General features: G+C 36.5%; 3 protein-coding genes and 1 non-coding gene across 15 annotated transcripts in view; 3 read left to right on the top strand and 1 right to left on the bottom strand.

Annotated features, from left to right (window-relative positions):
- Window positions 1-7798: 7798 nt before the first annotated feature.
- Window positions 7799-39541, top strand: eif4g1a (eukaryotic translation initiation factor 4 gamma, 1a). Of its 8 annotated transcripts, none has more exons than XM_051137939.1 (33): window positions 7799-8258; window positions 12859-12938; window positions 13880-13998; window positions 14087-14170; window positions 14344-14376; window positions 16226-16246; window positions 17044-17220; window positions 17305-17380; window positions 23005-23153; window positions 23228-23320; window positions 23404-23482; window positions 24559-25323; window positions 25406-25494; window positions 25593-25779; window positions 28490-28623; window positions 28718-28834; window positions 28921-29328; window positions 29604-29750; window positions 29847-30083; window positions 30274-30378; window positions 30538-30807; window positions 30928-31036; window positions 33382-33493; window positions 33622-33899; window positions 34008-34132; window positions 34240-34412; window positions 35684-35809; window positions 36519-36600; window positions 36686-36784; window positions 37075-37209; window positions 37340-37421; window positions 37535-37675; window positions 39122-39541. In XM_051137939.1, the coding sequence occupies exons 3-33, from the start codon at window positions 13924-13926 to the stop codon at window positions 39301-39303; spliced, it is 4890 nt and encodes a 1629-aa protein (XP_050993896.1). In that variant the 5' UTR covers window positions 7799-8258; window positions 12859-12938; window positions 13880-13923; the 3' UTR covers window positions 39304-39541. The 8 variants fall into 8 exon arrangements, with proteins under 8 accessions (XP_050993896.1, XP_050993886.1, XP_050993877.1 ...); XM_051137929.1 differs by having other exon boundaries at window positions 23002-23153; XM_051137920.1 differs by having other exon boundaries at window positions 17305-17389.
- LOC127155236 (small nucleolar RNA SNORD66) lies at window positions 29358-29433 on the top strand. Its single transcript, XR_007825556.1, has one exon. It is a non-coding gene; the product is annotated as a small nucleolar RNA SNORD66 (small nucleolar RNA).
- A 5157-nt stretch (window positions 39542-44698) lies between the features above and the next one.
- Window positions 44699-59575, top strand: fam131aa (family with sequence similarity 131 member Aa). The gene is made up of 5 exons (XM_051138048.1): window positions 44699-44939; window positions 49402-49489; window positions 49587-49772; window positions 52355-52489; window positions 55314-59575. Exons 1-5 carry the CDS (start codon window positions 44886-44888, stop codon window positions 55760-55762), a joined length of 912 nt encoding a protein of 303 aa, XP_050994005.1. The 5' UTR covers window positions 44699-44885; the 3' UTR covers window positions 55763-59575.
- Window positions 59576-60051: 476 nt separating this feature from the next.
- The window catches only part of clcn2a (chloride channel, voltage-sensitive 2a), a 78698-nt gene continuing 74694 nt past the window's right edge, over window positions 60052-64055 (bottom strand). For 3 of the 5 annotated variants that reach the window (XM_051138017.1, XM_051138023.1, XM_051138011.1), the window contains one exon: window positions 60053-63982. In XM_051138017.1, the coding sequence (XP_050993974.1) occupies window positions 63527-63982 (456 nt within the window). In that variant the 3' untranslated portion in view covers window positions 60053-63526. Of the gene's footprint in view, window positions 63983-64055 lie in introns of all 5 variants that reach the window. The other 2 variants (XM_051138002.1, XM_051137993.1) reach the window with 1 other exon arrangement.

Raw genomic sequence — 64055 nt, 5'->3', positions numbered from 1 at the left:
GAAGCAGTTTGAATAGGCTGGCTAAAGGGCATGACCTGAGCAGGTGATCTGACCCAGGCACAGGGTATGTTGGAAATTAAGTCCGAATGAACTAATTCTCCGGAGAAGGTGCCCTCTGGTGGTGATCGAAGGGAGCCACAAAGGCCTGATTCGTGACAAGTAATCATAAGGATTTATTTTTTCTGCACTTTGTTATTCTTCTAGTTATTTATCTATAGCAGTTAATGAATCAGAAGACTTGCACATTTATAGTAAAAATAGCTTTGTTCCACATTGAATAATCAGGTGGATGTGGCACTACTTTCAATTTAGGATAAGGATTATTTTTTTAATGAGTCGCTGTGTAATAAACTAGATACAAAAACAGATTGTGCTCTTTTGTGTTCTCCAGCTGTGTCACAGTTCTTTTCAAGCAGCTGCATTCCTGGAATATCCAAATCCGAATACCCAAACCTGTGCCAAGCATGCCAGGGTGACTGCAGCTGCTCACAAAAAGAAAAATACTACGCTGATGAAAGAGCCTTACAGTACGATAAATACAGGAACATGCTCTCCTATTCCATTGTCTTATCTAAATATGAACAACAGTATCTGTTTTCAAACATGTTTCGGTATGCCAATTCAAATTAATGTTGCATTAGTAATTTTTAATTTTACTTGGGGGGCGGTGGTTAATACTGATCTTAACCTAGATATTTAACCATATAACACAATACAATCAGGAGACATTGAAAGCCAGCTGTGAATATTCAATTGTTGTGCTCAACAGAATTCTGAACTTTTCTCTTCTGCTGCTTTTGGGGGTAAAGACGTGATGTTCTTAGACTCTGTATCTAAACTGACGGTGCTCCCTAGGAGCACAGACTCCTTCCTCTACCTGAAAGAAGATTATTATAAGGCCATGCAAGCCCTTGCAGGTGATACACAATTCTGTTAAAAATACATGTGAATCTCTACAGTGTCTGTAAAAAGTATTAGGACAATTAAGCCACAAATAATATATATATATATATATATATATATATATATATATTTCTTAATTAAGCCACAAATAATATATATATATATATTTCTTAGTCTTTTTTAGTGTAAACTTTATGGGACTGACTGCATACATCCTGATAAGTGAGAAATGTAGCATCAGTAGTTTGCAGATGCCACATTTTCAGTGGGAATAAGGTCTGGAAAGACATTGGGGCTTTGAGTATGGATCTTGACATTTACTTAATTGAAAACATGATTGCATATATGTATCATTTTTTGTCAGCGGGGAACACACCAGTACCATCTCAAGACCATAAAATTGAATGGTGTACCGTTAGCAAGGTGGAGGAACAGAAGTGTCAATGTTTATCGTGTAGGATTCCTCGTTTAGAGTGCCATTTGGCATCTTCTGTGGAAGAGTGCATCAAAAAAATCATGGTATTGTTGGGTCACATGGATAAGCTGATGTCAGTCATTTTGATGTGAGCCACCTTTATGTGCTGTCCACCTGTATGTTAATATTCTGTTTGATTTTCACCTTGATTTTAAAAGTGCAGAGAAGCAGATGCCCTTGCAGTTGATAGTTGCCATGTATATATTGCTGGAGAGTGTGGCCTATAGTTCCAGTTATGGCTGAGCAGCATAATCAACGTAAGAATGAACACTCATCTCATCTTTCATAAATCAATTCATAAGCCACTTGTTGATCAGAATTTGCATGTTTGATGAAACCTATAATCTTATTCACTCTTGCCTTGCAGAAAGCTGTGCTGATGGTAGAGGTAAGCATTATGTATTTCTCCTTTTATGAAGCATTGGTCTGTACTGGTGTGGTGAACTAAATTGTTCTGTTGGGATAGTTCATTCAAAAATAAAAATTCTGTCACCATTTACTCACTTTAGACTTTTTTAAACCTGTGTGACACACTGATTTTTTTAAATGCAACCTTGCCAAAGCACCAGCTTATGCTGTGATTACCTGGGAAGATGCATGTGCTGATGTGGTGAACGTCCTGACGCAGGCTCAAGTGAGTTCACTGCAGTTCTGTCTAGATTTTTTGTCTGCAAAGTAATTTGTCTTTGTTTTGAATCCTCTTCTATTTGTTTCAGGCCAGTTCAGATGACATGTTCAAGTCAGAGGATGTAAGAAACCTCCTTTGCCTTCAAAGGACTTCTGAACAGTCTCAAAGCCAGACTGACATAATTAAAAGTATCTATGCAATTGGCCGGGGTCTAACAGGTATACAGTGTCTATGATTTCCTACAATGCCTGGTAAATTCTTGATCAAAACAAATAGATTTGTGAAGTTTTATAGCCATGTTTCGTTGCTTTTGACTTGCAAAATTGCGTCCACTTATAATGTAGTGATTTATTCTAATTTTTCTTCACAGATCTGATGAACGCATGCGCATTGTCATTCTGCACTGAGTTCCTAACAGAAATACACACCAAATTCAGACCGTTTGAGCTTTGTCTGGAACAGTGATGGATGTGATCAGGTTTCTCAAAACTCTTTTTTTCTCAAAACTGTGTCTGTGAGTGTTTCATAATTGTAGTCTGAGTTTTTCCAGGCAACAGTATAACCACTATAGAGATAAAAACTTGAATGTATGTCTGTACCCCCTTATCTGGTGGAGCTGTGCAATTCAATAAAATAATTGAATAAAACTGCATTTCTCTTGCACGCAGACACACACACACACACATTGCACAAAGAAGACTGCATTACATAAGATAGCACATCATAAAAAATAATAATGGCACACACATAACAGTAATGCTGACTATTCATGAATAATTAGAAACTGACAGTATAAAAAGCACATTGTGGAAAATAGTGGCAAACAACACAAAGCATACAAAGCTTGCAAAGTATGCATATGGATCACTGACATGAGAAGATTTCTGATAGATAGATAGATAGATCGATAGACAGATAGATCTTTATATCGATAGATGGGTTTAGGTATCATTCAGGATCATTTTTTTATTGCATGATATATATTTCCACGGGGGGGGTCTGCTCCCCTCTCTCATCCAGTCATTGCTTGGTTTAAAGGGGTCATCGGATGCAAAGTTCACTTTTACATGTTGTTTGAACATTAATGTGTGTTGGCAGTGTATGTACATATCTACCCTATAATGATAAAAATCCATGCAGTGGTTTTTAATTAATCTGTAAAAATAATATTCCCTTTTTCAAATCGAGCCATTCTCAGATGCCTGTCATTGTGGCGTCACACCTACAGAGGCCGCTCCCACAATAGTTGATTAACATGAGCGTTTTACCTCAGATCAGCTGTAACAGTCCGCCCTCTTTGTTTTGATGCTGGAGCAGGGATGTAAGTTAGACAAGAATATCTCAGATTGAGGTGTCGTGTTACTGGATGTAATAATGAACATAGTGGTCATCAGATTACGTTTGTTTGTGAAGGGAATGCGCCTCCCTACATAAATCCGTCTATGTTCGCGCAAATCATTTATGATCCAGCTTCACTTACAGCAGAAGTGAGTATAAGGGTTTTTTTATGAATCTTTGCGATTGCCTTTCCTAATAAAGGGCTAGTTAGCAAGTTTAGCGGCTAAACGTGGCTAAATGCGACTAAAGTAAATAGGCTCGTCTTTCCATAGAGAAGAGAGGGGCGGGGCGAGCAGAGCTCATTAACATTTAAAGCAGCCTCGACCAGAATGAGATGATTTTGCAGAGCTGATTTTGGCAAGGTAAAAAAGGGTGTTGTTTTACACAACTATTGAGAATTTTTAACCAAAGTATATTATAGATTTTTCATTAAGACCCTAAAGAATCATATCAACTTGTGGAAAATGGCCATCCGATGACCCCTTTAAAACTTTTCTTTCCAGACACTTGACTGGACCAACATCTGTGGTTCTTTATGAAAAATCATTGGCTACTCCATACCAGTGAAACTCTGACTAAGCAAAAAGTTTGGCTTGCTGGTTTACATCTGCAAAAACCAAATGCAAGCTCAAAACTGGCTCCCATTACACACTGAATATTGAGAAGTGGCTGATCCAGCTTTGAGACATTATGCTGAAGTTATCCACAGAATGAGTGAATTTAGCACAAACTTGAAAACATGGGCCTGTATTCACAAAACATTTTATCTTACCACTTGGAGTTCTCCTAAACAGTTTTTAGCTAAGAGTTTTCTCTTAAAACCTACACACAAAGCTGCTGAGACAAACGTTTACTAAAGAATAAAGAGAAGTCTTAAGCTAAAGAGTAAGGGCGGTCTTGACCTCATTGCTATGGATGTCAGCATGCTTACTAACTATGCACACAGTGATTGGCTGATAGGGGAGGGGTCTCTGTCAGAGATTTGTTCATAGAAATATTGTAGAGTATAAAAATGTTGCCATATTCTAATAAAGATTTTAAAATGCAGGGTAAGAGTCACTAATTAAACAAGTATATATTGTCATATATAATTGTTAGCCTCTTACATGTGTGCTACTCATAGACAATTAGTGAAAATGCATGTAAACAGCTTTTTAATTAACAGGATAGAATAACCATGGCTGACAGTAGAAATGGAAATGTAAAAGAAAACCAAACTGAACACAAGAACAGCTTCTTGCCCAACTGTTAGCCAAATGAAAACAAAGACATTATCCTCTGAATAACCTCTGAAACCAAAAAAGTTGCATGGAAAAACGTGTGTGCAAATGAATGTGGCGTGTTTCTAAAAAAAGTTTGCGATGCAGATTGCCAGCAACAGCCATTTTAGTCTTGATGAAAAAAAACCCAACAAAAAACATCACAGAATTTTTTGTTTTTTCTGGTTATAATAGGAATTGGTTTTAATGGTAGCTGTAATGGTGCTTGTTGGTCTCTACTATATAATCAAGTGAAAATTGTCCCTGACAAGTTCTACAATAGTCATAGTACCCCCCCCCCCACACCCCAAATTAAGGTGAAAGGCTACCTTTTTAAATGCTCATTATCGTCAAATGTTTCTAAAATGTTTAAGTTCGAAAGCAAATTGCTGGCAACAGCCATTTTAGGATAGTTTGGGATTTGGTCTTAGTGACTTATAAGTTAGAAGTCCTCTTCACTACAATTTCACAGCTTTAGTTAGCACTAAAAAGGAGTTTAGTATACAACTGTTTAGGAGTCCTATACTTAGGACTGACACACCCATTATTTTTAAGATTTTCTCCTAAATCAGCAAGTTATGAGCTACTTTTAGCCTTATGATGTTTTGTAAATACGGGCCCTGGACTATATAAATCAGAAACACAGTTGACTTCCCCCTATATACATATATATATATATATATATATATACTACCAGTCAAAAGATTTATTTATTTTTTCATCTGCTCACCAAGCCTGCATTTATTTGATCCAAAATACAAAAAGTCATACTGTGAAATATTTTTACAATTTAAAATAACTGCGTTCTTGAATATATTTTAAAATGTAATTTATTCCTGTGATAAGGGCTAAATTTTCAGCATTATTACTCCAGTCTTCAGTGTCACATGATCCTTCAGAAATCCTTCTAATATGCTGATTTTCTGTTCAAGAAACATTTATTATTATTATTATCAATATTTAAAACAGTTGAGTACGTTTTTTTTAGGATTCTTTGATGAATAGAAAGATCCAAAAATAAGCATTTATCTAAAATAAAAAGCTTTTGTAACATCATGGGTGTCACTAGGTCATTTTTTATTTTTACTGCAATAAGTTTAGTAAACCACCTATTAGTCAAACATTTTTTATTTTATTTCCATATATATTATTATTATTTATTATTATACCCTCATCTGGGGCTGAGCCCCCTAAAATGAAAATCCTAGAATCGCCCCTGTGTAACATTATACACCATACCAAGCTTGGAGTCATAAATTAATATTTATTTAATTATTTATCAATGATGCTTTAAATTGATCAAAAGTGATGATAAAGACATTTATAATTTTACAAAAGTTGTCAATTTTGACAAAATTTCTATATCAGATAAATGCTGTTCTTCTGAACTTTCCATTCATCAAACAAACCTGAAAAAATTCTACTCAGCTGTTTCAATAATTAATAATAATAATAATTACAATAATACATTTTTGAACAGCAAATCAGCATATTAGAATGATTTCTGAAGGATCATGTGAGTAATGAGTAATGATGCTAAAAATTCAGCAATAATAAAGCAATAAGCCATAAGCAGTGGTTTACAGTGAATTTACAACAGCTAAGGGAAGTTGTTAGGCACGAACACAGCTTAGAACACAGTTCAACCAATCACAATCAAGGACCGGAATTATCTGTTTTATAAATTGCATTTTAAAATATACAGAAAGCCTAGACAGCTGACTTGCAATGATTTCGAAGGCTGTGAAGGCAACTCTGGAAACAGCTTGGACTTCAGATGCAGCGTAACGTGAAGTCGCTGCTAGGTTACCTAATGGTTAAGTTGTACATTTTGTAGATAAACGATCTTAAACAGGTCTAAATGCTTCAATAATACGTAAAGTCCTCAATGTCTTTGTCACTGAAGGTCTGTGCGTCAGAAAAGACGGCTGAGAGTGGAATTTTTGGCTTAAATAAAAAAAGCACTGTTGCAAGTATTACTGCAGAACGTGCCATTGTTATTAATGGCTGTTTTGTTATTATTGACAGTATATTGTAACTATTATTCTTATTTACTACTCATTTGAACCCTTTTAAATTTTTAAAATACTATTATTACAAACAATATTATTTATTATGCTTTTTACACTATTACTATTCATGAAGTTTATCATGGTCAAGATCTCATCAATTATATAAAGTAACAAGTTTAATTTCACCGGAATATCTTTATTTATACAGCCTATATGACACACACGCACAGGATTGTGGGAAATCGAAGGCAGCGAAGGATACATTTATGCTGCCTTCAAAATTCGATCAGAAGAAGGTACCTCCGGAGACAGGAAGTTAAGCAGATTTTGGAAACGGATGTGCCTTGATGCCTTCCTGCCATCCTAGTTTCGGACACAGACACTCAATTATAAAACAGATAGTTCTGGTCCTTGATTCTGATTGGTTGAGCCGCGTTTAAGCTGTTATAAATTACTCTACAAACATACACCTTTGTTTACTTCTGTGTGTTGCTTGGCAACCACTTTGTTGCATCCTTAACAGTTTCTGAGGAACTACATTGTTTGGTGGAAGAATACTGTTTTTATTTATATCATTACACTTTATTTGTTCTGTTTTATTTTGTGAAAACATACTACTTACATGGAATAACCATTTTATAAAAGCCCTATTAAGACGTGGTTTACAGTAAATTCCGTGGCTTTGTGGGGCTTATTGCTTTAATAGAAAATAGTTATTTTAAATTGTACAAATATTTCACACTTTTACTGTTTTTGCTGTACTTTGGATCAAATAAATGCAGGCTTGATGTGCAGAAAAGTCTATAGTCACTAAAAAAAACCAAAAAACATATATATCCTGTACCCCTGTAATAAAAATAATATTTTTTTCGCTTAATAACATTTTATGCTGTATTTCATATTATTTTTATATTTTACTTTAATAATACTTCGTATGTAGTTTTTCCTCAAATAAATAAATAAATAAATAGTGCCGTATTGATTTATGCTCACGGTTCGTTTTATGTTTATTATTTCTTTACAACATTCCGTGATCTTATTTTATAAATACGTGTATATTGATTTTTCTGTATGCGAGTTTATAAATCAACGTTCATAATCTGAAGTCTGTGTAAATGGAGGAGACTTTTATTATTGCTCCTTATTTCTACCCTTGGCAAATGACCCCGCAGCAGCGCGCAGGTTGATTAACCCGGAAGTACCCACGCGACTCACTGAGCACTCCGTCCGGTTCTGCGGGCTCAAGGGGAGAAACGCTGAAGCACCATGGCTCTGTTCTAATCGCGTTTATTAAGAGAAGTGTGATCAACTTACCGGCAATCCGTCACCATCCGCGCCTTAAACATGGACCTCCAGTCAAGAGGCTTGTCCTGGGGGCATCAACTTTGTCAGTAGTAACATCTGAAAACTGTATTTATTATTTTTTTCCCCATACTGTCACTTTTTCTTGCCTTTGCACGCTACATGGGATTTAAACCTAAAGTGTCAGCAGCTAGCCAACAGTTCTCACTTGATTAACACAAATATCCCCGTGGAAACGAAGAACCCCTGTGATAGTAACGAAAAATAAGAAAAAACTAACTTTCAAGAAACACGTTGACGAAGTCTTGCCCTCAAGTTTTCCCATTTGTCTGCGGTGCCGGGTGAGTAATCCTACTGCCTATGCTAACTTCGATAGCCGCGTTTAAACCGATAATCGTAGCGGCCAAGCGGGCCTAGATTGATTCTCACGACGGGTTTAACGTTGATGTGTGCTCACCTAACAAACATTTTCTTCGTGAAACGCTTTTCTATTTACTTGTCACTGATTATATTCCCAATTTCCCTCCCTGATAACCCGGTTATGTGTTTCTAAGGCTTTATTTCCCAGCGCTTAGATTTTTTCAGGTTCACATACTCGTGTTGCTGATATTTTTGGGAGTCAGTCTTCTGAAATTTGGGGAACATACAAACTCGACAGTTTTATCCTGTCCCATTAAGGTTTACATGGCCTATCGACTGTGGATGGCTTGTTCTCTGGTGTTTTAGGAGCATTTGTGACCGTTAAATGTCTCATGTGACGTATAGAAGGAATGTCGGCACGCGGACGCGGTTAGAATAAGTTTGACTGAGTTTTTTCCTCAACAAACTCAACTTTACCGATGTGTTACATATGATACTGTAAACGAACAGGAGCGTCGATCTCGCTGACCGTCGGCTTTCACCATGTCATTGATTTAGAGGGGGGTAGCAAATAAGCTAGTGCGGTTGAAATCGACACTTCCCTTCACATTTACTGAGGGCCCGGCTTGATTTTATAGTTTTCTCAGATGGTTGTCGAGCTGGGATTTTGTCAGATGGCATGTTGAGATCGTTAAATCGTGCTTTGGGAATAAAACCTTGTTGTTATGGTATAGAAAGTAGAGTGGATGAGAACGTGTCAGTGCCATATGGAGGCTAACGCTGTTAGCCACACCGGCAGTGCATCATGGCTGCGGTGTGACACGTCTGTAGGAGCAGCTAGCTGCTTTCCCCACACTTCTGGGAGCCCAGCGTGCAGAAAACTCAACATTTGGAAAATGTTACCCTAGTGGTTTTTCTCTCTTTTTTTTTTTTTTTTTTTTTTTCTTCTTTTCCAGCTCTACCTGTCTGTTCTGCAATGAGTATGTGAACTTATTTTAAAAGAGTTTAATTTTGTTTGGATGTTGGAGTTTCAGTATGTTGAGGATTTCATAATTGAGTCAGCCTGTTTGGTTAATTTATTTCCTCGTGGCTGTGTCATATGAACCACCATAGTGGGTTTAGTTACTTAAAGGTGTAGTTAAACCCCAAAATGAAAATCTTCATTGTGCATTCCCCCACTTCTGCGGAATGTAATGCAAATCGACAGTTTCAGTTACCATTCACTTGTTAAAGTTACTATCCCTAAAAACGTTTTTTTGGTTATGTTTGATGCCTCAACTCCTACTGATTTAAAATCTAACAATCTAATAATTTCTAGATTTATTTTCATAATTTTTACAACTCGCACAGGCACAGGAAGTCACCAGAGCAAGCTTGGAATATGGAAAAGCTTACACTGAGTGTTTAAAAAATATTGCCATTACATTGATTTGTCAGGAGAAAAGAGGATCTGAACACTGACGTGCACTCTGGCAATACATGGCTTGCCCACCTGCATCCGTCTAATCCCTATATAAATTTTATTACTATAATTAATTTTTTTTGGAAAACAAAACATTTCCGTACAAACTTGTATGATTTGTTTTGATAAAATACTTCATGATATATAATCGTATATAGGTAACAGAGGTATAGCTACAATTAGCTTCAAGCTACACATGACATTTAATGAGATTAAAATGACACTTTTACTTAAATCATCAAGTCACCATTTAGTGTTTGTAATAACTTCTGACTGTGATCTAATGTGTATTTTGGTCAAATGATGAGGCAGAAATATATTGTTTGTAACATTTTAGAAGAATTTTATTGGGAAGATACAATTACAACAACTGTGGGGTGTGATGAAAAAGTAATATAACCAAAGCTGCAAAATGATTAGTCGCGATTATTCGTTTTGAAATGCGTGTACCGTGGTGGAAAAAAAAATTATAAATATAAATATTTTACCTATAAATCTAACATTTTCCTTAAGATATATGTGTGTTTGTATAAATATACACTATACCCACATAGTATGTAAACAAACTTATTTTGAATCGATTAATCACAACTAATCGTTTTGCAGCTCTAAATAAACATTTTTATTTTTTTTTTACATTCTTATATCTTATAAATGTAATGCTTTTATTGTAGCGAAAGCTTTCCTCTTAGATGATTAAAGCCCAAGCATACTTTTTTTTTTTTTTTTTTTTTTTTTTTTTTTTTGTACAGTGCGTATGATTTACACTTTATCACCAGCACAAGCAGATTCGTACTTGACACTTTCAGCCCGATTAATATTTATTTATTTTTTGAAACAACGCATACTGTTTGTGCAGTTCACACATGTGCATTAAATTTTATTTTTTTTATTTTTGTGCTAATCAGGTGGCAACTCTTCCCTGGGTCACAGTCAGAAAAAGAAATAGAGGAGGCAGGGCAGTGACAAACTACTGGAAACAACTATAGGCACTCATGTTGATGAACACGTATGTGAGGGGGTGATAGATTCCTGCAAATCTAGTTTAAATGAGTACAAAGTCATTTTTACTGCACATTACTTTTGGAGAGAAATAGTGCAGACACTGGACAAGAATGAAATGTTCATGCATATGTTGAGCACCTGTGTTCGAGCACACCATCAAGTGGAGTGCACTTTGAATGGCTGTACATTCAGCCGTGCATGTACCTGTACAAAAAGTATACTTTGGTGCTAAGTGCCCTCAATGTTAGGGATGGACTTTACAAGCCAGTGACTTGTCAGTTTGTAATGAGTATCTTGCCAGTTCTCCGAAATGCATTGATCATAACTCTACAACTCGAGCCTGGCATTCCCTCCCCCCACCACCCCACAAACACTTCATCTGGATGTCACGGATGGCTGGGCATCGGCTATATTGAACATGTGCGTGGCCTACCCTCCCCCTCGTGCCATAAACATCCCATGTTTAGCTCGTTCATCTCTAGGTTGTCTCCGTCCTACTTTGGTTACGCCCATGACGCCATTGCCTTTCTGACCTGTTGTCCTGCTTTTTTCTTTTTGAGTAAGAAATTCATAAATGCAGTTTTGCTTTGGTGGTCTGTCAGAGGCTCTTGTGTTCCCTCTGAAGGAAGCACATTCCCCACGTGCTTCAGTTTCCCAGCTTCGCTCATCCTCCCCCGTCTGCCCTCTCCCAGAAAGTCAGATCTTTTTGAGAGGGTCTGAGGGTGTTTATTGGTTGCCATCTGTCGGGATCAAAAACACAGAGCTGGATGGTAAGTCCTGCCCTATTGTGTGAGGGTCACGGGGGGCAGACAGACACTCCCAGAATGAAGAGCCTACATCTCTATAACCCCTGGTCTGAGCTCTCCAGCTGCTCTACTGTGGGGTCCCCATCCTTTCTCAGCTGAGCTGAGAGATTGTGTTAAATGCACAGTCTGGCTCTGTGTGTTTGAGATCTTAAGGGTGTGGTCTTATCTCAATTGACACTAGTAGACCCCCACCCGTTCTTTACTTGCCCGCACTGTGTGTTCATTCAGGCCTTTCTAGGATTGTAATCAGGTACACAGTGTACGTTGCTGCAGTGTAATTTGTGCGTCTCGTAGTTCCTGTCTTTGCTGCAGCCATGTTTGAGATTTAGTTGTTTGTCACTGACTGAACTTGGTCCCTTGTTGACGCAGCTGAAACTTTAACTCTTGTTTTTTGAATTGTTTTAAGATGAATAATGCTAGTTGTGGAATGTTTTTTGCGTAGTTGGTAACTGTTACTTCACTGCTGTTTGGGGTTGGATTTGTTTTTGTTTTTTTTTAGGAAGTTAATATTTGCACGGATGCATTAAATATTATGAAAGATCTAAATAAACGCTGTTCTTTAGAATATTTCATCTATGAATGTTGGAAAAAATGTGTCATGTTTTCCACAAAAATATTATGAAACTGTTTTTAGGATTTATAAGAAATGTTTCTTCAGCCAAATCATGTTAGAATGATTTCTGAAGGTTCAAGTGACACTAAAGATTCAGTGATTGAGCTTTGCCGTCACAGATAGATAGATAGATAGATAGATAGATATAGATATAGATATAGATATAGATATAGATATATATATATATATATATATATATATAAAAATCGTACTAACCCTAAACATTTGAATGGTAGTTTATGTGACACAAATATTTGAAGAATTACACATTGTACATCACAATGAGGCCATTTGTAGCTTGACTTTCATTTGAGTCTGTCGAAACTAAACTATGATTACATTGTCTTGGTTTGTTAGTCCCACTTTACGAAAACCAGACCAGTGTAGTTTCATTGTGACTATAGTGTTTGCATGACATTTTAAAAGAATGAGTTATTTTAGTCTGACATCAAGTTTTTGACTTGCGTTTGCATACAATGTACTTATTCACAGGATGGTTCATAGTCCTATTGTAACTACATTACAGCTTGACTTGACTAGGAGATCAGAATTTGGATGTGACGAGAGCATTCCTAACCTGTTGCTTATATATATATATATATATATATATATATATATATATATATATCAAATTTTTTTTTTTTTTTTTTTTTTTTAATAAAATAGCAAACTAATTGCCTCTTATTTCTCTCCAGGTTGAGTTGCTAACACACTACACAAGGACTCTTCCTGAGGGCTTGTTGATACCCCTGAAATTCATAATACTAATTTAGAGGTATGATTTTTCCAAATCATTATTAAAAGTAGGTCTGGGCGATATGGCCAACACAAATTTTCATAGTAATTTCAAATCTTTCTTTCTTTCAAGTTTAAAGGCTGTTTTTTGCTCCAATGTGAAGGTTGTAAAAAACAGATGGTTTTAAACTATTCGGTATGATCAGAACATGACAAATACTTCATGTTTTTTGAATTCTTTACACTTTTCAAGTCATTTTTCCTTAAAATCAACATCTTAATGGAAAAATATAATTTTAGTATCTGCATGTTCTAATGAGAAGTATTGTTTCAAATCAAGCAGCATGTATGTGGTGCCTGATAATATTAATACCAGTAATAATAATAATAATAATAATAATAATAATATAATTTTTTTTTGTCTCTTAGAAATACACCTAAGATAGTAGCTTGAGTCAGGATGCAGATGTCGATTTATGTTCATTATCAGAATCATTTTTTATATTTTTAAATTTAATTATTCTGACTTTTTTTTTTTTTTTTTTTTTTTTTTTTTTTAATTAACCATTGGTCTTCCATAGTAGCATGCATTTAGATCATGATGACCACTGTTAAAACCACAAATATAGCACCCCAATACCATGGTAAAAATGTAATATGGTTTCTAGGTATTTTATTTATGTAATTTTATTTCCTTACTTCTCCAATACATTTAATACATGTCTACATTAATATAATAAAATTCAACATGAATACCCACATTTCTGACACAATACCGAGTGGCGTGCTCTTTCGTTCCACCTTTGCAACATAAACGTTATATCGAACTCTGGTTATCGTTTATCAAGGAAATTTATATTGGGTGATAATTATCTTTATAGATTTATTGCCCAGACTTAATTAAAAATATACATTGTATGTTTCACTTACGTGGCGTAATGACATTAATATTAATAAAATCATGTTTTGCTAATTCACTAGTTTGGTAGGCAAGTGTGAGGCCCCCTCATGCAGAACCACAGGAAATGAATAAACCACCTCAGCCTATAACAGGACCCCCTGCCGTTCCCCACCCCGCCCAATCACCAGGACTGACACAGGTGAAAGCGAAATCTGAGAAGTTTACAGTTGTGGTCAGGATTAAATAAGTCTCCTTTAACATGTTCAGTGTTTCCTCTTGTTCTACAGGCTGCCTATCCCCCAGGTCAGCCTCCCTCAGTTGTGTTTCCAGGGCAAACTCCACAAATGAACACTGCACCCCAACCCAGACAGGTACACCACCTTCAAGCATTGAAATTCTCCACAACTGACACAGCGTTCAGTGTGTATTGTGGCTTAGCTAGTCCTAATTCCTGCTTGTGTTTGAGGAAAAACTGCACGTGTGGCAGAGTCCGCCTCCTTTTTGCATCTCAACTTTGACCTGTTACTCTTTACTTTTCTCCCAGTTTGCGCCAGGCCCTCGTGCTTTACACCAACAGGTACTACCAATTTTCATAAACTGGAGCCTGCTTGATTTCTGAAATCTTTTGTCTGCACCCCCCTCCCCTCACAAAAATAGTCTATAATGAACTGCAGGTTTCTTGCATTTAGGTGCTGCTCTTGCTGGCCTTTCTGTGTATTCATTACCATTGTTAGTGTGGTTGGGAATCCTTATGTTAAACTAATCATTTTACAATTCGATTAATGTTTACATTTTTATTTTATTTTTTTTAAATGTATATTATTTCAACCAGTTAACCAAATAATAACTTAGTAATTGGATTAATGGGTGAATCGGACCGAAAAGCCTTGTTATAAAAAACCTCAAGTTGGAAATTTCGGTTGAATTAAAAACTGTATTGTGACGAAAAATCAGATCAATGTGGAAAAAAAAAAAAAAAAAAAAAAAAAAAAAAAAAAAAAGAATGTATATTTATTTAAGTCTTACAAACTGGTCGGACTTAATAGATGAGACTCAATATTTACTTCTGATATTATGACTCTTCCTAAGCTTTCTTTTTTTAGATGTAATCAAGGCAGAAACAATAACACTTGCTGTAGCTCCGGTGAGGTTATTTTGCGATGCTTTTTAAGTTTACAACTTGGTGACTGGGCAATGCATGTAAACAAATATAAAAGTTGGATTGCTGTGTTTAGGGTTCATAAAAAAAATCTTTTGGAATATAATAAAAAAAATTCTGAGTATAGGGCCATAATATTTCTGCAACGCATAAGGCGCAGATGGAATCACAGAATCCAGTTATAAAAATGGAATGGACTGTATAATGTGGATTGTCAAATGTCACATTTTGGATGAATAAATCAAAAGTAGATCCGTAGACTTAAGTCAAAATGCAATGTGGACTATTGTCTGTGAATATTAAGCTGCAAAAAGTACTATTTAAATATGAATTCAGCATTTTTTTTGTGTATGTTTAAATTAATGGCGTAGATGTGTGTTTTCATTTACCACACAATGAATCGCATGTGACGCTGTTTTCAGCCTCTGCCACCTCAATATATGAATACATGAACACAATCTTTAGAACTGCCCTGAGAGTGACTTGATGAGCATTTTACCATTTCTTTTGCTAAAAAAAACAGTCATGTATGCAAACAGAAACTTAAATGTCTTCACAGCAAGTTTGGTTTAACTTGAAGAAACTGACAGAAAAACATTACTTAATGTAATGATGATGATACTAATAATTAGGTTATTATTAAAACATTGTTTTGAGTATTTACCAGAAGGAAACATTTACCAGAATTTATTTACCAGAAAATGCAAAACGCAGTGTTTCTGAGGGGAAAAATAAAAAAAAATAAATCATTAAAATTACAATAAATTAGTTTTACTTTTATGAAGTCAATAAATTAGACATGCCTTTGATTATTGAAATGTAATGAAATCATTCAAATCTGATTATGTGTGATGTGAATTTTGTGAAAATAAAACTGAATTTGAGAGAGAAATAAACTTATTTCATAAATTACATTTTTTGTTAAACCTGTAATAAAAAATAAACCTGAATCCAGAAAAGTTTTAAACTGGAAATTAAATTTTTTTTTTTTTTTTTTTTTTTTTTGGTTAGTTCCTAACACCCATTGTCAAAGACTGCATGTGTTTTAAAAGAGCCATTTTTGAGTGTCATCCTTTCACCATTACCAACTTGGTCTCTTCGTGCCACTGACCTGTGTTGTACTTGTACTGTATTTCTCAGGCTGTTCTTAACTGTGCATGCTTGCTTTCACTGCTGACGGCTAACGTTTACTGCTGCTTCTTGTTGTCTGTTTCTCTCTCATGCCTTCTCTCCACTCTATTTCTTCTGCTATTTTGTGTGGCTGAAGGGTGGATTCAGGTCACTGCAGGTAACTGGCCCTCTCATCTCCCTCTGTCCACAGCCAATGTAATCAGAAAGTCCAGAGTTCTTGTTATATATGCATGTCAAATGTGTACTTAAACATTTAAAAACTGAAAAGTCTAGAAATGAAGAAAATGGGGTTATTTTTATTTTCCTGTTGAGAAGGATCACAAAGGAAAATTGATAATTCTTGGTGTGAACTGGTAGCATGGTATGAAAAAAGTGTAGTCCCACTAGGCTTTAGGCATTCAAGAATGAATATGGGTAACAGTATATGTCGCAATTCAGCTCTTCTGTTTGTAATTGTAACAGTAAGCATCAATTATGTTGGTGTCAAATATATTGTAAAATAAAGTCTACACTACTTTTCAGAAATCACATGACATTCAGGACTGGAGTAATTCAATTCAATTAAAATTTATTTGTATAGCGCTTTTCATGATACATGTCGTTGCAAAGCAACTTTACACCAAATTAACGTTTTTTACAATATATTTAGTAGTAGCTTACTAGTGGTACTAGTGGCTGTCAAGTTGATGTACCTATGGCAGAGATGTATGGTAAAGATCAATTAATGATGTAATCAAACAGACAACACCATACATTAGTAGCAGAATTCGGTAGTGCTGTATGTTGTTTCAGGGTTGGCATCATCTGAAGTCCTCTGAGGACTTCTGAAAACTGCTGAAAAATAGTTCCTGTGTTTGCATGCATATGAATGAATGTGATGTAGTACAGAAGTAACAGAAAATGTGAAGATTGGTTTTGTGCTTGTTTTCTTAATCTCTCTTATTTTCTCAACAGCCGTACTACGCTAACCGGCCCAACATGCCAAGCGGTGCGCCTCGGGTTGCACCCAACAACACCCCCCGGTCTGTTGCACCCACTCATGTGTACCAACCTACCTCACAGGTTATGATGATTCCCCAGCAACCGTTGCAATTCGCCAACACTCAGGGCCATTTTTTACTACATGGACAGGTAACACATATTGTACTTTTATCAGTTTGTGCACGTTTTGTGAGGCTGTTAATGCATCTAACAACCTTTTGTTTTCTTTTGTAGTACCGCCCCCAGTACATGCCCCCAACGCAGCAGTACCCTGCAGGATTTTACCCTGGAAACAGTCCAGCTGAATACGGTACATATGGTAAGAGGCTCTGCTCTGGGCCTCCCCTGTTTGTTTGAATCACCCAACTCATTTTTCTTTCTTATATATTTTTCTTTTTTCACTCAAGTGGTTTTACACCAGCCTGTGAAACACATTGGGTTTTTGAATGAATCTTCAAACGTGCAGGAAACATTTTTGCAAATCAGGGGCCGGATGCTCGAAACATTCTTAAAAAGTGTTTTCTCAAGTCAGTGTTAATTTAGTTGGTTTTGACTTTTTTTTGGTTTTTTTTTTTTTTTTTTTTTTTTTTTTTTTTTTTTTTTTCCAAAGACGAAAACAAGACGATAATGAAATAAAACTTTTTTTGACTGACAAAAACTTACGAAAATCTGTTGACTTTTTCATCACAGAATTAAAAACGAGGTGAAAATGAAAGGGAGGGACTATTTGGGAACCGATTCATTCAGAACGAATCAGCTGCGTGGTAAAGGAGGTTAGATGCGTATATTTGAACTGTAACGTAGCATATTGATCTATCCGGCGAGACATAGGCTAGCATACATTTGCTGCACATTTCATAAAACGTTCAAAAATGTTAATGTCTGGGAGTAAGAGAAGAGGAGACATGTGCATAAATTTGACATTGCAAAAGAACTTTAATTGGTCTGGTTTTTCTCTCACAGCGTGTGATTACTCCCATGTTGCATGAACAGAAATACACACAAAATGTTGTCTGTTTTGACGAGTATTCATGTAAGCACTCAGTCCTAGGTGAATTTAAACAGTTGGGAGAATATCTGACATGTATACATTGCATCTGTGCATTCGATTTTAAAGGGACAGCAGCCTAATATAGCTGGCCGCTGGGTTCAACAAGCCGTCCTCGCGCAGGGCAAACAATTGAAATGAATGGGCTTCATAGCGCAGCGCTTTCCGCATTTGGTGTGAAAGCCGCTTCGTGCACCATCCTTTATCATTACTCCAACTAATCAGATGGACAGGCAGTCAAGCTGCATCAATCACAAATTTTTAGACTACAGTGGGCCCACAGCTGAACAACAGAACTACAGAAGCTTGAGTTAGCTGGTTAGCAAGACATTTGCAGGGTTGTTACACAACATAACATCAGTGTTGAGGAAAGTTACTTTTAAAAATAATGTATTACAATATTGAGTTACTTCCTAAAAAAGTAACTAATTACATTACTTGGTTACTTTTTTTGAAAAGTAATGCATTACTTTACTTTTGCGTTACTTTTTAAATCTGGGCAGGGCTTGCTTGTTTGTTTTTAATATAAAAAGTTATATTTTTGGCAAGCCTCAGGCTTTGAGAAAAGTAAATTTATGTCTGTACAGTAGACCGCAGTAGAAAAAATATTAACTCTTCAGCAATAAAAAAAAAAAAAAAAAGGAAAACACGTTTATCTTTTTAATTTTTGCTTGCTAGTATGGTTGAATTGGATCATCGCAGGTCGGCAGCCGACATCAGTTAATAAAATGGGATTAAATGCACAAAGGATATTTGTATTATTTAACATTTAATTATTGTAGGTTTCCGTCATATTCTGAGTTGAATTTCACAGTTTTTATTCATTTTGAGGAATACTAAATCTGAGATGAATTAATGCATGTTCACTTTTATTCTAGAACTAACATCTTACTCCAGTTTTCTGTCAATATGGGGACAGGAGAGCTTTTAATCAATAAATGGGGACAAAGTAACTGGCGTTACTTTTTTGAAAAAAGTAACTCAGTTATTTTCTTGTCAATTAAAAAGCGATGCATTACTTTACTAGTTACTTGGAAAAAGTAATAATATTACGTAACTTGCGTTACTTGTAATGCGTTACCCCCAACACTGCATAACATACAACTATGTATTTTAAACAGTCGCTAGAAAATATAGTCTTTGTAGATTCATCTTTTGGAAGTGAGCATAAAACAAATTTACTCTCACAGCATAGGATACAGCATCTTCTCAATATGACGTAAACCATGTGGAAACTTCACTGTGTTTGTGGGCGGGCAAGTTCTTTGCGACATAGAGCGTGGGCTGACATTATGCAAATGTGTTACTTTGTGACCTATAGCTGTAACGGAATAAGAATTGAATTCCCGATGACTTTTTTTTTTTTTTTTTTTTTTTTTTTTTTTTTTTTTGTTTTGTTTTTGTTTTTTTTTTGTTTTTTTGATAGACAATAACTTTGTTTATTGTACACTGCCAGCTTCACAACTTTGCAGTTTGTTCACATACAGCTACATGACACTGCATGAAAGGTCATATTTGAAAAGGCATAATAGGAGCACTTCAATATCAAACTTATGAGTTTGGAAATTTTTGAGAATTGCTTAATAAATGCATTACACTGTAACTAAACCCATTCAGTTGTAGCCAACTAAATCTACTGTATTAACCCCAGGTTTCACAGACAAGGCTTAAGCCTAGTCCAAGACTTAAATGTAAGTGTGAGCTGGTTTAGCTGAAAGAAACCTGCACTGACTAATCTTAAAATTTATCAGTGCCTTGTTGTCTCAAGATGCACACCAGTAATGTTTTTGCCAAACCACATTTATAAAAATTACTTAAATGTCCTAATTGTACTGTGGCCTAGTCTAAGCTTAGTCCTAAGCCCTGTCTGTGAAACCAGGCTTTAGTATACTAAAACTAGACTAAAACTGAAACAATTCAGATGACTAAAATATGGCTAAAACTAAATGGCATTCTAGTCAAAACACTATGACTAAGACTAAATCAAAATTTGCTGTCAAAATTAACACAGTCTCAACTGCAGCTTTTTTCTTTTTTTTTTTTTTTTTTTAACTTAAGAAAAAAGTTATTCTTATCTTTTTTTTTTTAAGATTGTTGTTACTTCATAAGTTAAGAATTAATTTCCTCAAAAGATCCTAAATATAATTGTAAATAACTATTAAAGTCAGGATAACCCCAGAATCGTCTTAAATCTCTAGTATGAATGATTTAACGAATCTATTGCTTTATTTAAAATTTCTGTAATTAAGCATTATAATAACAGTAGCTACATTTAATACATACCAGGACTATTAATAGGGATGTGCACACATTCTTTAAGGTTAAGGTCTTTGCACACAGAGTCAGAAATAAAGTGCACAAATCAATGAAACCAATCACTCCGTCTTGAGACAGGATTTTTAAAAGCGCATTAAAGGAGAACTCCACTTCCAGAACAACAATTTACAAATAATTTACTCACCCCCTTTGTCATCCAAGATGTTCATATCTTTCAGTCTTCAGTCGTAAAAAAAATGTTTGTTTTTTTTAAGGAAAGCATTTCAGTATTTTTCTCTATATAATGGACTTCAATGGAGCCCCCCGTTTTGAACTTCCAAAATGCAGTTTAAATGCAGCTTCAAATGGCTCTAAACGATCCCAGCTGAGGAAGAAGGGTCTTATTTAGCTTTTTACATAGGTCTTATATAAGCACAAAAGCTCATGTAACACTAGCTCTGGGATGCGCATCCATGATGCAATTTTGTTTACAAACAAAAAGGTACAACGATGTCAGACAATTCTGAAGTTGTAGGAGAAAATGAGATGGAGTTTTTCGCCATGCCCTACCTTTTTGAGCTGGAGTACACTGACGATGAACTTGGACAGAGAGGAGACTGCTGTGGCAGAACAAGCTCTCAAGCCTCAGGCAGACCACATTCAAATGAGACTTGGTGGTGCATGTGTGGAAAATACCTACCATTGCCAACAGAGCAGAAGTCTCAATGCTGTCAAGAATGGACCATATCTATTCCACTGTTGGAAAGAATCAGCAAGTGAGGCAGTGAGTCATGCGTGACCTTTCGACGTGATTCTGTAGTACGAAGCATCGTGGATGTGCGTCCCAGAGCTAGTGCTACACGAGCTTTTGTGCTTAAAGTAATCAAATCTAAATTGTTTGAAAAATATGACCGATCATTTCACTAGATAAGACCCTTCTTCCTCAGCTGGGATCGTTTAGAGAACTTTGAAGCTGCACATAAGCTACATTTTGGAAACTGATTTTGAAGTCCTGCACATAAAAGCTAAAAACATTTTGAAGACAGAAAGTTCAGTGGTGACAAGGGAGTAAATTATTTGTAAATTGTTGTTCTGGGAATGGAGTTCTCCTGATTTTGACAAAAAAGTCCATTATATTGAAGGAAGTGCAAAAGAACATCTTTGAGATGCTAAAATGCTTTAATGCTTTCAGTCAGTAATTTTCTTAAAAACCATAATTTCTTTTTACAACTGAAGAGGGCTGTCAAATGAAAGATAGTTTGGTTTGCCTAATAAAACTGTGTAATTGTGTATCTTAAACAGTGTTTTGACAAGGGTTACATAGTAAAATTATTTGTAAATTGTTGTTCTGGGAATGGAGTTCTGGGAAATTGGGGGTAAATGTGATACTACCGAATACGTGTATTCTAGACCAAATGTGAACATGCATTAATTCATCTCACTTACGAAAAACAGATTCAGTGTTCCTCAGAATGAATATATGTGTATATATATGTAAACATTATATAAAATCATAATAAGTGCATATATTTGTAAACATTTCTTAGTGGTAGCAAAATTACACTTGATACAGATTACATGAATCAGTCTCTTAAGTGCATTTCTCAATGTGTTTTAATTTTTTTTTTTTTTTTTTTTTTTTTTTTTTTTTGTTACATTAGCAAAAATTTAGTTTTTTGACTTCTGTGTAATGAGTCACACTATTGACACTTTCAAACCAAGCAGCTTTCTGTTTGAACTTGAACCTATTGTGAAATCTATTGCCCTCAAATTCCAGATCACATTAATTAATACTGAATTGACTGGATTACACCCACAAGAATTTGCTGAATAACAGTAACTTGTGTGACTGCACTTCTTTAACAATAGGGAGAAAGCCTTAATGGCTGTAGAGTTTTATCCCATTCTTTTTTTCCCTTTTTTGGAATGTAAAATTGACCAGTGTATGTTTTGGAGTGATTTTGTAACTTCACCCTTGATGACAGTTAGATCAGTCATATCCAAAGATAATATCCCTGTCATAACTAACCACTAATTGCCTAGTTCTGCCCTTTATGTCTGCTCGGATTATTGGCTCACTAACGGTGTTCAGCACTTATATCTGCTGCTTGTTGTTTCCTCTTACTCACTCTCAACCTTTGTCTCCTTCTCTCGGTCTCTTCTTGCTTTCCTCTCTTCCCTTCTCCTTTGGCTGAGTTCAGATCCCTCTCTGGCAGGGAGGGACAGGCAGGGGGGTTGGGGGAGAGGTGTCGGTAGAGAGAACGGACGTCTCTCGCTGCACGGAGCTCCTCTCACCTCCCAGCGCTATCCTGGTGAGTCTGAAGCGCAGGGCTGTTTCTGTTACACTTCTTGTCTGTGTCTTAGCCTGGCTGGTTGTGCTTTAACATGGCAGGTAGCATGTAATCCTGTGATGTAATGCTACTTCAACCTTTGGCTCCATGTCCTAGTCATAAAAAACAGTTCTGGGATGTTAAAAGAAGAGTTATTAATGTGTGATTATCATTAAGAGATTTATGAGAAGAATGGTATGAAGTATTTTGAAGTACTTTGCATGTGTGTCCCCCTTCCACTGCAGTGAACTGTCTCTTATTTTGAAGTCTAATCTTGTCTCTTTTCTTGTTGTCTAGCAGCTGCCTATTATCCTGCTGCACAGCAGTACCAACCATCAGTGTCTACCACCACTGTCATGATGAACCCCCCTCAGCAGCAACCAGCTCCACCTCCACAGCAAGCTCCGCCTCAGCAGTCAGGACCAGTCAAACCCAGAGAGCGCAAACAGGTGGGTGGGAACAACATTTGGTGTCTTTTCATTTTGAACAATTTCTCTGTCACTTACCAGTTGTTTCCTTACAGATCAGAATACGTGACCCCAACCAGGGTGGACGTGACATCACAGAAGAGATCATGTCTGGTGGGAGAACAACCTCCACACCCACTCCTCCACAGGTTTGTTTATAGCCGCATGTGCTTATGACATGTGCATGGCAAAAAGGACGTGCTGCTTTTAACGGATTGTTGTTTGGTCTCAGACTGCTGGTCCAGAGGTGGGAGGTTCTGTCCAGACCAACGGTGAAAGTGGTCCGCCTGTTACTGCCGTGATTAGAGCTGGTGAGTGGGCTTTCTTGAAAATACAGGTTTTTGACAAAGTCTGGGTTCCCACCATCCTGGAAAATGTGGAAATAATGAGGGGGTTTCAAAAGTGATTTGGATGGCTCAAACCGTCAATAATGCGCATAAAGGTCAAAAATTTTCTTGGCATCAAAAGGTTTTAAAAAAAAAAAAATCTAATTACAAAAAATGTAAACCAATGTTAGCAAAAAATACTTTTTAGTTGGAGCAGTATTTGATTTTTTTTTTTTTTTTTTTTTTTTTTTAAATTTTTATTATTTTTATATACACAGGGAGTTTTTTTTAATTATGAAAAGTGAAAACTTGCATAAACAGTAAGACCAAGAGCTGGATTCACGAAAATCTTTCTGGAAAATTCCTTTTTTTTTTTTTTTTTTAATTTTTATTATTTTTATATACACAGGGAGTTTTTTTTTAATTATGAAAAGTGAAAACTTGCATAAACAGTAAGACCAAGAGCTGGATTCACGAAAATCTTTCTGGAAAATTCCTTTTTTTTTTTTTTTTTTTTTTTTTTTTTTTTCTCTTTTTTTTTTTTTTTTTTAATAAACTTTTGCTGTAAACATACTGCACTCAGTACCTTCATTTTTAATATTATTTTTAAAGCACATGTCTCAAGATGGAGCATTCTGTTGAATTAATTTGCCCCCTATCCTGCAAATTCAGAGAAAAGTCACGTCATGCATAACAAATTAAGTTTAAGCAACTTCATTGTGCTCATTCACATTCCTGTAAGTAATATTAGGGCCCCATGAATTCTTTTTTTTTTTTTTTTTTTTTTTTTTTCCCGCTTATTCTTTTAATTTTTTTTTTTTTTTTTTTTTTTTTTTTTTAATTTTCCAGACTGTTTTGATGGTCAAATTAAAATATTAATAAAAAAGGATGTCTAAATACTTAAAAACATGAAACTTCCATAATTTAACAGCAGTTTGTTTAAAGTTTAACAAAAATTATGCATTTTTATAGCCCTATGAAATACATTTTATTCTTTTACCCTTTTTTTTTCTTTCTGCTTGCACTAATTGTTTGTGCTGTTTCCTGTCCTTGATCCTCAGATGATCAAGTGAAGTCCATGGCTCCTCCTGCGGCTGTGTCCACCCCTCCTCCATCAGAAACGCCAGAGCAAGCCCCTGTTGCACCTTTAGCCACTGACTCTAAACCAGTGTCAGAGGTCAGGCCTGCTTCACCTGTAAGCAAGATTTCCGTTCCTCTAGAAGAGGAGCCTGCGATATCCCCTGCACTCCCACCTTCTCCTCCTCCCACAAGCAATACCCAACTTTCAGAGCCTCAAACTGGCGACAGTGTGGATGCTCCAGTACTCCCTGATGCCCCAGTTCAAAAGAAGGAGCCTGAGGACGCCCCTCCAGTGGAGCCGACTTCTACTGGGATTGTGAAAGAGGAGCCAGAGGTAGCCAAAGAGAAAGAACCTGAACCTGTGGCTGAAACAGAGGCCACATCTGACACATCTAGCCCAGCTGCTGTCATCTCCACCCCTGTGGAGCCTCCTCCTGCTGTAGCTAATGATGGAGACATTGCTTTTAAGGACGCTGCCCCTGTAACTACAGTGACACCAGTTCCAGAACCAGTCGTTGATGAGCCAAAGGAACAGCCTTTGCTTAACGGTTTGCCCGAGGACTCTGCAGAGGCTCCAGTAGTGCAGCCAGAGAGCTCCACTAGTCCAGTTGCTGAACAAGCAGTTCCTCAGGTCCAACAGAGCTGCCTTACAGCTGTGAAAGCACCTGTAGAGGAAGCGGAGAAGAAGGCAGAGGAGACGCCTGCCCCTGTAGCAGTCTGCCCTGTTGAGGAAACGACTATGCAAGGTGGGGAAATAAGTTCTTGAGGAAAAACTTGTTGGTTTCTCTCCTTCGAGATGAAGTTTGACTTTTGTTTTTCTTTTCTTAGCTGCCGTGACAGCAGTGCCAAAGAAGAAGAAAAAGATCAAGGATCTGAATAAGAAAGATGTCGGAGATGTCCTAGATGCCTTCAAAGAGGTTTGTAGTAAAATGACACATTTTGGCTTTCTTACAGTAATACTTCTGTGACTGTTATGAAGAGTACAGTTGTGCACTTATAAATCTATCTGTTTCAGCCTGAGGAGGAAAAGCCTGCTCCTGAGCCAGAGGTTGCTCAGAAAGAGCCCTCCCCTGCTCCAACCCCTGCTCCACCAGCTGAAGAGTCAGACGAAACATGGGAGGAGAAAGAGGACAAGCTTGACACAGAAAATATTGAACCTGAGGCGTCTAAACCTGTGGAACAGAAGTATCAATACAAGGAAGGTTAGAAGTCAGATTATTGGCTCTCATTTAGGAAAGTTCACCCTGTTGTATAGATTATAACAATATATGAGAGTCTTTTTATTTGGAGGGCAATTTATTGAAAGTACACTACAGTTCAGTTGACCATATCAGATTTTTTTGGCCCACCTGTTTACATTCACTTTAGACATTATTGGTATCAGATATCTGTGTTTACAATATTTCCCACCTAAAATGGTTGTCAGTGATTGCTTTACTATGCACATGGTAGACCCTGGGGTTTTGACTGGCCATTCTATTAAAGTTATTTATATAATTCACGTCAAGTAGCTGTTAGGCTGTTATTTCCCAGCATGGACAATAGCTGTCATGGATGTTTTACAGCACAAAATCTGAATTAATGCATAAAGACTGGAAAATAACGGTAATTTTCATGTTATTTTATATACAGCTTGTGAAGCTTGTTGGTTTAATTACAAAAACTGCTAAGTTATCACCTAATTTCTGAGAAATATAATGTAGATTTTAGTAGTGAAGCTGATGCATTTACGAAATTCATGGGGCTGGGGTTGAAAACCAACTACTGAATGTGCAGTTTCTTACCAGTTTTTATTTTTTATTTATTTTTTTTTTGTGCCCGTGTAAATGCAGCCTTATTCTCACCAAGGCTGCACTTATATTTGATTAAAAAAAAAAAAAAAAAATCCCTTAATGTGAAATATTACCATTTTAAAAACTTTTATTTTTAAACACTTGTATAAAAATAGAATTAGAAGAATTATAAATGTAAGTTGCTTTTGACAGCAAAGTAGAATTTTTCAACCGACATTACGTTTTCTTCAGTGTCACATGAGCTTTTAAAACTTAAATAAAATAAAAATTTCCTGATGATTTACTCACCCCATATCATCCAAAATGTTCTTGTCTTCAGTCGCAAAAAAATTAAGTTTGAGGAAAACATTCCAGGATTTTTCTCCATGGTGTGCTTCAGTGGTGCTCAACAGATTGAAGGTTTAAAGTGCAGCTTCAAAGGGCTCTAAACAATCCCAGCCAAGGGATAAGGGTCTTATCTAGTGAAACGATCTGTTATTTTCTAGAACAAATTACAATTTATATACTTTTTAAGCTCAAATGCTCGTCTTGTTTAGCTCTGCAACGCGTGTGTACTCTGTGCACTCCGGTTCAAGACAGTTAGGGTATGTCGAAAAACGGCCAGCTCATTTTCTCCTCCAACTTCAAAATCACCCTAAATAGCTGCAGAAGTACCGAACCAGTGTTTACAAAGTGAACATACAAGGAAGGTAAAATGAACTTTACAAAGAAGGTAAAACAGTGACGTGTATATATAAGACGTATATATAATATATATAATATTATTAATATTCAATCAATTGTTTTTTTTTTTGTTTTTTTTTAAGAAAAGGAGCGATTGTTTTGCTACTAGATAACACCCTTATTCCTCAGCTGGGCTGAGAGTCCATTAAAACGGCATTTTTAACCTTTAATCTGTTGAGGACAAGTCCACTTGAAGTCCACTGCACGGAGAAAAATCCTAGAATGTTATCCTCAATCTCAATTTCTTTGCGACTGAAGACAGACATTAATGTTTTGGGGGTTAGTATATTGCCTGTATTGGTATATACAGGGTTTTTTTTTTTTTTTTTTTTTTTTTCCCCCCTGGAAGTGGAGTAATCTAATCTAATATGATGGTTTGATGCTCCAGAAACATGTTCAGATTTTTCAGTGTTGAATACTGTTAATGTCTTACTGAGCCCAGACTTTCAAATATACACACAAACTCTTTGTTTAAATTAATGCATTTGATATATTTTAAGTTATGTGCATTATTTTAAATTTAGTCTATGGTGCGGAATGCCACGGATTCACTTCATGTGAATTTTACCATTTCTTTTGAGAAAAAAACGGTTTAACATGTAACAGAAATATTAGTCTTGCATTACTTTTGTACAGTATAATGTAGGTGTTTATATATTCCTGTTTCTGCCAAATTTAAATAAAATGTAAAATGTTAAAAATATTACAAGATTAACCACTTAACTGTAGAAGAAACTACTAGAATTAACTTTTTTAACTGAATATTCACACAATTTTTCTTCCGTATATTAAATTTAACAGTTAACCTCTGTCTGTATGCCAAAAAATGAAAGGGTTTAATTTGATTAAACATAAATGTTTAATGCTTTCATTTGATTATCAGAAAAAGAAAACACAATTTCTGAAATTAAAAAAAAAAAGATTGTAGGGCCCTATTGTTCAAAATGTTAAAACTGAGAATTTGTGTTATTTTACTTTCGCTTAATGTTTTCATTATTACCGAATACTGAGTAAAAGTACCGTTGCGTACCGGTAACCATCAAAGAAACCCCCCCGAGAATCCAAACCTAGGGGAAACACTGAATTAACACTGATGTTTCGTGTTGTTTGATGGGAATACACAACACATTAACAATGGAAATATACATTAACCTATTTAAATGCAAAAACGGAAAGAACTTGCGCACATCTGAAGCATGAGCACAGAAAACCATGGTCCACAGAAAAAAAAGACTTCCTTCGAACCATAGCCAACCCTAGTAATCCATAACTTGGGAAGTGAGTACTTGTATCAAGGCTTTCTTCATTTTTAGTTTTCGTGCAGGGCAAATTCATCATGTCTTATTCCAAAATTTTTATTTATTTATTTTTTTTCTATTTGTGCTCCCCCTTGCAGAGCAATGGAAGCCTATCAACCCAGAGGAGAAGAAACGATATGATCGAGAATTCCTGCTTGGTTTCCAGTTCATTGGTGCAAGCATGCACAAGCCAGAGGGTTTGCCGCACATCAGTGATGTTGTCTTGGATAAGGTAAGACTTCAATCTGGACCCAGCAGCTTTAACCTGTACTGTGTCTTGCTAGAAATTATAATCACCCTTTTGGTCTTTGCTGTTTGGACAACAGGCGAATAAAACCCCTTTGCGGCCCTTGGATCCCAGGAGTCTGATGAACTGTGGGCCTGATTTCACACCTTCATATGCTAACTTGGGTAGACAGTCATCTGGAGGAGGGCGAGGACCGGTAAGCTGTCCCTTTTTTTTACGATTCAGAAATTCAGTTAAAAGTAGTGTGGCTGTATGTTGAGATCGATCATTTATTTTTAAAAGTTGCACTCCTCTCAGTCTGCACGGCGCCCTCAGCCAGGTCGAGGCAAAGACCAAATGAATCGCAACCCCAAGATCATCACCAGCTTGTCTCTTAAAGACAACGTGGAACTCAACCAGGCTGAGAATGCTTGGACGCCTTCAGTGAAGAAGCAAACACGAAACCGTGGAGGAGAGGAGGATGAGGACGACACAGAAGCTGTAAAAACGCAGGAGCTGTTCCGCCGCGTACGCAGTGTCCTTAACAAGCTGACGCCACAGATGTTCCAGCAGCTGATGAAGCAGGTGACGGAGCTCACCATAGACACAGAAGAGAGGCTCAAGGGTGTCATCGACCTTATCTTCGAGAAGGCCATCTCCGAACCCAACTTCTCTGTAGCTTATGCCAACATGTGCCGCTGCCTTATGGGGGTGAGTAACGTTCGTTTTGTATGTGTGGGCTCTAATGATAACCCCTATTTTGTGCCACGTGTCTGGGCCACTGATGTACTATGATGTGATTGACTAACTGAGAAGCTTTAATAGCGTTTGTCAATTTTTTTTTTTTTTTTTTTTTTTTTTTCAGCTTTTGTTTACCACATTTGAGTAATTGATGACAGCAATTTAGGCAAACAGCGAAGTAATTCTATTTTTTTTAAGAAATGTGCATTGGAAATAATTGAAATGTTACTGATTTCCTTTCCCAGCTTAAAGTCCCCACTTCAGACAAACCGGGAGTCACTGTGAATTTCCGTAAACTACTGCTCAATCGTTGTCAAAAGGAATTTGAAAAGGACAAGGATGATGACGAGATCTTTGAGCAGAAACAGAAAGAGCTGGATGCTGCCTCTGAGGTGACGTCTTGCCACATTTGTAAACTTGACTCCGTACAAGGTGTTTAAAATGGTTCTATTAAAACTAAAAACTACAATGTTTTATTTTTACTTCAGGAAGAGGAGCGTAATCGCCTGAAGGAGGAACTGGAGGACGCCAAGGACAAGGCACGTAGACGGTCACTTGGAAACATCAAGTTCATCGGAGAGCTGTTCAAGCTGAAAATGTTGACAGAACCCATCATGCATGACTGCATTGTTAAGCTCTTGAAGAACCATGATGAGGAGAGCTTAGAGTGCCTCTGCCGGCTGTTGTCCACCATTGGAAAAGATCTAGACTTTGAAAAGGCCAAGGTACAGCACCAGTCAGAATCAAATACCCATCAGAACTTTCATGCCTTGTGGGTTTATAATGGTTTATGAGCTTTATGATTACTTTAGATCTACACTCGTTTTGTGTGAAGTATATTTTTCTATTGTTTAGCATGTTTGACAGTTGTTTTCTTTGTTAGAGTCAGATTTAATGTTGGTCTATTGTATACAGCCTCGTATGGATCAGTACTTCCACCAGATGGAGAAGATCATTAAAGAGAGGAAGACATCTTCTAGGATCCGCTTCATGCTTCAGGATGTTTTAGACCTCCGAAAGGTAAGCATGTGCTTGGCTTGGCAAATTTTCTTAGTACAAGTATTTGGCAGGAACCTCATTTACATTTCTTAAAATTTAGAAACATGTGGTATGTTTTCAGTTCTTTTCACTATTTATATCTTCATTCTTTTAACTGTGTATGTGATCTCTGTCACACAGAACAACTGGGTGCCCAGAAGAGGAGATCAGGGTCCCAAAACCATTGATCAGATCCATAAAGAGGCAGAGCTGGAAGAACACAGAGAGCAAATCAAAGTACAGCAGCAACTGCTGTCTAAGAAAGACTCCACTCAGGGTCGAGGGGGCCGTGGGGGGCCGCACTCCTCTGGGGGCCGTGGTAGCCAGACCCAAGATGAGGGCTGGAACATAGTGCCTATTACCACAAAGAATAGACCGATTGACACCAGCCGCCTCAGTAAAATTACTAAGGTAAAGCTTTGTGACTTTTCTGTTTTAGAATAACTTTTATAGTTACTTTTTTTCAATCAAATAATGATTTAAGTTGCTTAATGTGCTTAGCCATATTTTTCCTGTCGTTTTTCTCTTTAGCCTGGTGATTTCAACAACCAGCTGCTGGCCCCGGGAGGAAAGGGCTCATGGGGTAGCTGGGGCAAAGGGAGCAGTGGAGGCACAGGAGCCAAGTCCACTGGAGATCAAGGTGAGCAATCGCCCAGTCTTATTTACCTTGGGCCTCACACAACATAGAAAACCCAGCTCTTTATTAGTGTCATAGGTTGTTAGTTTTAATTGGTGCTTTTTACCGAAGCAGTGGACATGAGTGATGCCTCAAATCATGGGACTTTAGGAAAGGTCGTATTACTTTTCAGTGAAAGCAGGCTTATGATTTTGTGTGGTAGATGATAAAACAGGAAAAAAATATAGAACAGTTATTGCGTGTTTTTTTTATTTTTATTTATTTATTTTTTTTAATGAATTGACAAGACACAAGACCAGGGCCCTGGTTGAGAAGCCCTGTTATACGTTAGCTGGGATCCATCCAAAGATGTGAATTTAAATTGTGTGCAAAATTGAAATATTGCATAAAATATTTAATAAGCACAGTTTCAATCTGACAAGTTAAACAGAACAAAACCCACTAAGTATCTAGGGCCCTATGATTATGCATATTTTGGATGGATGCATCCATTCATTCTGTGTGAATGAATGGCGCAGACGTGCAGTTTCGTTTACTGCACACATACTGAAGCGCGCATGCCGTTAGCAGTGTTTTCAGTGACAGTACATGAACATCTCTAAAAATCTGAGTCACATCATTAGCATTTAACAGTTTCTTTTGTGTAAAACTATCATTATATCATATATACATACAGAAACCTAGGTCTTCATGGCAACCTGTCAAAAAAGTTTAGTTTAACTTGAAGAAACAGTGACAGAAATATTACTTACAGGAACACTCCACTTTTTCTGAAAATAGGGTAATTTTCCAACTCCCCTAGAGTTAAACAGTTGAATTTTACCGTTTTCTAATCCATTCAGCCGATCGCCGGGTCTGACGGTAGCACTTTTAACAGCTTAGCATGGATCATTGAATCTGATTAGACCGTTAGCATCTTGCTCAAAAATGACCAAAGAGTTTTGAGACTTTTCCTATTTAAAACTTGACTCGTGTACAAAGATGGACGAAAAATGAAAAGTAGCGATTTTCTAGGTTGACTATGGCTAGGAACTATACTCTCATTTCAGCGTAATAATCAAGGAACTTTGTTGCCGTACCATGGGTGCAGCAGACGCAACTCTGCATCTACACAAACTTAGTGCTGGTCACTTTCAGGCGCTGCGTAATATCATTGCACCTGCTGCACCCATGGTACGGCAGCGGAGTTCTTTGATTATTACGCCGGAATGAGAGTATAGTTCCCAGCCATATCAGCCTAGAAAATCGCAACTTTTCATTTTTCCGTCATGCTTTTTGATTTAATAAAATTTTTGATTTAATAAAAGTGGAATTTGAAAAAAATTTGAGCCTATTTTCAAAAAAAAAAATATAACAGAATTTATTTATCATAAAAATGTAAATACTAAAAAATTTGAATAAATGTCTGAAAATTGATTAGAGATGCTTTTGATTATTAATATTTCTTGAATCCATTTAATGTAGTCCAGATAAATTAATAGAAAACAGAGTTTAGTAAAAACAAAACTGAATTTGATTAAATTGCAGTTTAATATTGTCATGATTTCAATTAATGCTTTTTGATTTAATAAAATTTTTGATTTAATAAAAGTGGAATTTGAAAAAAAAATAAAACTACATTTTTGGAGGAAAAAAGGGCCCTGAATATAACAGTTTTCATATATTATGAATTACTTGAGCTTTAGAGTGAGCAGACAAAATACAATAAATGTGGCCTTTGCTTTCGGAGGTGAATGCCTGCTGTTTGGGAATACAGTCTCGGAAGACCGTTTTAGGATGCAGTTATACAGAAATACTTTGACAACAGACATTGCTCAGGCATTTAAGAACAACAACATTTGGGATGCTGTGCAACAAGAACAGTCTGCTGGTTAGTCAGGTTATGCCATCCCATAGCACAGTCACATGACTTTTTTTGATGTGCATGGAGGAATTTATTCAGCAATGTGTTTCCATCTCCCATTATTCACATTTAACCTTTTTGCGCATGTCAAAAACCAAAGGGATGGTAAAAACGTCTTTGCAAATTAAGGTTTTTTTTTTTTTTTTCCCTCTAAATTTGGTGTTCCCATTACTTTCTAATGCAGTACTTCAAAATGTTTAAAAACAGGGTGATGGAGACATGACAGTGACAGAGGTACAGGAGTCTTATCTAGGAACCTGAATGCTTTAGAGTCTTGGTGGTCTTGGTTGTTAAAACATTGTAGCAACAACAGTCTAGAAACCACCCTCAACATTGTAGCACATGTTTTGCCAGGGTCACACTTTTTTTAGTAAATGTAAAGATCTGGTTGTCAGTGTTTTTAATAGTAAATGCATGTCTAATGCTGTTCTTTTATCTGATGCAGACCAAGGGAGACCTGCCACTAGCACACTCAACCGCTTCTCTGCATTGCAGCAGTCTGGACCCCCTTCATCATCATCTTCCTCACTTGACTCTGATCGTAGAGTGCCTCAAAGGTAATTTTGTAGTGCTGCTTTTTTTTGTAGGTCAGATGAGTACTAACACCAATGCTGCATGGTAGTAATTCAAATGTAATCTAAGTACAAGTTACTGACTTGCTATTTAACACCCATCTGCTGTGCAGGAACAGCTCCAGTAGGGACCGTAGCGATAGAGATCGCGGTGACAGAGACCGCGGTGACCGAGACAGGGATCGCTTTGACCGATTCGATAGGCGGGAAGACCGGGACCGAGGCCTAGACAGACCCCGTCAGGCCATCACCAAACGCAGCTTCAGCCGTGAAAATGAAGAACGCAGAGGCGGCGATAGCCGTGGACCACCGGATTCCGTACGCCGCGTGTCCAGCATGACAGAGAACCGTGATAGAGGCAGTCGTGAGCGTGATAGAAGCAAGGAGACAGGTAAGAGTCGACAGACTTAAAGAACTGTCTTGAGCTGCTCCAGCAGTACAGATCTTTGAGTTGATGATTTATATATTGATTGACTCTTTATCTGCTTGTGTTTCTCAGTGAAGCCTATGTCGGCTCCTGCTCCACCACCACCTGTTCAAGCCAAACCCGCCCTGAGCGAGGAAGAGCTGGACAAGAAATCCAAATCCATTATTGAAGAGTATCTCCACATCAATGACATGAAGGTATGGACATCCATATACATGATATTGACCCAGAAAACATTTTGAAAATAACGTGTAAATTCATCCTGATATTTTCCACCTACATTGTTCTTGTTACTCTTTTGTAGGAGGCAGTGCAGTGTGTGCAGGAGCTGAACAGCGCCTCTCTGCTCTTCGTGTTTGTACGGAACGGTGTAGAGTCCACACTGGAGCGCAGCACCATCGCTAGAGAGCATGTGGGCCTGCTGTTTCAGAAGCTTGTTAGTGGTAGAATATTACCTCCTGAGCAGTACTACAAGGGGTAAGTTCATAGACCACTGCAGTTTATTATTCTGAACAATAATATGGCAGTGATGCACATTTTAAATCTAAATCATCCTTTATGCTTTAATGATTAGTTCAGTCGAAAAGAAATTGTTTTTGATAGAAAACATTCCAGCAATGCACATCTACAACTTCATGCATTACGTAATCACATTGATCGTTGTAGCCACTTTTTCCAGTCGCAACTTCGTTTTGTGCCACTGACATACTGATGGGATTGAGGGACAGCTTTTCATGCTTCATGTGTCATGTTAGGTCTTTGTCAGGAAAGAATGCTCTCAAAAGGCCCATTATTTAGTGTCAACATGATTACGCTTTTGCAAACCTTGGTGTTATTGTGATTTTATTTGTGATATAGAAGTTTAGGTCTGTCTTTAATCAATGTAATGGCTTGCTCTAATGTTCCTGCTATCATTTTATTTTATTTAAATATTAATTAATTAATTAATTTATTTATTTAAATATATAAGTAGCTATATGATATAAAAAGTGATGATTTCAGGGCAATTTTAAATGTACTATTGTTGTAATATTTTGAATTATGCTTTTCAGTTTTAATTTTAATTTAGGTTTTAATAATTTTATGTACTAGTGTCTATTTTAAAGGGGCCATATGTTGCTAAAAAGAACATTATTTTGTGTATTTGGTGTAATGCTATGTGTTTGTGTTTGTGATTCAAAAAACACATTTTCTACATATTCTACATGCATGCCTTTCTGAAATGCATTGATTTGTACAAAGCTCATAGCTCTGATTAGCCACCTGTCCAGTGCATTGTGATTGGCCCTATACTTCAAGCGTATTGCTCAATGTTACGCCCCTTACCATGTTGTGATGACGTGTCCGGCATGACGAGACAAAAACAATAAAACCTATAATAAATGAGGCATTTGATGCATCCAGTGAGGACATAATTACTGATTATAATGACTCATACCGTCTTTTTACGCGTTGCGTTATGCCATGTAAACATAACACCATGTGTACATTGGACTTCACAACTTCAAAACTTCACAGATCTTACATATGCACGAACAGCTTCTAACACTCCAAAGACAAAAAAAAACAAAACATGAAATCACATCATATGACACCTTTTAATATTTAAGTCTTAGTTCAGCTAATTTAACTAATATGTACTTTAAACTTTTATTCCAATTTGCTTAAAGCTTCATGTTTTGTACACAATGTTAATGGTTTCTATGTGGCTGTGCACTTATTTTGTTGTTTGAATTCACCCACTCTAGACTGCAGGAGATTTTGGAGATAGCTGATGACATGGCCATTGACATTCCTCATATTTGGCTCTACTTGGCCGAGATCATCACACCCATGTTACAAGATGGGGGCATTCCCATGGGCCAGCTCTTCAGGTTAGGCATTGAACCTTGGGTTTCAGATACCTGTATGCAAAGATTAGAAACCAGGGATTTTCAAATCTTGCTTTGGAGGGCAGATGGGATGCAGAGTTGGCTCCAACCCTGATCAAACTCTCCTACGTGTGGTTTCCTGAAGACATTGATTAGCATGCTCAGTAGGGTTGGGTAGTGTTCACATTTCAACCGGTGCGGTACCGGTACCTGAAATTCTGTGTTTAATGAAGGCATTAAACATTTATTTTTAATCAAATGAAAATTAAACCCTTTTATTTATTTATTTATTGGGTAAACAAACAGATTTACTGTTAAAATTAATACATGGAAGAAAAATTGCCATTCTGTGCAAAGGAAAATTGTGTTTTTATTAATGTACTTCACAATCTTGTCTGCGTTTTTGGGGAAACCATATGGCTCTAGAAATGTAAGAACACTTCAGAACATTTCGGTTTGCTCTGTGTTGTTTGAACGAGTTACATGGGTGACATCATATCACAGGGTCTCTTTCTTTGTAACGTACATGCTCGGATGCGTTCTCAGGTACTGCAATTTGTTCAGAACCCAACCCTAATGCTCAGGTGTGTTTGATTAGGGTTAGAGCTAAACTCTGCAGGAAAGTGGATCTCTTGGGCCAGATTTGAGGATCCCTGTTATAGACCATCAAATAAAATGTACACACCATCTGACCTTTTTAAATCATCCACAGGGAAGTGTCCAAACCTCTTCTCCCTATGGGCAAAGCAGCAATCTTGCTTGTTGAAATGCTTAACCTTCTTTGCAAAGGACTGGTGAGTATCACGCTGTGGCAAATGCTTATTTGCATACATTGCAGTTTCATAATTTATTAATTTCATTTCTCTATAATGTTTTCAGAGCCACAAAAAAGCTGGAGCAATGTGGTTGGAGGCAGGACTCAGCTGGAAAGACTTTCTGCCTGAAGATGAGGATGTCAATAAGTTTGTTACAGAGCAGGTACTCAAAGCTGTTTTGTACTCCATTAACAGGTCAAGATAAACAGAATAAATAATTTTAAGTTTACTAATCATCATAATTCCCTTTTAATAGATTAATCTTATGGTGGTCCTTAACCTGTAAACATTTGATAAATTTTCATCTTTGATGCCTGTGATGTTCTTAATTTTTCATTAAGTTGTCTTATTTCTTCACACTATTTTTTTGTTTGTATGTGTTACATGCATATATATGCATACTGTGCATATGTCTGTATGAGCTTGAAGGTCATTAAGATGTTATATTTGCAGAAAATGGAGTTCACTTTGGGTGAGGAGTCTGAGAAGCCCAGTAAGAAGGAACTGACTGCTGAGGAGCTGAGTAAACATTTGGACAGGTTGTTACAGGAAAAAGCCAACAACCAGAGGATCTATGACTGGGTAGAGGTAAGCGTGTGTGCATTGGCTGCGGTTCAAGGCTCTTCAATCAAACATTAGGGTATTGGAGCGATCTGCATTATGGGTATAACATTATGCTCATGGGACATGTGCTGACTGGCATTTCTCTCCTTTAAAGGCCAACCTAGATGAGCAGAAGATGAGCTCCAATCAGTTTGTGCGGGCACTGATGACGTCCGTGTGTCAGTCTGCCATTATATGTGAGTGAACTCATTAGATGCAATCTGCTTCCCTCACTTTAGTTTGACTTCAGACCTGAACTTGCACTGACCTGTACTTGATGTTAATTGTGCACATTAATGAACTGGTATAGGTGAGAACCCCTACAAGGTGGATGTGGAGCAGATTACCCAAAGGGCCAAACTGCTGCAGAAGTACCTCTCTGATGAAACGAAGGAGCTGCAGGCACTCTATGCTCTCCAGGCTCTCATGGTGCAGATGGAGCAGCCTGCCAGTGAGTGTTTTTATAAATGCCTCCTCATTTTCACTGTCTCGCATGCATAAATGACATTGTGTTCTTAATGTCTAAAAGGACTAGTGGTGGTGTGTTTTTTTTTTTTTTTTTTTTTTGAGTAATTTCTCAGTGTTTATTTTTGGGGGGGGGTTTATACTGCCCTTCAAAAGTTGCATTTCATTGATCAAGTTCAGTAAAAACAATGATATTAGGGGCTTTCACACCGGAGGGAAATTTTTATGGTGCCTAGAACTTGACGGAAGTTCCTGCTTTTTGGCGTGTTCGCACTGCAGGTAATAGAAACGTATTTTGTTCCAGGAACTCTGTTTGGGAGAACTAAATTAGCCTCTACTTCAGAGTAGGGTCTCAAACAGTTCTATAGGAACTACCAGCGACGTAAGTGTACACTGATTGGTGAAACGCGTACGAAATGCTGCCAAGTCATGTAAAAATAGACTACCAGTCAAAAGTTTTTTTTTTTTTAACAGTATTTTTATTATTATTATTATTATTATTTTATTATTATTATTATTATTTAAACAGTTGAGTACTTCTTTTTTTTTTTTTTTTTTTTTTTTTTTTTCTGGATTCTTTGAATAGAATGATCCGATGATCTACATTTATCTGAAATAAAGTTTTTGCAAAAAATGCTAAAAATTCAGTTTGAAATCACAAGAATAAATTGCATTTTAAAATGTTCAAATCGAAAAGTTATTTTTAAATATTAAAAATGTTTCAATTTTACTTTACTTAAATTAAAAATCTTACTGTTCAAAAACTTTTGACTGGCAGTATATTTACTCCACGAACATGGAAAACTGCAATAATGACGGCATTTACCTGTTATCTGCAGTGTTGTTTTTTTCTTAGCCTCGTGATATGCAACACTGCACTGCGTTTTTAATCTCGTATATTTATGCTTTTTACTTCCATCTGCATCATCACGAAACCCAAGAAACAGCAAAAACTGCTCCAATCACTGGTTGCTGACGTTTGCAAATGCTGTGAATAAAGACGTTGCTGTTGGCTGCTTCAGAGTTCCTTGGCTCTTTAAGTATTGGTTCTCTAGGAACCACCGTGCTGGCTGGTTCATAGACCAAGTTCCTAGGACTATGCAGTGTGAAAGTGCCTACTGTGAAATAATAGAATTTAAAAATAATTTAATTTTTAAATTCTTTTGCCATATCTTAATTTTCAGCAGCCATTACTCCAGTCCTCAGTATTACATGATCCTTCGGAAGTCATTCTAATATGCTAATTTGTTGCTCAAGAGACATTTATCATGAATGTTGAAAATAGTTGTGCTGCCTAATATTTTTAAGATGGTCTTTACTGCCGTCTTTGATCAATTTAATGCTTCATTGCTGAATATAAGTTACTGTTTTTCAACAAAAATACGCTGTTGATCTAAGTGTAGCTAAATGGTGTTGTCTCTGTTTCACCCAGATTTACTGCGCATGTTTTTTGACGCGCTGTACGACGAGGACGTGATCAAAGAGGATGCCTTCTACAAATGGGAGTCCAGCAAAGACCCGGCGGAGCAGCTGGGGAAGGGTGTGGCCCTGAAATCCGTCACTGCCTTCTTCACTTGGTTACGGGAGGCCGAGTCCGAATCAGACAACAGCTAATCCTGAACTTTGCTAGCCCAGGTAGCACCGGAGAGAAAAACAGCTGCCAGGGACTATTAAAAGGAGGATGTCTTACAACCAAGTTGAACTTGATCCTCAAAAAGCCAATCTTATCTGTTCGGGGTGGCTCTTGACAGATACAAACTACAATCATTTCTCAGTCATTTCTTTTGCTCTCTATATCTATTGTGGCTATGTCCACCAAAACAATAAAAAAAAAAAAAAAAAAAAAAAGAAATCTGCAGGACTGCTTAAACGTGTTAACAATTCATCGTCATTTATTTTTAATGAGAAATTCTTGGGGGGAAAAAGTACAAACCAACGCTGCTCTTTCATGTTAATATAGATTTATATGCAACGTGGTATATGACGAATCTGACGCGGCGTCATATATATTGTGTAGAGGGCGTGATGGCGATCATGCCCTTTAGGGTTGTAATGTCTGATCAAAAACAGACGTTTTCTTTCGTGCGTGTGCGAGAGGAGTCATGTTTTTAATTTCACAAGGACTGATACATGAGCGTAGTATTTGATGAATTCTCGAAGTGACGAATGAAATTTGAGTAGCGTTTGTATTTCGCCCTTTTTTGCTTCCTGTATCCTTTAGTAAGAGGTGGACCTGTTGAACTTCAGGATGATGGTCTCGGATGGACTTTTTGACCTTTTTGACCTTAGTGCTGCTGGATGAGGAGGGGGTCCAACATGCTTCCTAAGCCATCCTTGTCCTGCTTCCTGCCCCACACTTTTGCGTCTTACCTCTCTTGAAGAACTGATGGGGGTGTGTTTGTGGAAGCCCCACTTGAGCAAGCCTGCGGTGGAATTTTAAGAGAAATCATTAAAACTTGAAGCATATAGAAAAATCAACTTGATGAAATGACAGTAATGATCCTAAAGCCTTTTCTACTTGTGAAGTGGAAACACATTTCAGGAGCGTTCTGTACATATATATGGAAATGTTTTTTTTTTTTTTTTTTTTTTTTTTTCTTTCTTTCTTTCTTTGGTTTTGTTTTTTTGTTTTATTTTCAGAAATTAAAAGTTTAAAAACCTGATGTAATGCCATTTATTTTTTTCCAACAGAAATGGCAGTTTCCCTGTATTTAAGATTTGTTTTCTTCCAGATGGTAACAGGTGCTTACAGTGATCAGTTGATTAGTTTTATTGAAAAAAATGTGTACATATTTTTTGCTCTCTTTATTATTTAAGGAATTAAATGCTTTCACATCAAACTGGAAAACGATGGAGAGATGAAACATTGCAAATAATAAAAGATTATCAAGTTGCTAAGTAGAGTGTGTTTGAGGGATATGGATTTTTTTTTTTTTTTTTTTTTTTTTTTTTTTCTCCTTTCCTTCTCCACACCCAATAATCATGAAAAAGGTGTAGTGCAGGGCTCACCAGACCCGGTCCTGGAGGGCTGGTGTCCCTGCAGAGTTTAGTTCCAACCCTAATCAAACACACCTGAACCAGCTAATCAAGGTTTTACTAGGTAGACTTGAAACTTTCAGGTAGGTGTGTTGAGGAAAGTTGGAGGTAAACTCTGCAGGACATCAGCCCTCCAAGAATAAGTTTGGTGACCCCTGGTGTAGTGGGGTTTTTTGTTTTTTTTTCTTCTTTTGGCAAAATTCAACTTGGTTGCTTAAAAGCTGTAATGGTTCTGTCTGCCAGGAGAGGGCCTACTAAACGGATTGTTCAAATCAATGTGACTGGGCATTGCTCAAATGCCTAATTTGAGCTTTTTTTTTTTTTTTTTTTAAATCCAACTTCAGAAAAGTTCAGATGGTAGGATATTGCTTCAGTTTTCAAAGTTTTTAGTTTTAGTATAAAATTTAAAGATGAGGGAGTTTGAAATGGACTGGAAAATGGGTAATTTCAGATTAGCATGTGTACAGAAAACCAAAAATGATCTACATGATGTTTGTGCTGACTAGTGTTTTTCTGTACACTAGGCGTATGCTTCTAATATTTATGGGTTCTTTCATGAAATTAGTGCCTTTTAAGGTGCTTGTAGATTAAGAATTTAAGATTTCTGTCAGACAGTGAAAGTGTTAATTGTGTTGGGAACTTGGGACTGAATTTTAATATTTCGAGATGGATATGCTTAAGGCAGGGCTCATGGTTCATTATGAGCCTTTTGCTCAAGGTCATAACTTAAATTAAGAATTTAATTTTGATATTTCAAATGCTCTATAAATATCATGACAGTAAGTTGACTGAATTATCCCCTGCTAACAACTTGTTTATTGCATAAAATGAGCCAAAGTATAAACTCCTGTTATTGCAGGATGTGGAAATTTTCTCCCTTAATGGAGTAAGCTGCAGAAGATGAAAAAAGGTTACTGGGTTTTTGTTAATGTGATGCTAGCTCTTTAAAGTCATTTTTTTGCATAAGAAACTGTATATGAATACATATCTTCCAGCAATATTTCAACCTGTGCTTAAGGACAAATTGTCAGTAGAGACAACCTAGTCGCAGAAGGTAGTCAGAGATCCTCTAACAAGTTATTTTAAACCACAGCCCACCCTTGAGACAGGACTAGCTTATTACACTTTTTCCATCTATCACTTGCACAGCCGCAGTTATGGCTTCTGACTGCTGCTGAATTAAAGATTATTTCTTTTCCTCTGAATGTGCTGGATAAAAGAGCAACAGTGTTGTAGCTTCTCGACCTTGAAATGTTGAGATTATAATGCCTTTATAACACAGGATAAACTGATGTATCATTAGCTGTCAGAGATATCAAAACCTATGGTCCATCCATGCACAATAATAAGCTAACTAAAGGCAACCGTTTATTCGGACGGTTTTTCTAAGCTTACAGGCTTAGGAGACCTTATAAGCTTATTATGAAGCATCTGTGTCCATGGGATGAATGACATGTTTTCCATTATATTATCTCAGGTGCTACTGACTGCATTATAAGCGAGCAGATGACACGTTCTGAACCCAGGGAATGAAAATGTATCGAAACATCAGCACGCTGTAAAGTATGGCAAGCCTGTTAAACATTTATTCTTAAAAAAAAAAAATGTTTATCCGTTGATAGTCTTGTTTTTAACTTGCCAATCTAATAGTGTTTTATTAAGCTTAACTAATAACTATTATGGTGTCTATGAAGTTGCTTATTGTTTACTGCAAGTCTTCCAGTGACTCTATTGCCAGAATATTTTAACCTAAACATCTGTATAATAACCATTATAATTGAGAACTTTTTCAGGTCTTAAAGAGATAGTTCACCCACAAATGAAAATTACTCCATGATTTATTCACCCTCAAGCCATCCTAGGTGTATATCAGAGCATGGGAGTGGAGTGGTAATATTTCCATAAGAGCGCAGAGCGCCTTTCTGAAGATTCTGCTACGTTCGCTCATCCCAGAACGCCCTTTGGTTATTTGCTTGTTTGAGATCGAGAATCTGTGAAATGGGCAGCAATAGTAGAGCAGTTGTGGAGTTCAAATATTGTTTCAATGAAGTCGCAAGCCTTAAGGCCCTTTTAAACGGGACGCGGCAGTCGCGAGTGCCTAGTTCATTTTCAGTGGGAGACATGCGGAAAGCGGCAAACCACGGGCGGTTTCACTGGCGGCGTGGAAGCGGAGCGCAAACGGTGCTCGTGCACCCAAAATCCTTCCACGAGCACGGCGCTTCGTGGCAGGTGCTGCCAAAGATACAAATATTTTATGTTTTTGTGAGCGGCAGTGGTAGATTGGCTTTAACGAATCAGTGAACAGATTTTTAACAACCAATCATAGAACATTTGACTGAACTTATAACAGACAGTTGAGAAGATTGTTTTTTTTTAATGCTCTTAAGGCAATTCTTCAAAAACAACTCAATTTGTGCCAAACGGAAAAAAATGATAATGACACAATAATTAATGACAGGATGACACAAACGCAAATTTCTGTTACCTTTTATTTAGTTTTTAGTAAATACAAGTGTGACCTTGACAATTGTAACTATGGCAACATCTGCCCCGAGACCACATCGCAAATGCCGCGTCAAAGGCACAAAACGCTTCCACTACAAGAGAAAGCGGCAGCCACGCAGCGATTTCACCACTTGCCGCATCCAGTGTGAAAGGGCCTTTATACGTAAATGTGATGCGATCTAGGAAAACCTAATACATGGTGACATTTTACCTTGAACATAACAAAAGTTATGGCTATCTTCATTTGGCTGATAGCTATGGATAGCTATGATTTTCAGGAATAGAATTTTGAGAAAAACAGGTTTAAAGGGAGACTGCTTTCACTTTTCACACAAGTTTTTGAGAGCTGTCTGTCAAGTCAGGATCGCTTTACTGCATCATTACACTAACAGACTAACGTCTGTTTTCCGCTGTTTATCATGGGCATAGTTTCTAAACTTTTCCCACTTACACTGTAAGAAATGACCGTTTTGTACATTAGAGCTGTATATTACATCTGATGTTTTTAAATTAATATCAAATGCATTATTTCAGTTTCATGTTGGTTACCATGATGGTATTTAGTGTTTGTGAAAATGACACTGTACACCTTCTATATATGCGGCCTGCTGTCCCCACAATGTAAAAAAAATATTAAAAATAGTAAATGATATTTATCTGAAAAAGTAACAATGCAAACATGTTTTCTGTAAGGGTTAGGTCTAGGGGTAGGTCTAGGGTTGGGTTAGGGAATAGACAATATCGTTTGGTCAGTATAAAAACTATAGAAGTCCCCACAATTCACAAAAACAAACGTGTGTGTGTGTGTTAGTATTTAAAAGCTGCTTGTGATGGTCTTTAGTTCATCATGTGACTTTCACATCACCACCAGCTTTTGGTGGTTATCAGTGTATTACACAGGTGGCAACCAGTGTAAAAAATACGCCAAATTGGCTTTACGGATCACTCCACTGTGGCAACCCCTGATAAAGGGAGCAAGCTGAAGGAGAGAGAGAGAGAGTGTATTACAAAGGTAGAAAACAGATTTCAGTACTTTAGTATGTTGGTTAACATTACATCAGTTAATGAAATTACAGTATTTAAATGTAAATTTAAGTTAAAACCGTAAAAACCTAAAACGTTATTTACCATATTTTTTACGGTAAAATTCCAACAACCACAGCTGCTGTTATTTTTTTACCACAAATTTTACGGATTTTTTTCTTTACAGTGTAGTTACTCACCACTTATATATCTGTTGTGGTAATTTGCAGGTTGTCTCAAAAAGTTGTTGTTCTAGATAAATAGCTGTATTAAGTACATGATAATTTTCTTACAAATACCATAATTTTTAGCTTCTGGTAGGATACTTGGACATTTCCAATTTGGCAACACTGTTAAGTAAGTTGAAGTAAATGTTAAACCAGCTTGCCATAGCAAGTTGCATTCATCGCTCAGGCTATGTACGTGTGAAAGAGACTCGTGTGTCTTTAAGAGAGCCGCATTACAGGTGGGATGACGCTGTCTGAGAGACTCAGTGTGGTGGGGACGATGCGTTTCGTGGGTTAACAGCACTCATTTCTGCCCCTGTCTCTGATGCTCAAGAAAAGGTGGTGTCTATTATTCACTCACTGCCGAAGACGGCTCCGCGATTCTTCTCTCCAGACCCAACGCTAATGCTGTATCCATGTGCAATGCTTTTGACCGCTTTACCCCAACTAAATCTAAAGGTACGTGTGTGTGTTGAGTGTCTCTGATCGATTTTCGCTTGCACCATCAATGTTTTTGGACTGTAATGCATGTGTTACTGCGCTGGCATTGTTGAGATCGCAATAGGCCGTCACGTACAATGCGTGAATAATATCAGCGCTCGCCTGTTGCCAGGAAACAAACGCGCCGAGTGCTGTTGCTGTTACACTGTTGTTTATGAAAATGATCTGCTCGTCAATCAATCAGTCAGTTTCGGGCAGCAGATGGACTTCTTGTGTCCTGTCGTGTCACCCTCACTTCTGTGATGAGATTCATTTATCAGGGCCTGATCCATCACCTAAAGCTCTCAATTATCAGCAAAATACATCTGTAACTAACCGGTTGTTTGTGGCATTGCTGTCGTACACAAGACGTAGATGCGTAGAGACAGACAGGCAGATCACTGATTGTGTATGGAATGACGCTAGTTATTCAGTTTAGTTGGGAAAAAAGCAGAATGAGGAAAAACAATCTAATCGAAGCTACCAAATCACAATAAACCCCAGCAGCTCTGATACAGCGGTACATTTCACAGAGCTGTGGCTGCGTGTTGTGCATGGTCAATGGGAATTAATGATGCTCAGGGACAGATGGTTCACGGGTTACCTGTTGCTATAACGACCGGCCCTTATATTGCGTTAACTGCATTGTGTTGCTTTCCATGAATTGAGCTCAGGTGGCCTATTTTAGATGCGTTTTCCTTCACTGCAAATACATTTTCTCTCGCAATTTGCTGTAATATATTTGACCTTACACGGCTAATTGTGTTTATGTATTTATTTCACACAGACACGCTGCAGCTCATTTCACTGAGATGAAACAAATCTCAATGCATGACCTCTATCCCTCCGTGACAGTTTCTGTGTATTTAATTTTTCCTGTTTATAGCGAAATCTTTTGTAAGTCCCATAGGCCATGCAGGCTGGTTGTATAATTGTTTTTTTTTTTTTTTTTTTTTGAAACAAGTATCATATACTCTCATGTTATTTTTTAGGACATGTATACAATATACCAAATTACCGTATTTTTTGGACATGTACATGTTTCTAGGCATAGTGCCATGATAATATCATGCATGTTTGTTTGTACTGGACAAAGCATCGTGGTAATACCATGGGGTTTTTTGGGGACATTTTGTTCCTTTTTTGGACGTAGTACCACTACCATGTTATTTTTTTTTAGGACATGTATGCTATTCTACTGCCATGTTTTTGGACATATATCATGGTATGTTGCTTTCTTTTTTTGAAAGTAAAATTATTTGAAATGTTTTTTAATGTACTACCAAGTTAGTTTGTGGAGCATACTGTTGTCTAATACCATGTTTTCTAGGGATAGTGCCATGGTAATACTATATAGTTTTAAAAGTAGTACCGTGTACATTATTTTTTAGGACATACTATGTTTTTGGACATAGTACCGTGGTTATACCATGTTATTTTTTAGGCCATGTACTATTTTAACTCTACGTTTTTGTGTGTGTGTACCATGTGTATGGTATGTTGTTGGCATAGTGCCATGGTAATAACACTTTTTTTTTTTTTTGAGAAAGTACTGTCGTAATGTCATGTTTTTGTTTGTTTGTTTGTTTGTTTTGGACATGTGTCATGGTATTACTGTGTTTGTTTGTTGGTTGGTTTGGACATGTACCTTGGTAATACCACATTTTTGGGGGACATAACATGATAACAACATGTTGTTTTACATAGTACTGTAGTAATATTGTGCTTTTGGGCACATAGCACCATAATAATAACGTTTTATGTTTTAGATATTGAGACCAATGTCTGTGGGAAAAAAAAGCATTCTGCAGGTGTGTCTGGAAATTTTATTTCTAATTGTTCTGCAGCTCTTCTTGGAAAGCATCTGCTGGTGTGATGAGCAGGGTGTGTGTTATTCACTACCATGGTACTGAATCATTACCATATCAAAGTACCTTGGTATTAGCATATAATACTAGGGTAATGAAGTAAATTAAGCCCGAATCTTCTGGTTTAGTCTTAATTGACCTCATTACGATCACCGTGGCCCATGTCTGTCTCTCTCTGCTGTGACGGCTAACCCCAAATCACGCAGAAATATTTGACCCACATACGGCACTGAAACATGGCAGGCAGCTGGTGCTTCTGCATTCTTCTTCAGTAGCAGCTTTTTCTTATGGGCTTTAGAGGGCAATCTGATTTAAGCATATCTACCTGCGTCCTAGACTTTAAAATCAGGCACGTGTATGTCTGAACCACCTGTGTGATTTAGCTCTGGGAGGGTTATAGCTTGAGTGCTGCATGTTATGTATGACACAGTGGCCTAGTTTTGTTTTGGCCATTTACGAATACATCATCTCACCTTATTTTTTGAAAATAGAAACTAGATCTGTGTTTCTGAGAGCTTTGCAGTACCAAGACTACAAATAGTCACGTCGTCACTCATCGGACGTGTCAGTTCTCTTTTTAAACTGATGGATGTCACTTGTCAATTCAGATTTCCGTCATGTAACCCATTAATGTCAAAAGCCAGAGGTCATTAGCCCCCAGCTGTGGCCAGACTTTTTATTATCATCTTGAGGGCTGCAGGCTAATATTATCTGACATGGCAGCGAATGCTGTTTGCAAATTAACAAGCCACAGGAAGAGGCTTGATTGGCCAAATATGTCTGAGCCATAAGCTGCTTTGATTATTAATGCCACAGAGTGGCTGATCTCTCACAGATCCATTTGAGCAGCGTGTGCAACTGACATATGCTTCAACTTGGACGAGTGCAAGTGAATTGTCAAAGGGTTAATTGTGGATTTGGCATCTGTTTCTGAGGTGGAGCTTGAGTCAGCACTGGCTTTAGAGACTTACTTACTTTTATGTGGAGCTCTTGTAGGGTAGTACCTGTGTCTTGACTGGAAAAATCAATGTTTGTGAGGCGTCCGTTCATACAGCGAGAGAAGCATGTCAGGGGGTGTCATAAGGTAAGAAAGCTAATTGGTGATTGGCTGTTAATTCCTTGATGGGTGACTTTGTCATGTTGTCAGTGACTCCCAAGGAGGGGCGCACATACCGCAGTGGGTATTTAAACAAGTGATAGGGGATACTTGGAAAGTAAATGTGTGGATGACATTCATAGAAGGTTTTTGAACAGTAAGTCAAAAGTTTTTGAACAGTAAGATTTGTAATGTTTTTTAAAGAATTCTTTTCTGCTCACCAAGCCTGCATTTATTTGATCCAAAATACAGCAAAAAATTGTAATATTGTGAAATATTTTTAATATTTAAAATAATTGCTTTCTATTTTGTTATATTTTAAAATAAAATGTATTCTTGTGATCAAAGCTACATTTTCAGCATCGTTACTACAGTTTTTAGTGTCACATGGTCCTTCAGAAATCATTCTAATATGCTGATTTGCAGTTTAAGAAACAATTATTATTATTATTATTATTATTATTATCATCATTATTTAAAACAGTTGAGTACATTTTTTTTTCAGGATTCTTTGATGAATGATCTGAAATAATATCTGAAATTAATTAAAATATTTTTTTTGTAAATAAATTATAGAAATAATACTTTTAATTAGCAAGGATGCTTTAAATCGATCAAAAGACTTTCATAATGCTACAAAAGATTTATATTTCAGATAAATGCTGTTTTTCTGAACTTTATTCATCAAAGAAATCTGAAAAAATTCTGCTAATCTGTTTTCAACATAATAAAACAATAATAATAATAATAATAAAAAAAAAATAATAATATTAGAATATTAGAATGATTTCTGAAGGATCATGTGACTGGAGTATTGATGCTAAAAATAAAAAAAATGTAACTTTGAAATCACAGGAATAAATAAATGTATTCAAATAGAAAAACTTTATTTTAAATATTAAAAATATTTCAAATATTACTTATTATTTTTGCTGTACTTTGTATTAAATTAATGCAGGCTTGGTGAGCAGATTGTTTTTTTTTTTTTTTTAAATCTTTCTGTTCGAAAGCTTTTGTCTGGTAGTGTATTAAATGCATTAGTGTATTAAGTGCATAATTACAAATAAATTCACTATATATATATATATATATATGCATTTATTTGTTCAAAAATAATATTTAGAAATATTATTTAAACTTAAACTTTATTATTATTCTATTAAAAAGATATTAAAATATAGTTCATTATTGTAATGTTGAAAACAGTTTTGCTGTTTAATATTTTCATGGAAACCCTGATTTTTTTCAGGATTCTTGGTTGAATATAAAGTTCAAAGGAGCAGCATTTCTTTAAAATACAGTGTTTTTTAAGAATGTAATTGTCTTTACTGTCACTTTTAAATTATTTAATGCATCCACACAGAGTGTCTAATCACATGACTAAATCATTTTTAACTGCTTCTTCTTTTAAAGGTATATTATAATACCTACAACATTGCAAAAGGAGACCATTTTGTCTTTGAACTTGCTTCCTCAGGTTGATGACCCTATTGATATGCTCCCCAAGTCAAGAAAAGCCCTTAGCATCCAGGAAATTGCAGCTCTGGCCAGATCATCATTTAATGGTAAGGATTTAAACACCTGTAGCTTCATCATAGGCATTTATGCATGTTAGCAAGACACCGAGTTGATTAGTCTAACGATCCATGTTTTCCTTACCAGGCATCTCACAGGTGGTGAAGGATCACGTGACCAAACCCACGGCCATGGCTCAGGGTCGGGTGGCTCATCTGATTGAGTGGAAGGGCTGGTCTAAGCCTTTGGACCCTCCATCTGCTACACTGCAGTCCCATTTTAACTCCTACTCCCATCTCAGTGAGGGTGAGCAGGAGGCCCGGTTTGCAGCAGGTTGGTGTCACATTCCACCCTGTTAGTGCCGCTGTAAATCTCTCACTGCTGATGAAGTGTTCAGGAGACAACCGTAGATATTGATCCCTGAGTGTTTATACATGTGCTGTTGTCAAATAATGTGGATGCGAACTTTATTATTGAATATCAAGATTTTTCATTTTGCATGTAATCAGTATATTTTTAGTGCTGCAGCTGGTCTTCAAGTTTTCAGCTAATGTGAGATAAAAAAAAAAAAAAAACTGCATTCATAGTAATGCTAATAATGACAGATGTAATAATATTATACATGCCTTTTATAGTTCTAAGACATTTAGAAAATATTATTATTAGTTTATAAATTATATGAATTATTTTTTAAAAGTTAAAAAATAAAAATAATAATTATATATATGCAGTATTTTTGCATCATTTAGTAATGGAAATATTATTAATCACTGTAATTAATGTAATATCTCTGTTTATCTATCTATTTAATCCATAATATAGTATAATATGAGATCCTGGACCACAAAACCAGTCGTAAGTGGCACAGGTATGTTTGTAGCAATAGCCAACTATACATTGTATGGATGAAAATTATTTTTCTTTTATGCCAAAAATCATTAGGATACTAAGTAAAGATCATGTTCCATGAACATATTATGTAAATTTCCTACTATAAATATATCAAAACATAATTTTTGATTAGTGATATGCATTGCTAAGAACTTCATTTGGACAACTTTACAGGTGATTTTTCTCAACATTTCGATTTTTTTTTTTTTGTTGCACCCTCGGATTCTAGATTTTTTTAAAAGTTGTATCTCAGCCAAATATTATCCTATCCTAATAAACCATACATCAATGGAAAGATTATTTATTCAGGGTTCAGATGATGTATAAATCTCAGTTTCTAAAAACTGACCCTTATAACTGGGTTTGTGGTCCTGGGTGACATATGAAAGTCAAAAATATTTGAACAGTAACATTGTGAAATATTTTGTTAATTTATTAGTATTAAATATATGTATTAGTATTAAAATTACTGTTTTCTATTTGAATATATTTTAAAATGTAAATTATTCCTGTGATTTCCAAGCTAAATTTTTTTAGCATCGTTACTCCAATCACATGATCCTTCAGAAATTACTCTAATATTCTGATTTGCTGCTCAAAAAAATATATATATATAATTATTATTATTATATATAATTATTATTATTATTATTATTGTTGTTGTTATATTGAAAACAGCGGAGTAGTTTTTTCATATTTTTTTGATGAATATAAAGTTCAGAAGAACAGCATTTATCTGAAACAGAAATCAAGTAACAAGTAAACGTAACAAATGTCTTTATCGTCACTTTTGATTAATTTAAAACATTCTTGCTAAATAAAAGTATTAATTTCTATAATTTGAAAAAAAAAAAAAATCAGACCCCAAGCTTTTGAATGGTATAGTGTATAATGTTATAAAAGCTTTTTATTTCAGGTAAATGTTGTTCTCTGGATATTTCTTTTTATCAAAGAATCCTGATAATACTGATAATAAAATACTGATAATAACAATAATAATAATAATAATAATAATAAAAAATGTTTTTTGAACAGCAAAACAGCATATTAGATTGATTTCTGAAGGCTCTTGTGACACTGAAGACTGGAGTAATGATGCAGAATATTTAGCTTTGATCACAGGAATAAATTACATCTTAAAATATATTCAAATAGAAAGCAGTTATTTTTAATTTTAGTTATTTTAGTAAAAATATTTCACAATATTACTGTTTTTTCTGTATTTTGGATCAAATAAATGCAGGTTTGGTGAGCAGAAATGACCTTTTTAAAAAGCATAAAAAAATCTAAAACTTTTGACTGGTAGTGTGTATACATACATGCATATACATACATATATATATATATATATATATATATATATATTTCTTAGTATAAAAAAATGAAAAGAGCTTTTTTATTGTAGCATTTATTATTACTATTATTATATACTATTATTACATTTATTAATACTAATATATATATATATATTTTTTTAAAGTATAAAAAAACTGAAGAGCTTTTTTATTGTAGCATTTATTATCACTATTATTATAACAATGTATTGTAATGAATATAATTAACATTTACATATAATGCAACAGCAAGAAATTTTATCAAGTGTCAGTCATCTTTAGCCCGTCCGTGATCTGCCAGCTGAAGGCTTTTAGACTCAGCAGATGGTGTTAAATTAGATTACACAGTCACACAGCTACACCTGCTGATCCTGCATGTCAGTTTACTTCATTGCTGTCTTCTGGCTCTCCTCCTTTGACTTTACTTTTCCCGGCAGCTTTTATACTCTGCCACATGTTTGGCTGTCATCAGTTTCCTGACTGCAGTAAATGCAGCTGCTGAGTTAGGCTGGCATTTAACAGCAAAACAGAGTCTCTCCGCAGCAGAGCTTGTTCAATCAGAACAAAAGCATCACGAGTAAACTTCTACGTCATCACTGTGTCAAAAGAGATTTTGTTGCACTGCTGTCTGTTTAATTAGCGTCATTGTGTAAAGTCCAGGGTCATTCGATACGATTCTTCTTTTTTTAGGTGTGGCTGAGCAGTTTGCCATTGCAGAGGCGAAGCTCCGTGCCTGGACCTCTGTAGATGAGGAGGAGATGGAAGAAGAGTCTTACGAAGAGGATCCTCCTCTAAATGACGAGCCAATCTCAACTCTGAGCTCAGGTGAGCCTGAGTACGCACACGTCAATATACAGTTGCCCTACAAAGTATTTAGATACTTAAAGGAGTAGCTCACTTCTAGAACAGAAATTTACAGATAATGTACTGACCCTGTAATCATCCAAGATGTTCATGTCTTTCTTTCTTCAGTCATAAAGAAATGTTTTTTTGTGGAAAACATTTCAGGAATTTAATCCATATAGTAGACTTCTATGGCGCCTGCAAGTTTGAGCGCCCAAAATGCAATTTAAATGCAGCTTCAAAGGGCTCTAAATGATCCCAGCTGAGGAATAAGAGTCTTATATAGTGAAGCGATCTGCCATTTTCTAAAAAAAATAAAAAATTATATACTTTTTAACCTCAAATGCTAGTCTCGTCTAGCTCTGCCATATGCATACGTACTCTGTGTAATCCGGGTCAATATAGTTAGGGTATGTCGAAAAACTCCCATCTCATTTTCTCCTCCAACATTAAAATCCTACAATGCTGCAGAAGTAACAACAAAATGAACATGCATAGAAGATCAAATGCCCTTTACAAAAAAAGGTAAAACAACATAATTTCTTTACGACTGAAGAAAGAAAGACATAAACATCTTGGATGACAATGGGGTGAGTACATTATCTGTAAATTTTTGTTCTGGAAGTGAACTTTAAGCCACAAATAAAAATATATGAATGAATTTGAGTGACGAGTAGCACATACATTAATGTTCAAAAAAGAAATTAGTACTTTTATTCAACACGGATGCATTAAATTAGTCAGAAGTGACAGTAAAACATGTATAATGTTACAAAAAAAAAATATTTGAAATTAAATGCTGTTCTTTTGAACTTTCTATTTATAAAATATTTCTAAAAAAAATGTATCACAGTTTATACAAAAATATTAAACAGCACAACATAATAGAAGCATAGTATTACAATAATAAGAAATATTTCTTGAGCACCAAATCAGCATAACAGAAGGATCATGTGACACTGAAGACTGGAGTAATGGCTGCTAAAAAAAAGACCTATTAATACGATTGAGGTCATAAGTTTACATAAACCCTGCAGAATCTGCAAAATGTTAATTATTTTAACAAAATAATAGGGATCATACAAAATACATGTTATTTTATTTAGTACTGACCTGAATAAGATATTTCACATAAAAGATGTTTACATATAGTCCACAAGAGAAAATAATAGTTGAATTTATTAAAATGACCCTGTTACATACACTTGATTGATACTGTGTTTTTACCTGAATGATCCACAGCTGTGTTTTTTTGTTTGTCATAGCTGTTCATGAGTCCCTTGTTCGTCCTGAACAGTTTAACTGCCTGCTAAGTCATGCCTACAATGACTGTATGATTTTGAGATCCATCTTTTCACACTAAGGACAACTGATTCATATGCAACTATTACAGAAGGTTGAAATGCTCACTGATGGGGCAGCCGTGGCCTAATGGTTAGGGAGTCGGGCTTGTAACTGATAGGTTGCGGGTTTGAGTCCCAGGTCCGGCAGGGATTGAAGGTGGGGGGAGTGAATAACCAGCGCTCTCTCCACCCTCAATACCACGACTGAAGTGAGTCCCTTGAGCAAGGCACTGAACCCCCAACTGCTCTCCGGGTGCCACAGTGATAGCAATATGGCTGCCCACTGCTCTGTTTGTGTGTGTGCACTTGGATGGCTTAAATGCAGAGTACAAATTCCAAGTATGGGTCACCATACTTGGCCTCACGTCACGTCCTTTCCTTTCCTGATGCTCCAGAGGTGTAAACTTTTAAACAGAATGAAGATGTGTCTTATTTTGCCTAAATATCATATTTTTTTTCATTTAGTAGGCTACTGTCTTTCAAAAGCTACAGAGGATGCTTACAGTACATGTAAGTCACAATCTTAATGGATTGTGTTTCCTTCTGGAGCATCAGTGAGTGTTTGAACCTTCTGTAATAGTTGCATATGAGTCCCTCAGCAGTCCTCAGTGTGAAAAGATGGACCTCAAAATCATACAATCATTGTTGAAAACAGTTCAAATACACAAAAATGCTGGAAAACCACTGTTTAACTGTTCAGGACAAACAAAGGACTTATGAACAACTATAACTAAACAAGAAAACACAGCTGTGGATCATTCAGGTAAAAACACAGTATTAAGTATCAAGTGTATGTAAACTGCTGAACAGGCACATTTTTATAAATTCAACAATTATTTTCTATTGTGGACTATATGTAAACATCTTTTATGTGAAATATCTTATCCAGGTCAGTACTAAATAAAAACAAAATGCATTTTGTATGATCCCTCTTATTTTGGTAAAATAACATTTTGCAGATTCTGCAAGGTGTATGTAAACTTTTGACCTCAACTGTATATATTGTATATATACTGTATATAAAAAAGGTAATTGCGACTTTTTATCTCGCAATTTTGACTTTTTTTCCTTTAGAATTTGTGCTCAGGGAAGTGAAATAAGTTATGTGAAAACCTCGAGTATAATGTGTTTAAGTGCCACTTGATTTGATATTTTGTATGTAATGCAGTGACATTGAGACATTTTGACTGCACTGTCAAAAAGTGTTCATATACATTTTGTGGACCCTGTGTATTTGCATTGTCCTTGTCACAGTGTATGTCTTTTTGTGGAGCATCAGCAATTTTGTTTTCTCATTCATCCTTTCGGCTCTTTACCATCTGCCTTTTCCGTTGTGTTTTCTGATTATCTTTATTCTTTTTGGTACCATTTGTCCTTCACGCTGTCTTTCTGTCTGTGTCCATCTTCTTTTGCCCTCTCTGACCTATATCCATAGGTATTCTTACGCTTTGCTCCTCCCTCAGACGCTGTATTATCCAATCAGAGCTGCCCAGTGCCAAGTCAGGCTGAGACAGACACAGCTGAAATCCCACGCTCTGACAGCACGCTCAGTCAATCGGACCCCGACGACCTGCTCATCTCAGACGAAGTGCCACCACATGCCCAAGAACTCCAGCTTTCAGAAGGCGAGGGTGACAGGGCCACATGTGCGATTCACAAAGCAGACCGCAGGCCTTTGTGGAGCAAGGGAGACTCCTGCTACTACTCCACCTCCTACTCCGAGTCTGGCCTTTCACCTGAGGACGAAGAGGAGGAGGATGGAAGAGAGGTGGAGGAAGGGGAGGACAACGTCTTTCAGGAAGTCATCCGCTGGTACAGACACTGCCGAAGCATCTCTGATACCTCTGGAGCTGTGTCTTTTGATGAGGAAGAGGAAGAGGAGGAAGAACAGGAAGAAGGTTCCAAGCAGTGACGCTGCGCTCTCACTCGCCCTTTTGTCTCGGTCCCTTTGTAGTAACCCTTCTGTGAAGTGTTTGTCCAGTCTGTTAAGCATTCAGAGACAATGACTTGTTTTTCTTTCTATACTTTTAAAGAGATAGTTCATCTAGAAATGAAAATTCTGTCTTCGTTTTCGCTCTCTCGTCTATCAAAATCTGTTTGATGTTCTTTTTTTATCTGTGGAACACAAATGATGTGAGGCAGAATCAGGATTATTATAGTTAACGGTAACACTTTATTAGTTAACATTAGTTAACTACATTAGTTAACGTGAACTAAGAATGAACAATACATCTACAGCATTTATTAATCTTTGTTTATGTTAATTTCAGCATTTACTAATGCGTTATTAAGATCACAAGTTGTGTTTCTTAACGCATTCTGAACTAACATGAACTTTATTTTTATTAACTAACATTAACAAAGATGAATAAATAGTGTAATAAATGCATGGTACATTGTTTTTTCATTTTAGTTAATACATTATCTAATGTTAACAAATGACACCTTATTGTAAGTGTTACCTAGTAAAGTAAAGCTGGAGCTAAAGTTAAAACTGTTTTTAACTCGAAATAAAATGTAGCTTTAACTGAAACACTAATTTCTCTTTTTTATTTAGTTTACCATAGTAAACTATATATATATATATATAAAATTAAATAAAAAAGAAATAAAAAATATATAGACAATAAAAAATTAAAACCTACTAAAAATGACAAAAATACAACAGAAATATTACACATTTAGCTAAAGTTGATCAATAAAAACAGAAAATATTAAATAAAAACTGGCTAAAAAATTTATCAAAACTACAGTATAATAGTATCTCTTTGATAATAGACTGTGCAACCCAGTGTTATTTTAGTATCACTGATATACTATTATAAATTTGTTGATATTTTAGATTTTTAAAAAATATTTTTTCAGATTTTTAAGTTTCACTAAGTTTGTTGTCTGTCATTTTTGCAAGTGTTTTTATTTGTACATATGTTAATTTTTATTTTATTTTAGTTAAATTAATTTAAATTAAATTAACTAACTAGCTAATTAATTAATTAATTAGTTTTGACCAAGTTTTGACTAAACTTAATGAAAATGAGATTTCTTGCCTTGGCAATTAGAAATAAAATAAGAATTTTTATAGACTTTTATTATTTTTATTTATTTTTTTTTATTTTTTTTCAATAATGATTTTTCAAGTAATCATTTTTTTTTTTTTTTATTATTATATGGTTTTAGTTTTAGTTAACAATAATAACACTGATGCAAGCTGCTCTTTTCCTAACTGTGAAAGTGAATGGCTATCAAGCCAGAAATTCTAGCCACGCAAACTGATATTATGGCTTCAGAAGTCATGTGGACCACTTATGATACTTTAATGGTGCTTATTTAAAGTTTCACTTTCATTCATTCACTTTCATTTCACGTGTAAACTTTCACTGTATAGAAAAGAGCAGCATGAACATTCATCAAAAAGATGGAGTAACTGAAGACAGGATTTCCATTTCTGAGAGAACTACTCCTCTAATCTCTTCCTCTCTATCCCTGCTTCCTCTTGATCTACATGTTCTTCATTTGAAATGAGCGTTCAAGAAACCACAGTACTGTTTCTTCATCCAAGCGGCGAGTAGGATGATAGTGACATTATGACAGCAGTTTCCAGTGAAACGCGATGTTCATTACCTGCGCTCTCGGTGTATTCAGCAGCCTCACCGTTTGTGGCGTATCTGTGACGACACATCAAGAGACTGGAATATCTCTGTGAGGAACATGGTTTCAAATGTTTTCCTTTTGTGACTGTTCAAAAGTGACGTAATGCTCATAGTAAAATGTTGTTAATACTTCAGGATTGTGGGTTTGCTGAGGGACAGAAAAACCCTGTTGTTCATTTTGTTTGGGTTTAGATGTCACGCTGCAAGTGCTTGTGTGTCTCGGCTTGCTCCAGAAGGGTTGAGGTGCAGGAGGTTTCCGCTTTGATGGAGCGTTGTAACTATGAATAGAATGTGCCTGTTATTATGATCACTGTGTGATGTATACTACCAAACTATGGAAGCCCATTTTTGACGCTTAAGATGATCATGCTTCGGTAAGTCTTCATGACATAATATCTTGTAATCATGAGTTATATTTATGAAACGTCTAAATTATGACAGTCATACCTATGAAATAAACTATGACAAAAAGTTGAGACGAAGTCAGAATTGTGAGATGAAGTCATTATTATGACATTTAAGTTGAAATTATGACATGCAAAGTTGTGTATATAAGATGAAAAGTCATACCAAGTCAAGATATGAGTCATACCTATGACATAAAAGTCGTATTTATGAGACAAAAAGTCAAAATTATGACAGAAACTTGAAATTATGAGTTGCTAAATTGAAATGGAAAAAACTTTAAATTAAAGCCATAATCCCCAAGAAGCCGTGGTTTACAGTGAATTTATAACAGCTAAGGGGCGCTGTTAGGCACGATGTGTAAACCACGGCTTCACGGGGCTTAATACTTTTATAAAACGGTTATTCCATATATGTTGTAAAATGTCACAAATTAACAGCAAATAAAGTGTAATGATATTAATAAAAAACACTATTCTTCCGCCAAACAATGTAGTTCCTCAGAAACGGTTGTGGTTGCAACAAAGTGGTTGCCGAGCAACACACAAACATAAACAAATGTGTATGTTTGTAGAGTAATTTACAACAGTTTTGAATGCAGCTCAACCAATCAGAATCAAGGACCGGAACTATCTGATTTATAATATTAGGTGGAAAATCATAATTCTGATGTCATTTATGAAATGAAAAGTCCAAATTAGACAAAAATGTTTTTTTTTTTTTTTTTTATCACATTTGATCTCATAATAATTATGACTTATTTCATAATTATGTCAGAATTTTGACTTGTCTCATAATTCTGACTTTTTATCTCAATTTCAAATTTTTATTTCATAATTCGTTCTGTCGGAATTTTCACTTATCTCGTAATTCTGACTTTTTTTTAATAATAATTTAGACTTTTTATCAAAATGATGTCTGTCAAATTTTGACATCTCATAATTCTGACTTTTTATCTCATAATTATATCTGTCTGTCGGAATTTTGACTTCTAATTCTAATTTTTTATGTCATAATTTTGATTTTTTTGTTTAATAATTACATCTGTCCGTTTTTTGACTTATTTCATAATTCTGACTTTTTATCTCATAATTTCAACTTTTTATTTCATAATTATGTCTGTTGGAATTGTGACTCGTCTCAGAATTTTGACTTTTTATCCCATAATTGAGACTTATGCAATAATAATTACTTTTTATGTCATGATTGCTGCATGATTTTTTTTCTTTTGTGGCATAAATGGACCTCCATACCAAACTGAGTGAGAACCCCCTACCATGTTTCTTTCTCTCCGTTCTGCCATATTTATACTCCCTATCTGCAGTTCAGTAGATGTTTGATTTGTGATTGGCTGCTGAATGAACAGGTTTTTTGAAGCTACTAGTTAATACAACCTTGAAATGCAGCTACAGCAAACCAGTAGACAGAAAGAATATGTTGCCTTTCCAAACTGCATTCATTCATTGCAGAAGCATGGCGAAGGGCAGTGTAAATTCATAACCAATCACATTATGTCATCATTATTCTCAATATGGACCAGTAATGTCATGATGTTCATTGATGTGAATGTGTGAATCCCCCACCAAAAAAAGTTTTTTTATTGTTTGTACAGAAAATGTCTGAGGTCAAATGTGAGAATTATGATTGCATTAAAGTTATGTGTATATTCATACGTTTCACTGCGTCATCTGCAAACCTTAAACAGCAAAAACACATTTTCTTGAGTATTTTTTGTCAGTTTTTTTTTTGTAGTAAAAATATCCCTAATTTTATCCCAGACAGCACATGTACATCTGCAAAATGTCTGTTAAAGATAACTTGATCTGGAAAGCATCTGCTGTGTACAAACATCTGACAGACATCTGTAAGATGTCAGTTTACATACATTATAAATCATAAACATCTTAAAGACATCTAATAGACGTCTATTTGATATCTGATAGGAAACATCCAATAGACATATTGCAGATGAGCATACACTCAGATGTAAATGCAGACGTCAAATAGACGTCTCTGAGATGTACGTGTGCTATCAGGCACCTGAGGGTGTTTCCAAATTTTAAACGAGACAAAAATACTTCAAGATTTAAAAAAATCAACAACACAGTATTTCCCACAAAAAAACGAGTTGTGTAAAACAGAAAGCTTTAAAGTTGAAATTTAATATTTACTGATGTACAAAACAATTTCATGTTTTCTGAAAAATAATGGTAACAGCTGATTCAATATGCTTATCTCTATATGTACAGGGTATGTGAGTAGAGTTCATATACATACCGCGTTACCCTGTATTCTGTACAAGCAAATGATTTATAAAAACCATTTACGGAAATGGGAGCAGACTTATTGCTTAACTCTACACTGAATGTGCGGCATATTAGCAGACACTTTACACACCGTGGGCTTGACTTAAACTGCACAAGCGGCAAACAGAGACAAAACGTGACACAACATATCTAAAGATCATTATTAGCTTAAGTTATTCCTGTCCCACGTCAGGATTGGGTTTCATAACAAACGTTAATAAAACAGCTGATTAGTGCAGCCGGATGAATGGCGAGGAAACGTTTCGCTCTTGTGGCTGGCAGAACCCATAGCCGGCGTTTCTGAGCGAATGAGAATAGGCTGTGTCAGGAAGTCATTGTCATGGTTATGGTTTTGGTCCACTTGCCTTGATCCGTTTAAATCAAACCCGTAGCCTACCATTTCTGCAGTGCACAAGAAAAAGCAACGTAACTCATTCTCCGCTTAGCTCTGCTTAGGCTGTGTCTGGGGTAGTTGTGCTGTTCTTGACCATACTGCATAGCGTCGTTCAGCCACAGTTTTGATGCGAACAGAACATTAAAAGACCACTACATCATTCTCAGGCTGAAAACTAGTGAAAACTCCACCGCCGGGGTCCGGTAAACACTTTGAAAGTGAAATCTCAAGGCATTTAAAAATAGTTTGTTTCAGTACATCCTATTCATGATTATTGCAAACAGTTTCAAAATAATATGCACTGTAGAAACAGAGCCAGTGTTCAGTAAAATAAAGCTATTTGGCAAGCAGTAATTCTAATACAATATTCTTGCACAGTTGACAGCTCAAAATCAAATGTAAAAAGCTTTGCGCATATGTAAAACAATTCAGATTGTAGGTACACAGAATATCCATCATTGCAATGAGTTACATTTTAATACTTTGATGATTGCTGGATGAGATCTGCACAGTGACCACAAACTCCCTGCAATGGTATTTATACAAAGGCTGGCTCTAACACAGTCGAAAACTTCACTCAATCTACACTGCCGTCGAAGTCTGTGTTTTGAACATCTGCGAAAAGTATTGCGTTCTGGATTTCTGAAAAAATCTGGCTTTGTAAGTAAACCTGATGAAGTAACATGTAACAGGCCTATGCAGTCTTCCTATTTAAGCTGGCTGCAAAGCAATATGATGCGTATTGTTTATGCGCATGTGTGAGCATGCAAATGATTGCATCGGGGTTCATGCATATAATTAAGAATTTAAGAGGCTCAGTTTCTTCACTTGGAGTCTCTAGGTATTTCGAGCTTCTAGGAAAGATGCTTTAATACATTTTAAATGGCCAGGCAGCTATGCTGCACACTGGTCCTGATAGAGATCTGCGCATGCTTAACGTGCCTACATAATGTGGGATATCATTACTCGTAATTACAGGCAACACCATCCAAACCGTGTGCTCAACGATGCTTTGTTAAAAGAGTTTTTTCCCGATGCTGTCAGTATGGAAAACGCCTGTGTATTGCTGTGTTTTGTTTGAATGGTAATTACAATGTGCTTTAAAACTACCCTGGTTGGAAACTCCTCTGTATGAGTCGCTGTTGGTTTTGTAGGGGAGAGTGGGGTAAGATGTGCCATCCCTGTAATCTAGCGAAATGGATGATTTCGTCACATGACTTTGTTTTAAAAATAGGTCCATTGTATTCAGCTGCCTGTGATTTACATAAGCAATTAAGTAAGTACATTTTCCATATGGCAGGTAAAATGAGTGAAAAGTGATGTCAAAACAAGTTTATCCACGCTGAAAATATTTATCACACATTTCGATGAATTGCCGGTTTATAAAATGAAAGATGATATGCATTATTAAATCACATCATGAATAAATAAAGAAGTTTAGCAATGAATTAGAAATGAACATTTTGTTTTCCCAAAAATTTAGCTTTTGGGTGAAGTGTGTCAGGTGCTTCAGGGTAAAATGTGCCAGCGGCTAATAGTGTGGATGAGTTCTGCATCCAAATATGGGAAAAAACAAATACTCATGTTATATACTACATGCAAATACACTGAATGTTTCTACACTCCTAAAAATAAAGGTGCTTCACGATGCCATAGAAGAACCTTTTTGTCTAAATGGTTCCATTTAGAACCTTTGACATCTGAAGATCCTTTCTGTTCCACAAAAGGTTCTTTGTGACTAAAGAAGGTTCTTCAGATTATAAAACGGTATGAATTAATGAAATTCTTTAAAGAACTTTTGACTGAATGGTCCTTTGTGGAACCAAAAATGGTTTTTCTATGGCATCGCTCTGAGTGTAGTTGGTATATGAAAATGTGAATATTGTGCAGCGAAACTTTGAAATGAGATTCATGTTCTTTAAATGTTCATATTTTACCTGAAATAAATAGTTTAAATACTCCCCAGTGGCTCAACATTCATGGCACATCTTACCCCCAGTGTGGGGTAAGTTGTGTCACTCAACCATTTTAAAACGTCATATTTCGGTGTCTCTATGTATTCTGAAATATAATTAAGTGCATTCATTTCCCTGATTACTTATTTCTTCTTGCCTAGTTGACAACCAAAATAAAACGCGGCACAGTTTACCCCACTCTCCCATTCGTACTCCTGCCTTTCCACGACTCTCGTTCCTGTGTCCTTCCTGTCTTTCGCTCATTTTGCATCATGTTCTTGTTCTCTCCATGTCTTCTGTGTCCTCTTTTGCCCACCCGTTCCCTTTCTTTCCCCCGCTCTCTCCCTCCGTGTTTCCTTGCAGTGTGGGTTATTAAGGGCTATATTTAGAGCAAAATTGTAGTTTGGCTCTCAGAGACAATTTTATTTGGATTTAAAGTGTCGGCACCAGATGGGTGCGTTGGCTAGGTGCAGCTGAGTCACTCTCGCACACACGCTCAGCTTTTCTTACGCACACTCTGTCACTTGCGCAAAGACCAAGAAACACACACTCAAACGCGCCGTGAAGCCACAAATCAACGAACAAACGTGACATCATCGAACATAAACTTCTTTGAATGAATCTCATCAACATAAATCAACAGAGAAATGCGCTATGAAGCCACAAATCAACAAACACCCAAGTTTATGACAAATACACAAACACAAAACAGACGAGCCCATCGTCAAACACACCCGGAGCCACACAGCACTCACACTGCAGCGCGCATCTATGACATCCCACACATACAAACACACACGGCGTGTTTCGTGTGAAGGCAGGACCAGCGATTAGGGTTGGTTTGATTAGTACGGAGCAGAGAGTGTGCTTCACTGCTTAAAGACTTCCTCCAGGTGCTCTTCAACCTGACTTCACAATCCCGCTTATGGTGTAAATGGAGTGTGCGTTACCAACCGCAAACAGCTGTCATTCGGGCTGACCCTCTGACGGCGAGGGGCTTCCCTCGCTCGCCCCTTCTTTAATCGGAGCTGGGCACTGCTCGCTGGCGGCCTCCAAGCCCCCATCCTCCAAAGGGGGGGCACAGTCACAGGGGAGCTGCGTTAGGAGCTCCTCTTCGGGTGTGGCGTCAGCGTAGGGCAGCTCTGATTGGTCGTCTGTGTGTAATGGGCTGTTCTGACTGGACAGCTCTGTACACTCGGTCTCGTTCACCAGGCTGCCCTCGGACGGCTGCTCCGTTTGGTCGTCCAGGTCGGGGAGGTTAGGTTCCCGTGGCAACGACAGGCTCTTGTGACGACTCCAGAGCTTGTGGAGCTCGGTGACCTCTGAGACGCTGCTGCTGTTGCCGCTGTCGCGGAAGCTGGCCAGCGGGGGACGGACTTTCACTCCGGTCACGGTTACAGAGCCCTCGATGGCCTTACGCAACTGTAAACAGACATTTTTTTGAAATGTGTTTTTCTGCTATAAAGAAAAACTAGTAAAAGAATACAATCACACA

This window comes from Labeo rohita, chromosome 2 (assembly GCF_022985175.1).
Source record: "Labeo rohita strain BAU-BD-2019 chromosome 2, IGBB_LRoh.1.0, whole genome shotgun sequence".
NCBI lineage: Eukaryota > Metazoa > Chordata > Actinopteri > Cypriniformes > Cyprinidae > Labeo > Labeo rohita.
The sequence above is the reverse complement of the archived record's forward strand: the minus strand, read 5'-3'. Positions and strand labels throughout refer to the sequence as shown.

Coding starts and splice junctions, on each gene's coding strand:
- eif4g1a (XM_051137912.1), top strand. CDS start 13,924: ATGAATAAACCACCTCAGCCTATAACAGGACCCCCTGCCGTTCCCCAC. Junction 34,413..35,683: donor CCTGAGCAGTACTACAAGGG/GTAAGTTCATAG, acceptor CACCCACTCTAG/ACTGCAGGAGATTTTGGAGA. Junction 37,676..39,121: donor GCAGATGGAGCAGCCTGCCA/GTGAGTGTTTTT, acceptor TGTTTCACCCAG/ATTTACTGCGCATGTTTTTT.
- fam131aa (XM_051138048.1), top strand. CDS start 44,886: ATGCTGTATCCATGTGCAATGCTTTTGACCGCTTTACCCCAACTAAAT. Junction 49,490..49,586: donor GGCCAGATCATCATTTAATG/GTAAGGATTTAA, acceptor TTTCCTTACCAG/GCATCTCACAGGTGGTGAAG. Junction 52,490..55,313: donor AATCTCAACTCTGAGCTCAG/GTGAGCCTGAGT, acceptor CTCCTCCCTCAG/ACGCTGTATTATCCAATCAG.